Genomic DNA, 72,089 nt, shown 5'->3' with positions numbered 1-72,089 from the left:
CCACGGAATACAAAAATAAAAAAGGTAATTGCGAATTTTTATCTCACAATTCAGACTTTTTTTTTTCACAATTAAAGTCAGAATTTCATGACTCGCAATTCTGAGAAATAATAGTCGTAATTGCAAGTTAAAAATTTGCAATTCTCAATTTTTATATCTTGCGAGTTTATATCTTGCAATTCTGAGAAAAAAAGTCAGAATTGCGAGATGTAAACTGATTTGTGAGATAAAAAGCCACAATTACCTTTTCATTTTTCATTCCGTGGCGGAAACAACCTTCCATAATTCATAATTTTGTATAGTAGAATAAAACAGAACCTTGGAATATTGCCACTGTTAGGAAATGAGTGTATCTCCTGTTTCTTTTCTTTTTCTAGGATTTCTGAGTGAAACTGTTGCGTGTTGTGCTCATTATATGCTGAGGCCCCTTCTGCTGTTGTGGGCGTCTCCACATTCAGAAAGTTTCCCAGGTTTGCTTTGAAACATGATTGGTTTATCAAAGAGATGCTCAAATGAGTTGGTTTGATGATTTTCTGAATTTGCAGAGCAGCTCTTTGTTAGTAAATGGGCAAAGTAACAGAAAATAAATGTTACCGAAAGTGTTCATTTCTGTTTCAAGTATTTCTGTTTTTTTTGTTTGTTTTATTACAGATTTTGTTTTTGTTTGGAGTTGTATTTGATTTGTTAAAAACTTTTTCTGTTTTGCAGGTGATCGTAAAACAGCTATGCACTGCATTGTTCATCTACAATATTCCCTCTTTGCAAATGTTGTTTATTCAGGTATGCAAATTTGAATATTCAACCGTGCATAATATTATCATAGTGATATTAATACTCATTAATGAAAGTTGAAACGGTTTCTATACAAGTTAAGCTCAGTCAACAACATTTACGTAATTGTGATCATTTATCTCTTTGTCCCAGTTCTTTTTAAATCCTTTTGGGAAAAAAGTCTGAGTTATGAACAATATGATCGAGTCCTGATAACCATCCTTTTTGCAATAATGATTCTGATATGCATCACGAACATCGTTTTCTGTAAGTATTTCTGTCACTCTACACTAGTGATGAGTAAATTAAATAAATTGTTTGTTTTTTTGTCAGCTCAGCAGTGTAATAAATTATATTTATTTATTTATTTATCCATTTGATTCTGATTTTTAGTTTATGACTCATGCAGTAATGTAATAATACTGTCAATTATTCAATACAATTAACTTTTGTATCTCCAAAACTGCAGAACTTACTCATTAAGTACAATTGGCTCAAACTGTTTGCTGGAGAAGAACGTGTAAATCATTAATATACTTTAACAAAGTCAGAAGGTTACTTCATTGCTGTGTAATTGTTATTAGGATATTTTTACTCAAATTATACTATTTCAGTCTAGTGTCCCTCTTGTTGTATTCTTTATTGCTCATTGAGTATTGAAATTGGTCATGATCATTTTAAATGAAACATTTTGTTAATTCTATACATATTTTGTTGATACAGTATTGGCTGAACTGATTAGAAATAAAGATGGCCACATACGTGCTGTGTTAGACCTCGTGTCTGATATCGGCCATGATGTTCTTCCTCCATTACAACTCATCTTCCTCTTCTACGCTTTTGGAGCTGCCAGCGGAGGTAAGCGTTTTATAAAACATTTGGATTACAAAAAAATTGTTGACCTTATTTGTTTCTCTTGATTATAGATGGCACAAAATCTCATCTTAACACATTGAATGAATGGTTATTTTCTTCTTAAATTCGTTATTTCATTAGAATACCAACATTTGTTGAGATTTTTGTATTACATTAAATATCTAAAGTTGATAATACGTTTTGTGTCTTTGTTAATGAGGATTTGTGGATATTCATATTATTTTAAATGGTCTATTAAAAAAGTATTGTTATTATTTTTAAAAGGAAATGATAAAATTAGAGCCTGAGTGCCACAATGGGCACATAAAGACTTGTCACGATTTGTTGCGTTTTCTGTTTTATTTTCACAGACTTTTAGTTTGTTATTGTGATTTCCTGTGTTTCCTTTCTGTTTCTGTCCGTTGTAATGGTTACTCTTTGTTTCATTGATTACACACACCTGTTCCTTGTTTGATCATTAGTTTCTGTGTATATTTTGCCCTGAGTTCTGTTCACTCATTGTCTGGTGTTGTTTTTGTTGGTGCACTGTTACGTTGCCTTCTCATTTGTTGGATTACTCTTTTGTTTTACTCCGTTCCGTGTCTAACAAAGGCCCTTAGCTCTTATAAATTCACTGTAAACCACGGCTTCATGGGGCTCATTGCTTTAATACACATTACCACTTTGGCTGATTTAAATGTTACCTTGAATATAAGTCACTTTGGATAAAAGCATCTTCCAAATGCATAAACATAAATGTAAATGCATCATTATCCCGCAACTAAAACTTTTATCTAAATAGAGTTTTATTTATACATATAAATATAATATTATAATAAATATAAATTATATTTATTTTAAAATGAGTTATATTTATTAGTGAATCTAATCCCATTTTCTTAAAATTTTAAAGCCATTCAACATTAGTTAGTTTTTATAGGATAACACTGTCAATGAAAAATAGGACCCTGACCAAACTAGCTTACTAAATGATAGCTAAATTTATTTATCTGCTAATCTGCAAACCCTTATTTATTGCTATATCAAATCATAAAATCAGGGAAAATGACTAAAAGGTAAAACAGTTAAATTTAGTTTTATTTTTTTTCTGAAGGCTAAGCAGCTCACTAATAATAATTGTTTAATTATGTTGTATGTTTGTTTCTAAAACCCAGTGTTTTTTTCTCCACATACAGCACTTTTTGTTGTTGGAGTTCTTCCACTGTTTTTAACGTTGACCAGATATAATTGGAATGATGCATGTGTGGAAAAACTGCAGTGTAAGTATAATTGATGAATTGTGTTTCGACTCTATCTATAACTGATTGTAGATCAATCAATGAAATTCCATCTATCTTAATCTGTCATGATGAATAGCACCGTCTTTGATAGTTTTAAATGGCTTACTGTTGAATAAGAGCAATCGATTGTCAGGTCTTCAGGAGTATTTGTGTCCGAAATCATATTTTCTGCCATTTTAAAATGTAATAAATAAACTTTACTTTCAGGTTTGCGCTCGGTCAGGAGAACAGCATGGTTAAGTTTCATGATAGTGGTGAACATAATAATGGTATATTCGTACCTCATAGCGCTGAAAAAAGAAAAAGGTACAATAATGGCCTCCAATTAAATTTTCCAATTAAATTTGATACTGTGTGTTCATGTTTTTTTTTGTTTTTTTCAATTGTAGATTGTGAAGGATGGGTCTGCGTGGCTGCATTTCTTCAAGTTCTCTGGGGAATTGTGGTCCTCAAACACTCATTTGGTGACCTGGGTACAGTATTGATTTGAATCATCTTCGGTGTGATGTTTTTCTTCTTTAGAGATTTATGATAGGAGAGGACGCTGGCGTGAATGTCGCCGCTTCTCACGTCCACGTTCCCCGTTTACAAATTCGCTGATTTAATCTTGTGTTTCTGCAACCGTCAGCTACCTTGTTAACAAGTCGCCTCTATTTAATCTGTTGGCTCCGCAAGTAGCCATCAACTTCAACTTTACTGTGCGATTAGCAGCTAGTCTCCATCAACGCTACCTGGACCATCTCAGCTGACTGACTACTACTACCGGACAAACTGTGGTCTTACCTTTGGACAGGCTACACCGGCTTCACCTCCAGTCCACCTCCGTTGTTACTGCTGACTCTACCTGGAGCGCAGCTTGTGGCTCTGCTAACGTCACTTAGCCAAGCTGGGCGCACTCCTGGCATGGCTTTCCTTAAATACTCCGCAACGGAACTAAAGAAACTCTACTCCTTCATCTCCCCGAGCTGCCTGGATGTCATAAAGTCTCTCCATATTCTGCGTCGTCCTCGTTATGTGCACAGGGCCACCCGACATAAGTTTGTCCACTCGAGTACAACTCCAGCTGTGTCAGGTGTTCGGTGCCACACTTCCGTGTTGCGACGTCATCAGAGCAATCGTCACGCAGAGCTAATCAACCTGCGTTCTCTGGCCTCTGTTGACTCGACTGCTCCCCCTGTCGCTACTTTCACCAACCAGATTGCAACTTTCATGCTCCTGAACACCCGTTCACTGAATAATAAGGCTGGATTAATACACAACATTATCATTGATAAGAAATTGGAGTTCATGTGCCTGACAGAGACATGGCAAGCTCAGCAGGATTTCCTATCACTCAACCATGCCACACCCCCAGGCTATGTTTACATCCAAAAGCCTCGCTGTCAGGGCCGTGGTGGTGGGTTGGCTGTTATTCACCGCTCTGACATCCTTGTTAAGGAGCTCCCCACAAACTCAGCAACTTTTGAATATATTCATTTTGTGTTGGCTGGGGCTGCACAGCTCCAGGTAGTCCTTGTCTACCGCCCTCCAAAAGCTTCCAACACTTTTCTCTCTGAGTTTTCTGAGTTACTCACAGCTGTCTGCCCCATGTCCCTGTCCACCATCATTATGGGAGATTTTAACATCCATGTGGACTCTAGCAGTTGCCCTTTTGCTGCTGAGTTCCTGTCTCTCCTGGACTGTTTCAATGTGTCACAGCATGTGCAGGGTCCCACACGTCAAAGGGCATACCTTGGACCTGGTGTGTACCTTTGGCTTAACCCCTGTTCACCTCGAGTGCCTTGACCTCGCTGTGTCGGACCACCATGCCGTCCAGTTCTCTGTACCGATGCCACAACCTAAGCACCGTGCTAAACGAACAATCACATTCAGGAACATCAGGCGCGTGTCCACACCCACGCTGTCAAACATGCTTGCAACACACCTTGCCTCGCATCCTACCTGCCATACTGCAGATGGCCTTGTGGAGCACTACAATACCGCCCTCTCTCTGAGCCTGGATGCAGTAGCCCCTCTGAAGACCCGGTCCATCTCCTTCACCCAGCCAGCTCCTTGGTTCACCCCTGAGCTCCGCCTCATGAAAGCGGCTGGGCGGCGGCTTGAAAGACTGCACAAAAAATCTGGCCTTGTTGTCCATCACGAGATCTTCAAAGACCATGTCAGGGACTACAAAAAAGCTCTCTCCCAGGCAAAAACATCATACTACTTCACTCTCATCAATAATCAACAGAACCATCCCAAGCGTCTCTTCTCAACGATCAACCGTCTTCTCCGCCCCCCAGATGCCCCCCAACCCTCTTATGCTGCTGAACTCTGCTCAGAATTCAGCAGGTTTTTTCAGGAAAAGGTGGACACCATTTATCAGCAGCTTCACCAGACAGGAATTCCGTCCATTCCTGCCCATCAACTGCTGGACTTCAACTCAACTGCCTCAGTCCACCCACCACAGTGCTCTCTCTCCTCCTTTGCCGCCCTGGAACACAACCAAGTCATGGACCTGGTGTCTAAAGCTAAGTCCACCTTCTGCAAGCTGGACCCCATGCCTACTACCTTGGTAAAGGCATGTTTGCCTACCCTGTGCCCTGCCATGGCTAGTATCATCAACATCTCGCTGGCACTAGGGGTGGTCCCCACCAGCTTCAAAACTGCTGTGGTGATCCCCACACTGAAAAAGCCTGGCTTGGACCCGGATGATCCCAGCAACCACCACCCTATATCCAACCTTCCCTTCCTCAGCAAAATTCTGGAAAGAGCTGTGGCTGTTCAGCTACAGCAACACATGTCCCACCATGAGCTCTGTGAACCCTTCCAATCTGGCTTCAGACCCCACCATAGCACCGAGACCGCCCTCATCAAAATCATGAATGACCTCCTCACAGCTGCCGATAATGGCCTCATCAGTCTCCTCATCCTCCTGGACCTCTCTGCGGCTTTTGAGACTGTCTCCCACGCCATCCTCCTCAACCGCCTTCATGAATACTTAGGACTCACTGACTCTGCTCTTTCCTGGTTTCAGTCTTACCTCTCCGGTAGGAAACAATACATCACCATCAAAGACTCAAACTCAACCCCTGCTCCAGTCAATCATGGTGTGCCCCAGGGATCGGTACTTGGCCCCCTTCTGTTCACCATTTACATGCTCCCCCTTGGTCAAATCATTCGTCACCATGGACTCAGTTTTCACTGCTATGCTGATGATACACAGCTCTACATAAGCACCAAACCCTCGGCTCAGCTTCCTCCCATATCCCTTGTCGACTGCCTGCATAAAATAAAAACTTGGATGACTGCCAACCTACTCAAACTTAATAAGAAGAAGACTGAGCTCTTGGTGGTGGCCCCCCCCATCACTGGCTAAGAAGGTTGGTGATCTTTTCCTGGTTGTGGATGGCTATACCATCAGGCCATCCCCAGAGGTACGCAACCTTGGTGTCATCCTGGACCCCATACTCTCACTCCAGGCCCATATCAAAACCACCACCAAGTCGGCGTTCTTTCACCTCAAAAACATCTCCAGACTCCGGCCATCACTCTCTGACTCTGTGACTGAAACACTCATCCATGCCTTCATCACATCCCACTTGGACTACTGCAATGGTGTACTGTATGGTCTGCCCAGTAAGACCCTGGATAGACTGCAGTATGTCCAAAACTCAGCTGCCAGGGTCTTGACACGATCGAAGCCATGGCAGCACATCACCCCCACACTCAAGAAGCTTCACTGGCTCCCTGTCAAATCCCGCATTTCATACAAAATCCTGCTCCTAACCTACAAATCACTCCATGGACTTGCACCCCAGTACCTCGCAGATCTCCTCCACCGTTGCTCACAGCCAAGGTCCCTGCGATCCTCTGACAAGGACCAGCTTGCCACACCTCGCACCTTTGGTGATAGAGCATTCTGTGTTTCTGCCCCCACCCTCTGGAGCAAACTACCTCTCCACATACGTCATGCCCCCACACTGTTGTCCTTCAAAAAGCACCTCAAGGCATACTTGTTCACAGAGGCCTTTGGTCTCTAACCTCCCCCGCCCCCCCCCCCCCCCAACCCAACCCAACCCAACCAAACCAGTTCCCACCCCTTGTAAAGCGGCCTTGGGTTTCTTGAAAGGCGCTATAAAAGTCAAAGTTATTATTATTATTATGAGTCTGGGTCATGTTAGCTTTTCTTCAATGCTGGTTTGATCCTGCTCAGTCAGTTGTTCCTTGTGCAAAAAACAACAGCAACAACCCATAACTCAAGTCAATTAAAATATTCTTCTGTAGAAATTAGCATTCTGTTTTTTTATGTATTATATCTTGTTTTTAAAAAATATATTTTTTATGCTACCACAGAAAAAAAGCATTTCTCTTTTATTATTTATTATAGGTCTATATATGGAGTTGGCCCACCTGGCCCACCTTTCTGGAAATGCTTTACACAAGGAGTGTGTTCTAGAGGCACATTTGTGAGGTCAGGCACTGCTGTGGGCAAAAGGACTTTAGTAAAAGGAACTCTTAATGCTTCAGCATACCAAGACATTTTGGACAATTTCATGCTCCCAACTTTGTGGGAACAGTTTGGGGATGTTCCTGTTCCAACATGACTGCGCACCAGTGCACTAAGCAAGGTCCATAAAGACATGGATGAGCGAGTTTGATGTGGAGGAACTTGACTGTCCTGCACAGAGTCCTGATCTCATCCCGATAGAACACCTTTGGGATGAATTAAAGCGGAGACTGCGAGCCAGGCCTTCTCGTCCAACATCAGTGTCTGACCTCACAAATGCACTTCTAGAAGAATGGTCTTGAAATCCCATAAACACACTCCTAAACCTTGTTGAAAGCCTTCCCAGAAGAGTTGAAGCTGTTATAGCTTCAAAGGGTGGGCCAACTCCATATTAAACCCTACGGATTAAGAATGGGATATCATTAAATATTAATTATAGCTTGGTTTAAAAAAAAAATTTTCTCTAATTTTCTAATTTTTAATCTAATTCTAATCTAATTTTATTTGTTTGTAAAACCAAGTCTAAATATTAACTCAGAATTGTGAGATATAAACTATATATGTGTAATAAGAGGTCCACTGGAAGCAAGTTTAAGTAGAACCCATATGCAGTTTAATGAAAATCAGAAACAGACATAGAAACAAAAACATGGCGAGGCATGGCAAAAACAAACTCAAGAACAAGAACTTACTATGTGGTTACATCAACAATACAAGACAGCGACACACGGCAAACATGAGGGCTAAATACACACAAGACTAATGACTAGACAAGGGACACCTGTGAACAATGATCAAACAATCAGACAATGAACTCATGACAAGACACATGGCAGGATCACATGACTACAAGGGATCACATGACAGACAAGGAAGCAAACATGACAAAAACAAAACCAGACCAAAACCGTGACAATATGTCAATTTGAGTATCAATATGTTTCATTTGTGAAATAAAAAAGTGCAAATATATATATATATATATATATATATATATATATATATATATATATATATATATATATATATATATATATTACTGCAGACTTTTTTATTTTATACCAGTTTTAACAAAGTTTCATCTTCCTTACAGATCTTCCTTTTAGAGACATTGTGTACCTTATCGGATCAGTTGTTGTTGTTCTAGTGAACTCATTTGCATTGATGGCCGAGCTGATCATGAAAATAGGTGAGTTTCCATAACCATCTAACGTCATACTGTAAACTGAAAGGAAGACTTTGCCACAGCAAAACTGTAATAAGGATCAAATTTATGTCTACAATAACAAAAAGTTTAAACAATTACATTTTTTTTAATGTGCATCTTTTTAAATGTGTGATCTTTTATTTAGTTTGGTTTTCACATTTGATATTTTTTCTCAGAGTGCTTCACTATAATGTGAAATATATAAGTGTGTGCACAGATATCACAGAACAAGTTTTAGAGTGATCAAACTTTATATTTACCACAACATTTTAATTTCACAGTTAATGGTGAGCGTGCGATGGGGGATCTGAGGAAAGTTGTCTTTTCCTCTGAATGCGTCTTTGCCTCATTTGTGCTGCTGTTAATCATTTTCGAACCATGTGAGTATAAACTATTTATCTGAATAAGCCACTAGTTTAAACAACATTGAAATCTAACCGGCTGATCTTTAGTCTCTGCATGTGTTTCTTGATTTGCTGTAAATCAGGTGTTTAAGGACACTGGGTCTGTTTTATATCTATATATCTATATATCTATAACTTTATTTATGAGTTTTACAACAATATTACAAAGAAGAAAAGCAAAGCATAACAAGAGACAAAATCAACCTAGTGGTAATAATAATAATGTATATATAAAAAAATTATAATTAAAGTGTTGCTTAACTAATTAATGTGCACAATTCTGCATAATAAAAGTCTTACTGAAAGTGAATGCTTGAAATGAGATTCAGCCTAGGCCAGACAGTAAAACATGTTCATGACATATTGCTTAAAAGGGTCCCAAGCTTTATTGAACAGATAAACTCTTATAGAATATTAAAATTGTTCTCCTTTGTAAAGAGATGGCTTGGTCTCTGATCCTTCCACTTCAGCAATATTTTTCTTTTAGCTAAGAGCATGATAAAAGATATACAATCAGATTGTGCATGATTCAGGAGTAATTCCAAAAATTGCTATCAGCGGACAAGGGGAGTTTGATCTACCTAAAAAACAGAGAAGTCTCAAAAATGGTGGCCCAAAAACTCCTAAGCTAACAGGACCAAAACATGTGCGTGAGAGGTTGTGGTAAAGCTTCGGCGGTTGAGTCAGGATCAATGTGCTGAAAGTGCTTAGGCAGTTTTAAAGGGTAACTCTCGCCAAAATGCGACCTAGGGTCTTTTTGTTAATCTACCTGAGGCAAACTTTAGTTTAAAAGCATAATTAGGATGGAAACGCCACTTTGACCGTATTTTCATTTTCGGTCAAATTGCCTTTTGAATGGGAGTGCTTGGGACACTTCTAAATCTTCTAAATCACTTTATCAAAAATCTCTATTTTTAAAACACTAAGAAGGCTCGACACAACATGAAAGTATCACCAGAGGCTCTACAGATGAACTCGAGCATTGAGAACATTGTTTGTTTACACAAAGTTTACTAAAAAGAAAGATTTTGACCAACTCACTGTAGCTGTGTCCACCTGCATTTTGACAGTCAAAAATAGTAGTTTGATCATATTTACCTATAATTCTGACCAGCACTGTATATGTCAATTGTGACTTGATTTCATCCATAGACTAATGTCTTATTATCTGGGTCTTTCAATGGTGGTGATTATTAAAGCCATGTGAATTTACATCATGAAATCCAGCAGTGTTGTGATAACTTGAAGGATTTTAAAAACATCATGCACAGAAATTTTTAAAATACCATATTTCTTCACACACAACATCAACATTGGTGACAATCAAATGAAAAGCTTCATGTCGCAATGCATGCTGGGTACCACCATATTACAGAACTCCCAGCAACATGCATAAATTATGCAGCTGGATTGTCTTATTTTCTTTTATTCTAACCATTTGCTTTTATTTTTGCCATTTTTTTAGTAGCTTGATTTGTTATGTTCAGAGTTGATCTGTTTATCTGAATATTTTGTTTGTCACCAATATTGAGATTCATGTGCTGATTCTTGATCTATGTGCGTGTTCAAGATACAGAGTAACTTGAAATGTTCTGTGAACAGAATATTATTAAAGGTGCTCTAAGTGATGTTGGGTGATGTCACTTCTTGTTGACGTTCGAAGTATTGTCAAACAAAACGGAGGCTAGCTAGACCCTCCCTCCTCCTCATCCGCGCACTATCCCCCCAAACCCCACCCCCAAATCATTCTGGTCAGTTATTGGCTGGAACAGTTTGTTATGTTTCATGGTGCGGGTGAGCCCAGTTTGTTTTTGTTGCTGTTTGTGGAGCCTGTGGTGTCTAGAGAGACCGCGTTTTTTTTTACAGTGTGTTCAGGGGACAGGCAGCTAGCGGATGGTCAAGTCAAGTCAAGTCATCTTCATTTATATAGCGCTTTTAACAATGTAGATTGTCTCAAAGCAGCTTTACAGAGATAAGCGTATAATTTAAGGCAACAGAGATTGTTTCGGCTGTACAGCAGAGTTAAGTTATTTCCATCTACAGTTAGTTTTAATTGATTTGCTTCCGTCGCAATGATCATTTGTTATTAAATTAGGGGCCGCTAAGACGACACCATTCTCTCTACACAGACTTTAAACGCGAACCTGTGAGAAACGCTGATGACATGCGTTCACATGAGCATTTTAGAATGGGTTCTATAGTTATGTGCGTTTGAAAATACGCAGGTTTGGAATTCCCTACAAGCCAAGCCTAAACAGAATACTTGTCTTTCCTTATAAATTTTGATAAGGAATTTTATTTTATTTGTTGCTTTGGGGTAGGACCGCGAGACGAATTTTCCCGACAACGCCTTATCTGTAGAGTGGTAGTGGGATCCTCCATAGGGAGAGACTAGTTGGCACTTCAGCACTGCGTTGTCATCGGTCCAGGCGAAGGTCCTTCGTCAGATCTGGATATGTCCTGGATCCGGCAGGCTGCAGGAAAACCTCGGGATAAACACAGACACTAAAATTAGCGTAGATGCCATTCTTCTCATGATGTAACGAGTACATCAGGATTTTTGGGAAGTGTTCCCGGTTCCGGCTGACCTACTATATGCAGCCTAACATTAAATTATAGAAGTCTATAATGTATTATGTGAAAGCTAGGTCAAAGAGATGTGTCTTTAATCTGGCTTTGAACTGACAGAGTGTGTCTGCTTCCCGGACAATGGTAGGAAGACTGTTCCAGAGTTTTGGTGCTAAATAGGAAAAGGATCTACCGCCAGCAGTCGATTTTGATATTCTAGGTATTATCAACTGGCCGGAATTTTGAGATCGTAATAGACGTGACGGACTATAATGCGTTAAGAGCTCGCTCAAGTACTGCGGAGTTAAACCATTCAGTGCTTTGTAAGTAATCAGCAATATTTTAAAATTGATGCGATGTTTAATAGGGAGCCAATGCAGTTTTGACAGAACTGGGCTAATATGGTCATACTTCCTGGTTCTGGTAAGAACTCGAGCTGCTGCGTTTTGAACTAGCTGTAGTTTGTTTATTAAGCGTGCAGGGCAACCACCTAGTAGAGCATTACAGTAATCTAGCCTTGAGTTCATGAACGCATGAACTAACTGTTCCGCATTTGTCAATGGATGGTGAGGAGATGTTTGTTGTATGTGACAAAAAATATTTTGGCCTAAAAAACGCGTGACATCACTTAGAGCACATTTAAAACCCAAATGAACTGAATATATTATGCTGAATGTCATACTGTAGAATCACAGGTTTACTATAATCAATAATGTAAAATCAGTAACCCCTCACATACATTACAAGCCACTCTGGTTGAGATGAGTGTATCTGATCTTGTTGATTACACCAACATCAATCCACAACCATCAACACTTGATTACATTTTCCCTTCGATTTTGTTGCCATAACAAATGTGTTTTATATAGACACAGTTACATCCGCCAGAGAAAAACTAAGGTTTAAAAAAGCAAGGGTCAAGAGCCCAACTAAAGCAAACACTGATCACCATAATGGTAAATAATTAAATGGTAAATAAAACATCAACATCTAAACCTCTGTTAATTCTCAATAAGAGCTTCTGTTATGTCTGACAGAAATAAAGTCAGTCTGGTTAGTAATAAGTGAAGCTGGTAATGCTGTTTGTGGAGTTGTTTAATCCTCCTCTGCTGAGATCTTCACAGATTTAATGTCTTCTTTTCTCTTCAGTTGATTTCATCTGAGGCTGTGTCTGAAGTCAGTTGTTTACTGTAAAATCTAAGAGTCAAATTTACTAAGCAAAAAAAAGTTAATTTCTGTGAGAACTCAATGACTGATCAGGAGAGTGAATGTTGAAATTAAGTGTTATTTTATGTATTTTTGCACATAATGATAGAGTGGAGATGTTAGTGTTTAATGATCTGTTGGGATTTAAAGAGTTTCTGTTGAATTTTGTGTGTCTCCATTGTGCTGAATAGTAGAGCCTGAGCTTCAGTCCAGAGAAACACTGATGATATGCTGCATGTTGCTTTATTTAAAGGCAGTGACTGTAGTTGCTGATCCAGTTATTATATGTTTGTTAAATTCATTCTCACCTGCATGTGTGCCGTTGTTAACTAGCAATTATCTGCAAGATGATTGAGTTAAATTAATGTTTGGTTAACTCATTTAAGTTAATTTTATTTTAATAAACATTATTTTTTGTGAACTCAAATGAAATAAGTTCACAGTATTTAATAAAAGGCAATTGACCGATTTAAGGTAAGCAATTTCCTCAGATGAAATGAGTTAACTCAGGGTTTAATTCAGAGCATGGGCTTTATTACAGTAACATACTGTTAAGTATTACAGTAAAGAACTGAAAATTCACAGCTGCTCTTGTTTTACTGCTTTTAAAGGTGTGCTGTAATTTTACAGTATAATTATTTATTATAACCACATGTATTTATGTAGTTATAAATTTACAGGCTTATACTGGCAACCAAAATCGCCAGTTAGTTACTGTAAATTTTCCAGCATTTTTTTTTTTCACAGTCCTCTGATTCACTACATATACCCCCCCCCCCCCCCTTTTTTTTCAGACATTAAAAAAGTTCATCAGCGTTTTCAGGTTAGTAATATAATTTGATATTTATTTGATATTGATTGCTATGGGAGTTACAAATTACCTGCAATTAAAGGACTCTTTACGTCATGAACTTACTTGTCTTTTCCCGAACACAGAATCCAGCCAGCAGATCGCAGCAGAATCACTCTTCTCAGGTGAATTATATCTCATATAATCTTGTATTTATTTGAAATTTGTCACTAGCCTGCATTATAGATGAAATGATTATGATGCAGCTGCACTTTTAGGTTTCTCAGTCAAGTAGCTTTTAGTTTATAAGCAACAGATAAACAAGAAGTCAAGTCAAGTCAAGTTTATTTATATAGCGCTTTTCACAATACAGATTGTATCAAAGCAGCTTCACAGTATTAAATTATAATAATACATCAATGCTTGTTTCTAGTGGAAAACGTCCACGTTTGGTAATGCTGATCAATAGTATTGTTGATTGATTAATTAAATTAAATATCCCCAAATATCCCCAACAGACAAAAAAAAAAAAAAAAAAAAAAGATTCTTATCACTAGTATTTTTGTCTTGTTTTCCTTTACTAATGAAACATTGCTAAATCAAGATAGATTTATTTGAGAAGCTAAACGACTTGAGTTTTGTTTCCTAAAAAAAAAAAAAAAAAAAAAAAAAAGATCAAAGTCTTTTGAGCTAAAAAAATAAACTTAATTCAAAGGGAAAATAAAGTTATTTTTCTGGCAACTTTCTTTTGAATAAAGTGAAAGTTGTCATGTGGATATTGTTTAACTCGTGTGTCTCCTCCTGAACACAGAATGAGGCCGTGTCTGATGAAACGCCACATAACCCATCAAACCAGAACCAGAATGCAGCAGAATCGCTTGAGTTGAGGCCGATGTTAGACGCTCAAGAACAGGAGGCTCAAGACAGAGAGACACAGCCTGATTCTGTCCAACAATCAGTGCAATGAGTGAATCTAACAGATTTATCCACTGTTTACTCCTCAGACATTCAGGGGTCAAACCGAGGGATCAACTTTAAAATGTCATTACATTCATCAAGTATTGTGTTTTTTTGTGGTTAGTGGATCATGTTGATATAGTGAATTAATCTGAAGTCTCGACACCTTCTCAGATAATAGCATTGCAAAATAAGGTGGAAACATGCAGTTTTACTAATCTGGTCCATAGACTGAAGCATGCCTGCTTAGACTGCAGGTTTGAAGTGTTGTGCTTCAGTAATGTCTAGATCTGTGTCCTTATTGGACACCCTACAACAACCTCAGTAAAGCATGTTGGTGTCGGATGATTCTCTTGGATGTATGAACACTATGAGAAACACAAATTACATCAGTCAGTGCTAAAACACAGCGCTCCAGTTCAGAGGAACCACAGCTGCACAGCCTTATAACACTTTTTGGTGCTTTGTCAAACTTGTAAACATTTTTATAAATAGTTTTACCTTTTATATTTTATTTATATACAATATTGAGTACATAAGGTGTGTTTTCTTGAGAAGTTGCTATGAATATGGTTCTGGTTTTCCTCATATTGCTCTTATTATATTATCCCTTCTGCTGTTTATTTGAGTGTGTTACTATGTTAACTCGCAGACCAGGTTTCTGAACACTGATTCGGCCCAGTTAATATGAAAATATGGGCACTCATGTGTTATTACATCAAGCTTCTGATGTCAAAATTTGAAGAATGAGCCATTGTAGAAGTTTACTTTCAGTAAATGCTCTTTTTATTGGACTGGAGCAAAAAAAACTCAAATCATGGTTTATGGTACACTCAAATCAATGAGATTTCTATTGTGTATATAGAGATTTTTTATTTATTTTACATAATAAATTGTACTTAAGCTTGTTGCAATGTTTCAACATGCATTAGTTCGTCCTCATTCACAATATCATTGTGTGTTTGTTTGGATATGTTGGTGTTTTAACACTGATGACAGAACTGATGCTGAAGATAAGTGAGTTCATTTCTGTTATAAAGAGAGTATATTTGCCTATATGCATTTGGATAACAACATACTATCAAATTCATAATGATTCATTATAAATATTTGTATTTTAATTCCCCAGTGAATGGCGAGTGTACAGTTGGTGATCTGAGAATCATCTTTCATTTCAGTCTCCACTCATTTGCATCTAGTGAGTATGAAACTGTTTTTAGTACAATACAATATTGTCACTGTGATACTATTATAGTGTTTGTTAATATGTTGAGTTAGATTTTGTTTTTACATTTTCTGTTTCATTTTAATTTTAGATAAAAGTTTTAGTAATTTTGTGTTTGTCATTTGTTATTTTTTGTGCTAAAACTGAATAAGTGATTCAGTTTTAACACATAATGTACAATTTGCTTTTGTTAAATGCCAAATAGTATGCATGTGTATTCATGTTCATAATACAAAAATAAAGACACCAAAGAAGAAAAAAAACTATATTCAATTGCCAAAGCCTTGAAAGAAAAATAAATAATACAATTGCAGTGCTGCGGTTTTAAAGACCCATTTAGGTGATGTGCTGAACCTGAGCTATTTTTGTTATTGTTTTTTAATGTCTATATTGTTTTTATGAAGTTTTAGTTATTTTAGTACTTCAATATAAATTAGAAATGCTGGCGTGGCAACTAGCCGAAATATTTTTTTTTTTAATATTTATTTTTAATTTCAGGTAATGTTTTTTATTTTTTGCTAAAAATGCATAAACATGTTTTTAACAATCTCTAAACAGTATATGTGCATACATTTATAGATATGCATCCAGTTTGATTGCTGCTTCTGAAAACTCAATTAAAAAAAAAAATCTGAATAAATCTAAACACACAGTATAAATTGTAATGTGTGTGTGACACATCCACCTATAATATTGTGTTAAACATCTTTTTTTGTGTGTTCCACAGAGAAAGAAAGTCATAGAGATTTCAGAAAAGTCATAGAGTCATCATGCCATCTTTCTGTAAAGAATATAATCCACAGAATAACAGAGGAATGCAGTGAAGAAAACCACACGTCTGAATCTGGACAGGTTTGTGTTGTGGTTCATGTCCTGTGCTGGCTGATCAGAGAGCAGTGTTACAGTGTTCAGGCCAGTGTTTCCTCAGCTCTGTGTTCATGTAGTAATAGATCCACGTGATGAAGGGAAACACAGTGATTCCCACAGCAGTGCAGATCCGAGCCGAGCCGACAGAACTCCTACAGGACACACACATGAAGATTCACTTAAGAAACCAGACCACAGATCAATCTTATAAAGGTAAAGAACAGTGTTAAACACCATCTGTGAACATTAAAATATAAAACTTTATCAGATGGTTTACAGTACTTCCTGAATGTCTGCACAGCAGAAGCCAGAAAACCACCAGCACGAGTCCACCACATTCCCTAAGAGACGAGATTACACTCGTGATGAAGGTTTATTTTCAGGTGAATTATTAATTTATTTAAACACTATCATTGTTGTTCCAAACCTGTACAACTTCTATGATATTTGTAAAGAAACTTCATGACTTTCAAGCTCCAAATTGATTTGAACTTGACTGGCCCGAACCTCGACCTCATCCAACAGCTTTGGGATGAATTGGGAAGGAGACTGCGAGCCATACGTCCAATATCAGTACCTGACCTCACAAATAATCTAATGGATGAATGGGCAAGAATTCCCACAAAAACACTCCAAAATCTTGAGGAAAACTTTCCCAGATGCTCCATATTAATGTGTATCTGTAATGCAATGTCATTAGAGTCGCTGTTGGTAAATACTAAAATACTTTTAGTCCACATAGTGTAGATAGATAGACAGAAAAACACCATAAAGTTATATTCATAAATCCATGTTCAGTCATACTTTTCTGTTGTTACCTTCCTCCTTCTTGCTGAAAAATGTCTGTAATTCCCTCCTTACAAAGTTTCCAGCCCAGAATGAGTCCAAACGTAGAGGCTATCAGCACATGCAGATCAGCGATTCTCCTCCATAGTAATGACTCTGGAAAAGCACATAACGGAAGGAGAATCTTCAACACTTTCAGCCCCTTTAATGATGTTTTCATTTACAGAAAATCTCACATTCAACCTGTTATTGTATATATTCACATTAATATTTTCCGGAAGTTCGCGCACGTGACACCATAGTATTACACTAGGTAAATTGTCAGTAAATAACCACATAAATCTTGACCGAGGAAAATCAAAAGTGTTTCTGGTGACTTGAAGGTGAGTATTTTTTCCAAATTATTTATTTTTTTAGACCAATGAAATGTATTTCTGCTTCACTGCACTAGAGGGCAGCATCTTACTGTGATCAATGGAAAACGTCTCGGTTACGTATGTAACCCCTGAGTACAGGGAACGGAGACGTGTTGTCGGGGGAGTTCCCTGACGAATTGGGATCCAAGGGAAGTGGGAGCGTACTCAACAGGGACGACAGAACGAGTCTGTCAAGGGGAAGACACGGCTGAACTGCACGTGGCATCATGGGTCACCGTAGAGACCACTGGGAAAAACACCCAGTCTACTAGCAACTCCTTAGCAGCCTAAATTTTGTTGCATCCCTAATTTTAAGACACCCATATGCTCTCACGGGCCATATAAAATAATGTGGCGGGCCGGATTAGGCCCGCGGGCCTTGAGTTTGACACATGTGGTATAGGGTTTGATTTGGAACACAGCCTCTGAGTTTCGACTTTGAGTGCTGTTCATTCACAGTATATTCCTGTAGACTAATTTCTCGAAAACTACCTATATTACCCAGAATGCATAGTTTTCTACAGTATATTACTGGTTTAATTGAAAATGGTATGTTACTCTTCGAATTTTGCCTTTTTTTTTTTTTACAGTAAAACAATTCATTCAAAGCAAACACTGATCACCATAATGGTAATTCAAACCAAACATTTTCAATAAATCATCAACATCTAAACCTCTGTTAATTCTCAATAAGAGCTTCTGTGGACATATGACAGAAATACAGTTAAACTGGCTAGTAATAAGTGTAATAATGAGTAATGGCTAGAAGTCAGTTGTAGTTATTTTGTTTCTGCTCGTCTCTTCTCTTTTTTTCTGTTCTTCAGTGCTCTTTGCTCTTTCCTTCAGTGATTCTGCTTGTTAACAGCAGGTGTTCATCACTAATGCTCAACAATCACTTACATATTCACTGAATTATCTCACTGTAACACTGTGTCAATGTTACTTTTTACTCTTTGTAGTGTGGGCACTACATGATGTGGGGTTGAAAGGTTTAAGGTAAAATAGAAAAACAGTAATATACTGGCAACACTGATGAACACCGTTATCCTGTAATGAACTGTAAAATCCTAAGAATAATTTACTAAATGAACAAGATCGTTACATAATTTCACTCAGATATTAAAGTTCCTTGCACTCAGTAGAAAAATAATGTATGTGAACTGAGAGTAAATGCTGAAATGAAGCGTTATTTTATGTTTTGCACATAGAAGAGATCTGTTAGTGTTTAAAGTTCTGTTGGGATTTAAAGTGTTTCTGTTGAGTTTTCTGGGTCACCATTGTGCTGAAGAGTAGAGCCTGTGCTTCAGTCCAGCAGAAGACCAAGAAACACTATGACAGATTCTGCTGATGTCATTGGAGTAGTGATAAGGATTTTCAGAAGATTAACAGTTTCTGAAAATGTGCACTAAAGGTTGTTCTCCATAAAAAAACTGATACAGAGGCACTGCACCACTACACTTTTCAAACTCCGGGTTTTCATAGACCAAGGATAGTTCTGTCTTCAGTCTAGCCTTGTTCAGCATCGGATAGACCTCCACGGTGGCATTCAATGCAGCACTTGGAAAGGTTTTAGCATGCTGTGAGAACAGCTCTCCATGCAGCAGTGTTGAACTCACAAGGTGCCCAGTGAACGCAAAGCGCTCCTTTGTCTGAGCTCAGATGGTATCACACACCTGTAAAACATAGAAAATAAATAACATATTAATTGCTTTACATAGAACTTTATTAAATTATGTCACAATAATTTGAATATAGTTGTAAATGTGGATATGCAAAAATCATGTATGAAATACTGTTGTCTAAACCAAAACTAATCAAGGATCTAGAACTAAATCATTGGTGAATTGAGATTAAGAGGAAATCCAAAATAAAATTATTGTAATGTACATGTGCTATGTTTTTATCTGTAGTGGCACTTTCTCAGCAAATGAAGTCCCTAACGGATAAAGTGAATTTGATTTGGCAAAACATTAGTAACTGCTCCAAACATAACACAAAATTAAAACTATAGAACAACAGAGGACCTCTGAGTGGCACCAGTAACTGTGCAGCAGTTTGTGAAGCACTACTGTAGACTAGAGCACAAGAGGAGGCCTATGAAAGTGAAATAAGCTGTACCTCAATAGCAATCCGATGTTGTTCTGCGGGCCCCAGTGTCCTCTGTCGCTTGGCAGCTGGAATCTCCTCTTGCACAGTGAATATGGAAGACCTTGTTTAAACATAAAACAATTGCTTAATACTACATTATTCTGCATTCATGTTATTTCTATGATTTTTCACATTTACCTGATGTTTCTAATGCTGTCGGCAAAATTACAGATGGCAGCTTTGATGAAGATGGGGTCAATGTTTCGTTTCTGAAGCTGCTGAAAGAGCATGTCGACGTGTCGCATGATTTTGTGAAGTAGTTGGAGAAAAAAGCAAAATGTACTGTAGGAATATAATATGTAGGAAATATAAGCTGACTACGCCACCTCCTTATTTAAGGCAGGAGGAGCCCTTTAAAGGTCACAATACGGATTATGGACAACAAATGTAGTTTGTAAAAAGGAAACAATTTTATTGTTACAATAGAACCATCAAATGTTAAAAACTTGATAACATTCACAGAAGTTTGAATTAGCTCTCCTCAAGACTGCAAGAGGGTCGGACCTGCTCTTGTGGACCTCCTACCACCTGTAAGAGACATAAGAAGACAGAAGAAACCCCACAGCATACACCGCAAATAAGTAGTAACATTTAAGTCACTATTTCAGTGCCAACCTCCAGTACACACCACACAGCAGTGTCATACCACCCAAATCACCTACACCGAAGGAGGTTTAGTGTAGATGCAGGCCCAGCCCTGTACAAAGTCTCTGACCACTGGAACACACAAAAAGAGGAGAGCAGTACCAAAGAAACAAAGCAAATGACAAACAACATTTAAGATCAAAATCAATATCAAAATAGCAATAACAAACCACAATATAGATCTAAAATATACAAGAAACAGTGGCTGGTCTGCCCTTTAGCGAAAGTACAACTGCAACACAGTTACCCAATCTCAGCTCACAATCCCCAAACATGATTGATAAAAGGTAGGCTACGTTATTCAGCATTCCAACACGGCCATCAACCCATTGAAGGTACCGCAGCAATAAATGTTTGTCTGCCTCATTTCCCAGACAGAGAACAAAACCTCTTAAATAATCAGCCTATGAAAGGGTACAGAGGCTGCACATTGAGCACAACAAACACTCGCCAGACTGCAGAAAAACCACCACCTGTTGCTGTAAGAACCCTTTATGCGATCTTAATGATAGAACTAACCACCTACACCTGAAACTGATTGCTGGCCAGTCTCCTCCCACAGTACCAACCTCCAGCATCCTCACAAAACCTCCTGCTTCTCTCACAGTCACAGCATCAAAATTCCCAGAGTCCTGAATGGTCTTAAAACACTTACACAGCTCATTCTGAATCGTTTTGGACGTACCTCTGAACACAGTAGCTCCCTCCAAGTGCTCCTTCAGAGCAGCATCCAACGACGAGGTGAAATTAACAAGGCCCCTAAAAATGCCTGGGTTCTCAGAGGCTTTAGTCTCGTAGTGGCCACACAATGCCAATTCAAAGGCACCACAAAATTTTACACAGTCAATCAGTTTAGAAAGAATATATCGATTCTTGTCCACTTCCTCATTGTGCCTTCTTATACAAAGTCGATGGCCATCATCCAACTGAGTAGCAATGTTAGCCTTCCCCAGCAATGCAAATTTCAGGCAGATCTCCATATGCATCTTTGTGTGTTCGTGTTTTTTTATTTTTTCCGAAGAAGGTGTTTCATATCCTGAACTCCTTCACATCAGGCTCGATCGGTTGCTGCAGTTTTAAAAAGCAAACAAGGGAAGCAAAACAGCGAGTTAGCTACTCCGCAGCTGGTTAGCCACGGCTTCCTAGTGTACCATGTCTGCGAAAAGCCTCTAGTTTAAGACGCTTCCTTGTCTTTCACCTGCTGTCTGATGTTAATTTGTGGCTGGACCGGTCCCATTTCTTTTATTTTTTGTTTTTCAGCCAGTGGTCTTCTTTCAAACGGAGTTTGAAGAAGAGTTTGCACGGTCTCTTTCTCGTGTGCCGCCGGCGCCGCCATTGTCAACTTATCAAGAAAGACTGGCTCCGCCTGTCGAATCTCACTACCACACCAAGTAGAGTAAAACTCCATGTTATTCTCAGATGGGCGCAGAGGCAAAGAGCCCATCGGAGAATTATTACTGCGCGTCACTGATTGGTTGAATTGATCATTGTAAGGACTGATTTTCCTGCTAAAACAAAACTCACCCTGCAATAAAGCCATAAAATCCACCCTGGACAGCAGATAGCAAAGACAGAGCACAGAACCTTGTCCTGCCCAAACTTATCTCATTGTCCCTTTGTTTGACTTCAACTCATCCCCCCTCTCCCTCCTCTTCTCCCTCCTCAAGTCACTGAAAGTTAAATTAAGAATGTCTATATATCGCATATGGTGTATCTTGTGAATGTGTTGTTTTTTCCTTTTCATGTTTGGTATCATTTTAAGTGTCTCAGTGCGATTGGTAAAATGGTCTTAATTTCATTGCAGTCATTGGTTTAATGAAAAAGATTGAGAACTTAGGAGAATCCTGTATCTCCTCTCTGGCTGATATCTTTTTACGATATCTCAAGAAACCAGGTGCTACCCCCCTGGGGTACATGGATTGGCCCAACCAACTTTAAACAACATTTGTTTAACCCCTTTTGTTCTGGTCTAGTATTTAAGGTGAGGGGACAGAGCAATCTTTGGGAATCTTTTACCAGGATCATCCCCCACAGTAATGTTTCAGTATTTTCCCGTTGGAAGGTCCTGACACATTACTGTGTGTCTTTGTCAGGAAAACATTACTTACTTTTAGAGTCATCTTTGAGTAAATGATGTCATGTATTTTTGAATTGGCTTTTTATAATTTACTTCTGTAATTGGCATGATACACTTTTACCTGACAAATAAATGTTAACCTTGATTTATTCTGCATTCTTCTGAAATCATTATTTCCAGTAGATTAATGTGTAGTCTGGTGTTTCCGCAAATCTTTGTCCAGGATAGATCAAACTGAAGGCACTATGAATGGAGCATGGAGCACATCTTAGGAAAAACCTTCTGATTTCTGACTATCTCCTGACTTAGCATGTTGTATGCTGCAAATATTATAAAAAATTACGCCTATGAGTCTGTAGTGCGCGACTGCATAGGGTAAAATACTTGCACTGCACCCTCTGACTATTTCAGGACTGGCTAGTTTGTGATCGTCAGCGCGCAGTCGCGACGTGACGTCTCAAAGCGACACTAGGTCCATAATGAACGAATAATTGAAAGTATGGGATAATCAGGATAATCAAAGATCTAAATTAATTCATAATCAATATTTATGATTATTTTCTAATCAGAAATACGATCTAAATTTGATTATCATTTGAAATTGGAGTCAGATTACGCATAGAGCTAAAGTAATACTAAAACTAAGTTCCAATAAATTAAATGAACTTCACTGGATCGCTGAAAAGACATACACGCTTTAAACCTTCGCCAGGCCGTTGGATTCCATCATTGGGCCAATGGGTGGTCCTTACAAAGTGGTGACCCCGACGTGATTCTCCAGGTTGCGAGTGTCTTTTCAGCGAGAAGTAAGATGTCCTTCTCTTTCTTCAGCCGTTTGGTAAGTCAATTCTCTTTTGCCTTTTAGAAGTGTTGAGGGAAAATTCAGACGCACCTCATATAGACACATTTGTAGAATGGGTCGGCATACCCAGTTAGACCGGAGAACGCAAAATCCGGTGGGGCTTGAGAATTAGATAAAACCACATATCAGGGACATGATAGCGGCAGCGTAGATGAGAAATGATATCCCTTGCTTTAACTTTAAATACCTCCTTGTTTGTCTAAGCAACAAGCGATGAAACCTAAATTGGGATAACATCATCCAAATTTCATTTTGGTACTCAACAGAGGGTTGAAAACTAAAAACTTAAATTCTGAGGTAAATAATGTCGTTACATTTAATTATTTGCTGTGCTGCAACAACATTGCAACACTGGAAATAAGAAAATGGTCACGCTAACTTGTGGAAAAAAAACTTGTGATTTGATGAGCTAAAAGATAACAAGTAAAAATGTCTCACTTGAATCCTTTGTGTGTGAAGTGTAAAGTTGGACAAAACAGTGTAATTTAAAGTAGAATATTTCAAAAGAAATTATCTGATAAAATTATCTCAATCCTAGAGAACAGCTGCTATGCAGAAGTCCTAGAGGCTGAAATTTGGAAAAATACGCTAAATTTTAAAACTGATGCATATAATGACAATTATTGTGTTACTAAGAGGCTTGTAACCAGGCCTGATAGTTTCAGAGGACATGCACAGCTTGTCCTTATCTTATGAGATAATTTAGACAAAGACCTATATGAATTACATCAAAGTAATCATGGTTCTTTGAAAATCTTTTAATAGTGTCAAAAAGTTCATGACTGATGTCCCATATATGGTTTAAACAACACCATTTAAGGCTCAGTCTTATAAAACATAGCTTTTAATTTGGTTTTATACCAGACTTTGCAATCACTGCACTCTTGTATGTTTTCGAGGTCTCAAAAGAGACTGACAAAAGTAACAAACCATAAAACAATCTTGGTGCCCTCCATGAGACCTGTTTGTCCAACCTTTCTTTCATATGCAAATAAGATTCTTAAAAGAATGCAACTGATAACATCAGCCTAAAACAAGATAATTGTGTCCAATTCTAAATTGTAGTCACAAAAATCTTTAAATTGAGCAATGATTTGACCCATGTTTCTCAATGCCTGCAGTCCATTGAATGTTCACAGCATCAAAGCAGCTGTAACTGGTTTCCAGTTTGGTTGTTGCTGTGTACAAAATGCTAATGCCAGCACAGCTGGAGCTGCAGGGCCAATCACCTTCTAAAAGATCAGTGAGAAGATAACAAGTCAGTTTGGACAAATTACTCAGTAGAAACCCCCGAGACCAGTAAATAAAATTGGTTTGATTTATACAATTTTATAAAATATAATTTATATTATGACCAGATTGTAATATATATTATATTGTAATGGCCAAGAATGGCTTTAATCTCGTGATGATTCAGCATTGGGTTAGAAGAGGAAAGAATGTTTAATGAGAATTAAAAGAATCAGAATGTAGAAAGATGGTACGTGTATGTAGGGAGCAAGAAGGAACACTAGTGTTGGGAGGAATGAGATAATAGATGGTTAGAGAAAGTATTGGAAAGGAAACTGAAATTAAGAATGAATCAGAAAGAACTTCTTTACCTTCTATTTGTGCAAGAATCTTTAATGAGAGAAATTACAATGCTCAGTATATACCAACTAAAATGATCAACCTGATTACCATGTCTTAAATATCCATCCAAATCCACAGGATGATTTAATTTTGATCTAATAGATCTTTAACCCAGTAACAAGGGGAGGTACAAATTTAAATTTTCTCTTGCAACAAAACCACAAATGAAGTGGTGCAAGTGTTAACAAACCCCTCTCTGGGAGCTTCAGCTCACATGGAATCTGATCAGGGAAGGTATTTTACTGAACATTTAAGAACAGTTGTGTGAAATGTAAACATCAGGCAGAAAATCTACAGTCTTTATGGACCACAGAGATCCAAATGGTCAAGAGTTGAATGGCACCATAAATTCCAAAGGCCAAACAAACAAGCACAGCACCACACCTGGTGATCTAATTGCTCTAAAAACACAGATCTGGCTAGTGTAAATAAACAGCATCATGTAAAGAGATTTCCCTAGCAGACCTGAGGGTCCTAATGCTCACAAAACAGCAGACTGTGTGAGTTTAGATGCAATAGCAGTAAGATCTGACCATTATCACTGTTTAGTTGACCTTTTCTTTGCAAACACATGATCATGAGAATGATACATGTCTTTGTAAACAAAAACAAATTTTCTTCTAATGGCATAAAATCTTAACAGATCAAAGCCATCAGTAACAACTGTCTGGCTAAGGCCATCAAATAAATATTGAGATCGACCATCTATCTTAAATGCAATTTGTATAAAGGCTCAAGATTAAACTGTTTTCCTCTCTAGGTCTATTTCCTTACAGGCTGACAAATGACTTTCTTTAGAGCCAGATTCCGCAAGGGTCTGGTCTCGCCTGGCTTAAGCAGGACACACAGCTTTACATTAGGAGATGGGGGTGGAGAAACTTCAAGGGGCCGCTCACACCTCACAACACTACAGAAGTAGCTCCTGTATGTGGCCTCCCCGGTGTAGCACCGGAACTAAATTATGCAACACAGATTATGGTAGGATAAAACACCACCCATCTCCTATACACAAACATACACAATACACACCATCACTATGGCAATCTTAGAACGTCTCTACCTGGCATAGATCATAAGACTATCCTGGCCAAAATTATTCACATCATGCAATACATCATTCACCTTCATACATATAGGACAAGGGAAATTATTTTAATAATTTCTTTTCAGCATTACATTCTTGTCAACTTCCTGTATGTAAATACTGTGCTGTGCATATGACATGCATGGCTGAGGTCACACATCAATTGATTTAAATCCTCATTAAAAATCTAATTAAGACCCATTAAAACAACTGGTCTTTGGACAAAACATTTATTATGTCCAATCGTTAGCGTTGTTGCAAACCAGGAGGGCCCCCTAGTTTCCAACAAATGACTAATGACAATATCTAAACAGCTAAATCCTAAATGCAGGCATTTCTACTTGTCAACTATACAATTCAGACCTGCACTATTGAGTATGACCTAGTCTGTACATCAAATGCACAGAGGATAATTACTAAGTTAAACCAGAGAATTTAAATCTCTGTTTCTATACATTTCATTCTCTAATTGAATCTATTAAAACATTAAGTTTCATTGATGATTTGCACTTATAACAACTAATGTAGACAATTTTATAATTATGAAATTGTGTATTTCCATGTTTAATTATGTGATATACTCTTATGCATACCGCTAGTAAATATACTAGTTATGGTGACTTTCTGCTACCCGTCCTTGATTCATCCAGACCAAGTCTAAATTACACTACCAGATCACTGCGGTAGTGAAGAATTTGGTGATCAAATTACACCTGATCATTAAATATATGATTCTGAAAAAGAGACCATATTTACCACTCGCAGCTTTGACTTTTGAGTTTCATATTTTTGAGTACATCATGTTTTGTTATCTTGTGTTCTTGTGTTTATCCAATAACTTTTTTCCTCATCTTACAATAACCACAAATACATCAGTGTTCAATTATTGCATGGTCATTCAGAAGTTGTTCAGGTGTCTCACACGCAGTGGAGCGTCATCAGTGAAATGATTCCTTCAACTATGGAGTTCTGATCTACCCGGCAAATGAAACCTTCTGCTTGAAGGGGACCGAGGACTTCTCAAAGGGTCAGTTAAAACATCCTAGGGAGGACAAAGATGTTTCCGCAAAGCGTTATAATGACACGTTCCAATGACACTTTCTGATCATGCTGACCAAAGCAAACAGACTTGATACAACGAGATCATTCTACAGACTGAATATCAACGCAGCCAAGTGCAGGTGGAAGCAAACCCGACCAAGAGGGTCATATGACACCCAGTCCGGCTGCTGCAGAATCCCCGCATTCTGCCATGCTTTCATTTTAAGGTTCAACCTGTCTTAATGCTGTTATTTCAGGTGACGACTGGATTCCTGCATCAATCGACTAACACTGCAAACTACAGTGGTCAGGTCCATGAACACTCAGAGAATAACACTGAAAATGTGGAAACAGGAAAATGTCTAAAACATGTCCCCTTAGGCCTGATCTGAATCTGTCCCAAGGGGCCAGGGGCCGTCTGTAAGGACTGATTTTCCTGCTAAAACAAAACTCACCCTGCAATAAAGCCATAAAATCCACCCTGGACAGCAGATAGCAAAGACAGAGCACAGAACCTTGTCCTGCCCAAACTTATCTCATTGTCCCTTTGTTTGACTTCAACTCATCCCCCCTCTCCCTCCTCTTCTCCCTCCTCAAGTCACTGAAAGTTAAATTAAGAATGTCTATATATCGCATATGGTGTATCTTGTGAATGTGTTGTTTTTTCCTTTTCATGTTTGGTATCATTTTAAGTGTCTCAGTGCGATTGGTAAAATGGTCTTAATTTCATTGCAGTCATTGGTTTAATGAAAAAGATTGAGAACTTAGGAGAATCCTGTATCTCCTCTCTGGCTGATATCTTTTTACGATATCTCAAGAAACCAGGTGCTACCCCCCTGGGGTACATGGATTGGCCCAACCAACTTTAAACAACATTTGTTTAACCCCTTTTGTTCTGGTCTGGTATTTAAGGTGAGGGGACAGAGCAATCTTTGGGAATCTTTTACCAGGATCATCCCCCACAGTAATGTTTCAGTATTTTCCCGTTGGAAGGTCCTGACACATTACTGTGTGTCTTTGTCAGGAAAACATTACTTACTTTTAGAGTCATCTTTGAGTAAATGATGTCATGTATTTTTGAATTGGCTTTTTATAATTTACTTCTGTAATTGGCATGATACACTTTTACCTGACAAATAAATGTTAACCTTGATTTATTCTGCATTCTTCTGAAATCATTATTTCCAGTAGATTAATGTGTAGTCTGGTGTTTCCGCAAATCTTTGTCCAGGATAGATCAAACTGAAGGCACTATGAATGGAGCATGGAGCACATCTTAGGAAAAACCTTCTGATTTCTGACTATCTCCTGACTTAGCATGTTGTATGCTGCAAATATTATAAAAAATTACGCCTATGAGTCTGTAGTGCGCGACTGCATAGGGTAAAATACTTGCACTGCACCCTCTGACTATTTCAGGACTGGCTAGTTTGTGATCGTCAGCGCGCAGTCGCGACGTGACGTCTCAAAGCGACACTAGGTCCATAATGAACGAATAATTGAAAGTATGGGATAATCAGGATAATCAAAGATCTAAATTAATTCATAATCAATATTTATGATTATTTTCTAATCAGAAATACGATCTAAATTTGATTATCATTTGAAATTGGAGTCAGATTACGCATAGAGCTAAAGTAATACTAAAACTAAGTTCCAATAAATTAAATGAACTTCACTGGATCGCTGAAAAGACATACACGCTTTAAACCTTCGCCAGGCCGTTGGATTCCATCATTGGGCCAATGGGTGGTCCTTACATCATATTTGCTCCATTGGTTAGATAGCGAGGGCGCCCTTTCTCGGCGCCCCGAGCATAAAACTACACATTTATGATGTTATGCGGCACACGATGAAGCTGGCAGACAAAAAGACCCCCCCCCCCCCACTCCCTCCCAGCACCCATAATAGACCAGCCGCCACTGAATTTTATTGCCATGTCAATCGAGACTGATAAGCACCATTTGTATCTCCTGAAAACAAAATAACGATGATACAATGAAAATAAAAAAAAACAATTTCCCAGGAAAATGGATCAAAACAGGCCAATAAATCAAAGAGAATTAGCAAATATGATTAAAATGTCCAAGTGAACACTGTCAAACCGACAATCAAGAAATGAACCGATGACTTTAACACTCGGATGTACACATTGCAAAACATAAACACAGAATTTAGCAGTCAAAACTGATTAGGCCTAATCATTCATTCAAACCTTTTTCAGCAGCTGCCTAAATTTTATCCACCTGCCGCAGGTGGGTCCAAAAGCCAAACCTTTTTTTACCCGCACAATCAAATTCAAAACCCGCCCAATCTGGCGATGCAGCGAGAAGTTTTTGTTTTGTTTTATTTTTTCATATATTTGTAGAACATAAACAGAAAGGCATTAATAACTGAAAGTTTTACAAACAAGACTGAGCTTACATTCAGTCATCCCATCACAATATAGGCTATACCATTCCCAAAAGCAATTAAGTTCAAGACAAAGTAAACAGAAAGAAAATAAAGAAAACCCAGAGGAAAAGAAAACCCAGACTAGAAAAACCCAGAGGAAAAATTTATTGCTCAGTGTTGCTTTCCCTAAGCTCAGGAGGTTTAGTTGTGATTCTTATATATCTCTCATTTTAGAATCAACAGCATTTCAGATGTTTCTCCTAAAATTCCTAAGGAGAAATAAAAAAAGACACATGAGACATGAAAAATATTTGAGAGAAAAAGAGTCAAAACTGAGACTGTCCCAGCTAACAGAATTTTGTTATAAGAATGTTCTCTAAATATTCGGTGTTGGTTCTGGTTTTTGAGCAAATAACAGCCTACACACATACTAATTAATCAAATTTAATTATACAAGATTTCAATTTTTTGCTGAATGTTATATTAATTAAGCATATGTGTTCATTTCTGATGTGCTTAATGTGATTTATTTTCCGGATGTTAATATCATACTAATGATGTTGTGCATGTACACAAATATGCTTTTCCAAATTTTGTGAGCAGATAGTTACAATATAGTTAAAGGTGATCTAAGTAACTTTTTTACCTTAACTGAACAGCTTCGGAGTCATTGGAATGGTTATATTAATTATTTCGGGTTGAATGGTGGTCGTTTCGCACCCCCCTGGTGTCCGTGAGCGGAAAACACGCACTTGCAACTTTGAGCCGGCGGACCACCGGCCGCCGCTTCAGGAAGTATCGCGTGATATCAGGTCTCGCGATGTAAACAATTGCTTTACGGCCAAAAGAAATCTGCTAAAATGCTGTCATTATTGCGCTCCCTCACGCTGTTCAAACCCGAATGAAGAAGACGTTTTAAAGAATGTCCGATCTGCTTTGATGTCGTTGATTTACCAGGGTCATTCTATATTTAGGGGTACATCTCATGTCCGTGGACTCTATTATAATTTTTTTTTTAAATCATGAACTTTTCACTTCAATCAATGATCACTTTTATATCAGGGGACATTTCTAATTCATTTAATAAAAAAATCCAACAGATACCCATCTTTTATCGTGCAAAAATGGCATATTCTATACTGGAAGTTGCTGTTTTTGTGCTGTCCGATTTGGTAAATGTGAGGTTTTGCTCTTCAGATTAGCTCTAGAATGCATGTTTCTGTATATATTTCTTATAAATATTTGTCCAAAATAATCATTAACTTGTGAGAAAGGTGTTTAAAAAAATATTTTGCTCATGCATCTACATTTAATCATCCATTTTGTGTATGTCCGAGAAATCAGTGTCAACTGTGTTACTCCCTATAAAACCCCCTATAAATCAGCAATGGTTTGTTCCAAAGTCACATGTCCAACATCACTGTGATACATTTCTTTTTTTGGAGGGAAATGTGAAGACAGTGTGGTAAGTCATAACTTCTCCTCTTCAGTATATTATCTATATTATTGTCTGCGCATAGAGTAGATTAATTGACCGTCAACTGTATTATCAATATGTTCTGGTAAACTTACGTCACATGTTATATTTATAAATGTGTAGAGTAAGAATATAAAAACGTAAGTAATCAAGGTCAACTACTAACTAGTCCAAGGCCAGCAGTTTGCAAAAACGGCCCTAAAATGGCCGAAATGTCAACTGTGTTACCCGTCAACTGTGTTACCCATCAACTGTAACACAGTTGACAAGGATTAACACATTTGACAATGTTGGCAATTCAGTTTCAATTTATGCTCACACTACATTATATGGAAATTACATTTACATTACACAAAATTACAAATTTTTCTAAAACCATGCCTAAAACCATGATTTACATTACAATGGATAAACTTAACTGATCTCATCACGGCCACACTTTCTATGAACTCAGTAACCATAACATAATATACACATTATATATTCACATTTGTCAAGGGTTATAAAGTATTCAGAAATTCCTCATGATTGACTTAAATTATTATAGATTTGACATACTGTATGTCTATTTCTGCTTAGTCATGACTGATCAGTCCTTACAACCCGAAGTGTCATAATGCATCATAAAACTTAATTTACCTTGATAATAATATAAAATATTCATTAATCTTTTTTTAACTGAACTCTTTGCTTAATTGCTTGTTACTTACATTTGTTGAATAAAAAGAAAGTTATCATCTTAAAGAAAGTTTTCTCTTTTCCTTCTAATGTGTCCTGTCAACGGTGTTACTTTCTCTGTCAACTGTGTTATGTGTGGTTTTTATGTCATAAATCTTTTAAATGTGAACTAAACCGTCAGAAAAATAGATTGGGATATCTCTGGAGATGGAAATCTTGGGTAAGGATGATGAATAATACTAAATTCAGCATACTGTGAATTTATGTTGAAGAAAAGTTTCATCCTTCATGCCATTATGAAGTCCCAAATTCATATTTACAAATCAGTTAGACAGATAACCTCAAAAACCTCAGTTAATAGACTCAAAAACCGTCAAACAAATGTGTTATCAAGCATGTGGTACTTCATTCATGTTTCATTTGACACAGCATTTGTCCGTAACACAGTTGACAAAATAATGAATCAAATGTAAATTTTAATTAACATATTTAAAAAATCATTAGAGCTTAAGCTTGCCAAATAACTAATTTAGCACATTAAGGGCATATATTATTTAACCAACTAGTTTATTGATCAAAAAAAAAAACGTATTTTCTGACTTTTTGGCTGACATGATGTTACGTACATGTACGTATCAAGAGTGTTGAAATAGGGATATGTGGGTAGTTTGTTGTTGTTGTTGTTGCGGTGGTGTGTGTGGGTGTGTGTGTGTTTCAGATACTATTGGATCAATCTACAGCCTGTCAGTTTTCCTGCAGGATGATGACGTCTCGGTTCACCCATCCAATCACATTCTTCCACCTTCTTCAAATACCCGTATCTCTTCCACGTCCCCAGCTTTTTGGCTCACTTTGATTTTGCATTTGTTTGGCTCGCTGTTGTTTTCTGTGTGTTTATCGTTTTGCATTAATCATATTGTCATAGTGGTTGTGAAGTGTTTTTGTTTTACTGTTCATCCTTGTTCAGTCATCACGTTGCATGTGAGGCTGGGAAGGAGGGAGCAGGTTAGTAAGTCGCGCGACATACATTGCGCACCACGTAGGACAAGTTTGAATTGTATTAGACACACTAGTTTTAGGAGAGTGCCACACCCTGTAAGTTTTGTTATATGGTAGACAGTGTAGCTTTGTTAGGGCGTCTTGACGCCGAAGATTTTTCTTTTCTACATTTTTCGTTTAATAGTTAGTTTAGTTGCATTGATCTTCTAGGTAGCTTGTTCTGTTTTATTTATTTATTTCATTTGGCATCTCTCGAGCTCGCCTTCCCACCTTTTTGTTTGTTTTTGTTTAGTATTGTTAATTGTCGTTTTTTTCTCATTGTTTGTAAATATTGTAAATATTATTTTCTCTTCATTTCGTTCACTTTTTGGGTTCTGTAAAATAAATACTTTTGAGCGGAGTTTTTTTGAGTCGATCTTTTTCCTTTTATTGCCTCGTCCTTCATAAGTTATACGCACATCTTTATTTAAATGTTATATTCCCTTACCCCTATCTAAACAACAAAAAAGGAACGTAACATATGGGGGCTCGTCCGGGATAAACAATTGGATTCTTCCCGGTTATTTATATTTATTGTGTGTGTATATCTTTATGCTGGATTTTTCGGTAACAAAAAGGAAACGCTTGTGTACATTACCAACGGTGATAGTGACAGTGGCGTTAGTGTAGAAATCATGAGTACATTTGATTTACAGTCATTTATTGGTAAACCAACTTTGGACACATTTGACAAGTGCAGAAAGGATGATTTGTTAAAAATTGCTGACCACTATGGGATCGCTGTGGTGAGACAAGCACTAAAGAAAACAATTAAAGCTGTTATTCATCAAAGGCTGGTTGAACTTCATGTGCTTGTGTTGACAGATGCGGATGGTGAGGAGGCCGGCCGGTCTGCAGTGGAGACGTGTCCAAAAAGCCCTGTTACGTCGGAGAAGGCGCTGAGCGAGGCTTCCGAGGTGGAGGTTGAGGCCGAGACCAAGGCTGCCTTGCCGCCCTTTTATCCATTTTCTCCGCCTTCCAGAGGTTCTAGTGGCGATGTGCGGCTTAAGGTCCGACTCGCCCGTATGCAGATGGAAGCGCAGGAGCGGGCAGAGACACGTAAGGCCGATATGGAGATGCGTCTCAAGATCCGCAGTTTAGAGATTGAGGCTGAAAAACAGGTAAAATTGAGACAACTTGAGTTGGAGTCAAGGGATGTTGTCTCTGGCTCGGTTGTGTCTAGTCCTGTCGTTACCTCACATGTTGCAAGTGATGTTTCAACTGCCTTTGATGTTGGTAAGCACATAGCTTTAGTGCCTCACTTCAGAGAAACCGAGGTGGATACCTATTTTTCAGCGTTTGAACGTCTAGCATCCGCACTTAAATGGCCGAAAGAGGTATGGTCTCTTTTATTACAATGTAGGTTGGTCGGAAAAGCTCAGGCGGTTATTTCAGCACTGCCGGTAGAGGATAGCTTGCAATATGAGACGGTGAAGAACGCTATTCTCCGCGCTTATGAGCTGGTGCCCGAAGCATACCGACAGCGGTTTCGAAACCAGAAAAAAACTGCACAGCAAACGTTCGTAGAATTTGGCCGTGAAAAAGGAATGCTTTTCGATAAGTGGTTGATTGCGAGTAAAGCGAAGGATTTTAATTCTTTAAGGGATTTGATGCTTTTGGAGGAGTTCAAGAATTGCTTACCTGAACGTGTGGTCACTTATTTAAACGAACAAAAGGTTATGGATTTGTCTCAAGCTGCGGTTTTGGCCGATGAATTTGTATTAACCCACAAGAGTGTATTTTCGACTCGATTCGACAAAACGCTGTCTTTGCCTGCGCCACAAAATTTGAGTTCCCGTGTTAAGGTTAACACACCACAGTCCAAAGAAACAAGAGAATGTTTTTATTGTCATAAAACAGGACATGTAATTGCCGACTGTTTAACTTTAAAACGAAAACAACAACCTGGACCACCAAAACCAGTTGGTTTTGTGAGAACAGTGCCCGTACGCTCTGATAGTGTGCAGAAAACGGATGAGTTTGATGAGAGATTTAAACCATTTGTGATGAAAGGTTTACTGTCAATAGATGGCAGACCTGAGGAACAAAAAGAGATCCAGATTTTACGAGACACTGGGGCAATTCAGTCATTTATTGTGTCTGAGGTTCTTCCATTGTCAGAACGGACATCTTGTGGTTCAAGTGTACTAATTCAAGGTATTGGAATGGACATTCTAAAGGTGCCGCTACACCGCGTTCATTTACAATGTGAGTTGATTTCAGGATTTGTTAAGGTTGCGGTACGTTCCTCCCTTCCTGTGAAGGGGGTTACGTTTATTCTTGGCAATGATTTGGCGGGAGGAAAAGTGACACCCGTTGTAGAAGTGGTTGACAAACCGGATTGTTTTGTTAACGCTAATGATATTGCTGATAAATTTCCGGATGTGTTTCCCGCAAATGTTGTGACGCGCGCGCAAAAGAGAAGAGTAGGGAACGACATTACGTTGAATGATTCATTCATGTTGCCACTCTTTGCTGAAGAGAGCTCTTCGTCCGAGTTGCAGTGTTCTAATGTTGTGAAACCTGATCAAATGGTTGAAGTTGTGACTGATTTAGAAGTGTTGACTGTACCTATCACACGTGAACGGATGGTAGCATCACAGCGAGATGATCCTTCTTTGACTAAGTTTTTCTCTGCTGCTGAGCATCCAAAAACTGTAAAAGACAGAAAAGCTGAGTATGTGATAGACAATGAATTACTGTTACGTAAGTGGAGACCTGTCGCTGGTATGGATAATGAGTGGGAGGTTACCTGTCAAATTGTGTTACCCACTGCTTACAGACAGCAAGTCTTAAGTTTGGCTCATGATCATCTGCTATCAGGTCATCTAGGAATTACGAAAACATACAATCGTATATTAAAGCATTTCTTTTGGCCTGGTTTGAAGAAAGATGTCTGTCAGTATTGTAATACCTGTCATGTGTGTCAGGTAATGGGAAAGCCAAATCAAAAGATCCCGCCTGCTCCACTGATTCCGATTCCTGTAATTGGAGAGCCTTTCGAGCATGTCATTTTAGATTGTGTCGGCCCTTTACCAAAGACCAAATCTGGAAATCAGTTTTTACTAACAATTATGTGCTCTGCAACACGATATCCAGAAGCAATTCCATTGAGAAAAATTACTTCTGCTACAATTGTAAAGGCACTTATCAAATTTTTCTCCACATTTGGACTGCCAAAAATTGTACAGACGGACCAAGGAACGAATTTCCTTTCCAAATTGTTCAGGCAGGTGTTAAAAACCTTGGAAATATCACACAGAGTTTCTAGTCCGTATCATCCAGAAAGCCAAGGGGTACTTGAACGTTTCCACCAAACGTTAAAATCAATGCTGCGCAAATATTGTTTAAGCTCCGGTAAAGAGTGGGATGAAGGAGTCCCCTTAGTCTTATTCGGTGTTCGTGAAACGGTTCAAGAGTCACTTTGTTTTAGTCCTGCAGATCTGGTGTTCGGACACACCGTGCGTGGTCCACTTAAGATTTTAAAAGAGGGAATGTTGCGTGAGGATGCCGAACCTAAGAAAAATATACTGGATTATGTTAGCCGATTCAGGGAGCGCTTACATAATGCCTGTACGTTTGCAAAAGAGTCTTTGGCTGTAGCTCAGAAAAGCATGAAAAAACATTTCGACATAAAGTCTGTTGCTCGTGAGATTAAGCCTGGAGATGAAGTATTGGTACTTTTGCCAATTCCTGGTTCTGCTCTGTCCGCTCGATTTGTTGGTCCATACGTTGTATCTAAAAAGTTGAGTGAGACAGATTATGTCGTGCATACTCCGGATCGTAAACGGAAATTTCGGACATGTCATGTAAACATGTTAAAGTTGTATTGTTCCAGAAAATCACCTGAAAGAACTGCGGAGGAAATGGATATTCCGAATTCTGGCTCTGTTGCTACGTCTGTTGCGGTTGTTTCAGCACCCACTGCCGAGGATTGCGAGGTGATATCGCCATCTGCTGGTGAGTTGCTTGTTGACGATGGCGTTTCCCTTCGTAACGCTCAGGGGTGTGCCAGATTGTCTAATTCTGAAATACTACAGTCATTGCCATCGTTTCTATCTGATTTATCCAAAGCCCAGAGGCAGGATGTTATAAAGGTAATTCATGATTTTCCTATGCTGTTTGGTGATATTCCATCTCAAACGACTGTGTTACAACATGACATTCAGATCACATGTGATTTCCCAATCAAACAACATGCTTATCGAGTAAATAGTACGAAAAGATCAGTGATGAAAACAGAAGTTGAGTACTTACTAAAAAACGATCTAGCTGAACCCAGTTTCAGCCCATGGAGTTTCCCGTGTCTTCTTGTCTCAAAACCAGATGGTACATTTCGATTCTATACAGACTACAGAAAAGTAAACTCTGTTACTGTTCCAGACAGTTATCCTCTACCTAGAATGGAGGACTGCATAGACAACTTGGGTTCCGCAAAATTCGTAACCAAACTAGATCTACTTAAAGGTTACTGGCAGGTCCCTCTTACACCACGCGCTGCAGAAATATCCGCTTTCGTAACTTCTGATAATTTTCTACAATATAAGGTAATGGCGTTCGGATTGCGAAACGCTCCGGCAACATTTCAGCGACTGGTCAATATTGTATTATCAGGAGTACCAAATTGTAATGCTTACCTTGATGACCTGGTGATATATTCCTCTGACTGGCATGAACATTTGTCCCTCCTGAGAACGGTATTCAAACGCTTAGCAAGTGCATCCTTAACTATTAATCTGGCAAAATGTGAGTTTGGGAAAGCCACAATTACATACCTGGGTAAGGTAGTCGGCCAAGGTCAAGTTCGGCCAGTTGGTGCAAAAGTTTCCGCTATTGTTGATTTTCCTGCGCCCACCACACGACGAGAATTACGCCGTTTCCTAGGCATGGCTGGGTATTATAGGAATTTTTGCCGAAATTTCTCAACTGTTGTACATTCCCTTACCAGTCTGTTAAGTCCTACAACTGAGTTCGTATGGTCTGAATCATGCCAACATGCTTTTAATAGCATAAAGACCCTGTTAAGTAGTGCACCTGTTCTAGCCGCTCCGAATTTCTCCCGTCCGTTTAAGTTAGAAGTGGACGCGAGTGCGTTAGGTACTGGCGCCGTACTTCTTCAGGAGGATGACATTGGTCTAGACCATCCAATTTGTTATTTTTCGCGAAAATTTAACAAACATCAGATCAATTACTCCACCATAGAGAAGGAAGCCCTTGGACTTCTTTTAGCGCTACAGTTTTTTGAAGTTTACGTCGGTTCATCTGCTTTACCTGTGATTGTATATACTGACCATAACCCATTGGTGTTTTTGTCAAGAATGTATAATCATAACCAACGACTGATGCGTTGGTCATTATTTATGCAGAATTATAACATCAGCATAAAGCATAAGAAGGGTTCTGAAAATGTCGTTGCTGACGCATTGTCTAGAGTATAATATATATATTTATATATTAAATTTTAGGGTCCACAAATTAATGTATTATGTTTATGATTTAAGTTTAAATCTTTAAGGGGGGAAGTGTTACGTACATGTACGTATCAAGAGTGTTGAAATAGGGATATGTGGGTAGTTTGTTGTTGTTGTTGTTGCGGTGGTGTGTGTGGGTGTGTGTGTGTTTCAGATACTATTGGATCAATCTACAGCCTGTCAGTTTTCCTGCAGGATGATGACGTCTCGGTTCACCCATCCAATCACATTCTTCCACCTTCTTCAAATACCCGTATCTCTTCCACGTCCCCAGCTTTTTGGCTCACTTTGATTTTGCATTTGTTTGGCTCGCTGTTGTTTTCTGTGTGTTTATCGTTTTGCATTAATCATATTGTCATAGTGGTTGTGAAGTGTTTTTGTTTTACTGTTCATCCTTGTTCAGTCATCACGTTGCATGTGAGGCTGGGAAGGAGGGAGCAGGTTAGTAAGTCGCGCGACATACATTGCGCACCACGTAGGACAAGTTTGAATTGTATTAGACACACTAGTTTTAGGAGAGTGCCACACCCTGTAAGTTTTGTTATATGGTAGACAGTGTAGCTTTGTTAGGGCGTCTTGACGCCGAAGATTTTTCTTTTCTACATTTTTCGTTTAATAGTTAGTTTAGTTGCATTGATCTTCTAGGTAGCTTGTTCTGTTTTATTTATTTATTTCATTTGGCATCTCTCGAGCTCGCCTTCCCACCTTTTTGTTTGTTTTTGTTTAGTATTGTTAATTGTCGTTTTTTTCTCATTGTTTGTAAATATTGTAAATATTATTTTCTCTTCATTTCGTTCACTTTTTGGGTTCTGTAAAATAAATACTTTTGAGCGGAGTTTTTTTGAGTCGATCTTTTTCCTTTTATTGCCTGGTCCTTCATAAGTTATACGCACATCTTTATTTAAATGTTATATTCCCTTACCCCTATCTAAACAACAAAAAAGGAACGTAACACATGAAATGTACCCCTAAATATAGAATGACCCACCAGCCTCTGGTGTCTGAGAATCGCCAACAAGTTTTTACAACAGTGTTGTCAAATATCTATTCCGAAGCTGTAGGGGGAGCTCTAGAGAGAAACCTGCGAGCAAAAAGCGAGAATACAGCGAAGAAATCCCGAAACTACTGAGCCCTGCTTTAACAATATATATCTAAAAAGCTTAGATATATATCTATCAACAGCCAATCAATCATTAAATGCATTAGTACTTGTCTCAAAAAATAATAGGCTTTTTACAGTCTGAGAAACTTTCATGCACTGATTAGTTATATGCATCCAATCAGTGTCATTAACCTTTACACTTTTAAAGGGTACATAACATGCACAGTTTCACCTAATCTCATGTTAATCTTGAGTACCTATAGAGTAGTAGTGCATCCTTAATATCTCCAAAAAGTGTTTAGTTTTATTATAATTTATTATAAAGAAAAAACAGCTTTCCGATTCTCTCCGGAAAAAGCCGAGGTCCTGGAGGCGGAGCTATAGAGTCAAGCGCTGATTTCCAGCAAAAGACAGAAATCCGATCCAGTTGTACTTACATGACTGGGGTCTTTTATCACTGGGACCGCTCCACGTTTTAATAGCAAACGATTTGCAAATCCAGCGTCGAGGCCTTGTTAATAAAACATTCGTCACTCAAATGACCAGAACATAAGCACTTCCTACACTCCGTTGCTGCCCCGGAAAAACAAACTGCATCCACTGTTCCTGTAACACTGGGTTCTTTGGAAAGCTGAACACGGTAAGCTTTCCCTCACATCCAAATACACACTTTTTTGGAGACATTCTTGAACAAATCCTATGCAGCGCTGGCGCCGATGATTTCCTGTTGAAGCGCGTTGATGTGCGCGGTCTCACTCTCCTCTAGTCGACATGCTCGCGGGCGAGCTTTTCCGAGAGAAATGCTCATATAAGGAGTTCCACTCTGATCTACGTCATTAGATCCACGATCTAAAAAAAAAACAGCCGAAACTTCTACCAACCCGGAAGTAAGATTTTCGGCACAGAAATTCTCCGTTATTCGTCCAAAATATTTTTTTTAAACTTTGCCCATGTTTAGCATGAGAATCCATCTCTTTAACAGTGTAAACAACTCTGAATACATGAAACACCATTATACCCCCCCTTTAAGAGCTGTAAATTGTCAAACCAACCAACTATCAGACAATTCACCGGCTATTTTGATTTTGTTTTTGTCATGAAGCTCTAAATGGCACAGGGGTGGTCCTTAACTCTGTGTATGTTTATATGACAATGATTTACTAAAAACAGAAAAGGTTTTTCTTTGTAATTTTTGTTGCAACTTTGTCAAAACGATCCTCGTCCACGCAGATCCATTAAAACTAAGAAACGCTGTATTCTGCTGTCAGGCCAGTAGATGGCGATGTCACTTTGTAAAGAAACATCATGGGCCTATAGACTGAACACAGTAACACATATGCACGTGATGTCAATGCTTTCACAAATTCACGTTTTTGTAGTTTACACGGAGATGATAACGGTATTGCTTACAAAAACGTGTACTTTGAAACCTGGTTTCAAAAGTTAGCATTTTCAGGCAGTTGTCATGTAGATGAACGGCCAAAACGCATACAGCATTTTCTGTTTATAGTTGAAAATGGTGTTTCAAATGACTGTCCAGCATCAGTTGTATGCTGTGTACGTTCAGAAATCAGCAAACATGTCTATTGTGGGCAGGTGTGGGTTTTCTGTGGGACGGTGTGGGCAACGGCAAACCAACACTATGTGGGCTTTTAATGTTATGTCTGAAGAAATAGTAGCATAAAAAGTGATGAAAGTACAAAATATTAAATGCATTTCATGACACATGCATAGGGAGAATACATTCTTCGACTGGCGCTTTAAGATGGTCGTAAACATAACCATTTGCACAGGAAACGTTTTACATTCTGTACCATGAATTAGTGAATATCTTTTTCGCACATTTGTCAATCTTGGTTAATGTTAATTTATGAATATTCTCTTCAAAAGTGAATTGGACTAAAAGTGATTCTGAAAGAAAACACAGAGAGAGCCAACTGTTTTTAGTGCAACTTTCACATCTCATTGACAGATCAACCGAGCACTTTTTGTTTTGGTGTTGTTGTTAATGTGCTGGAAAAGACATGAACATTGACATGAGCAATTTTCTGTGCCTTCAATCACCACTGGTAGACAGTTTCACTTTGAGGAAGAAGAAATACAAGTATTGCACAAGCAAACCATATTTTCCTTATTCCTATAATGCATGTTTGGACTCTCAAACATCCAGACATTGTTTTAATGTGAATAAATAAAGGTGCATTTCTAGTTTCAATGTTATTTGTTCTTCAGAAGGTCCTCTTTAAATAAAACAAGTATTAGCTTTATGCACAGTCATCCACATTTAGTTTTCAACCACAGAAAATGGGTGAAATTCAACCAACATGGAGCCAAATTGAAATACCTGGGACCAAACCATACATAAAAAATGAAGATAACAAAAGTAAGTATCTTCAAAAAAACATTAAATGTGCTTTTTCAACCCTTTTTTAATATAATGCAACAAAGATTGCTAAAGTCAACAGATTTAACTAATAGACGTACCTAATGTGTAAAAATAAAATAGTGATGCCACCTTTGTAAAGTCACATTTGTCTCTAAATCTCAGGTGAAAAGTGTAATTATGAACTAATTATGATTAGTTTTAATTCTGTTTCACAGGTTTCTCTGTTTTACACACACTTGTGTTCATTCTCTGTATCATTGTATCTGGATCTGCACTGGTGCTGTCATTTCTATGGGATCAAATCCACAGATTACAAAAGACAAGTATGTTTGCACAAAAAATATTCTTGTGTATGTCCTGACAGCATAAACGCGCAGCAGATGATGGAAGGGCTTCGCAAGGAAATGCAGCAGATATTTCGGGCTGTAATGGAGGCAAGTCCCCGCCCTCGTGGACAGAAGCAGGAAGTGAGAGGCTGCAAGAAGTGCGAGGAGGAGGAGGGAATGGGTGAGAACTGTTAGCACTGTTTTAAATGTGGGCAGGAGGGCCACTTCTCTCGTGGGCGCAGAACCACGTCAGAAAAACAGGCAGGGACTACTGAGGGGGCCAGCAGTAGTCCGAAGCCGATTGCCCCGAAACGAGTAGCCACCACCCAGCCCAGTCCCGCAACCAACAACAGCCTTTGAAAAGAGAGCAGCTGGCACCTCATTGGCTGCCTGTAAGTGTGATAAACTACATACCACCTCGACACCAGCCACAGTTGATAAGCCTTGTGGGTAGCCGATGCATAGTGGACTGCGTTATGGATAATTGCCCAGTTAGAGCCCTGTGGGACACGGGAGCACAGTCCAGCATTGTGAATGACCTCTGGCGAGTGAACCACCTCCCCCACACTGTTGTCAAACCCATCTCAGAGTTGTTGGGGGATGAGACACTGACAGTCTTTGCTGTTTATGACACATCCATTCCATATACAAACCAACCCTCAACAAACTACTTGTGTGGCCTTAAAAATGTATAACAAATAATTATTTATAGCTTCCGCATAGCCACGTGAATTATATTATAACGCGAATTATCCCGACAACGTTTTATCAGTACAGAGATAAAGAGAAAGGAAGGAGGCCTTCAGAAATCCTGATGTGTGTGGGGAACTCCGAGGACAAACAAAGTGGAGATTATCACGTGAAACGAAACAATATACAATCAGAAAGCAAGCTGAATTCAATTATCACATCTAATTGCATGCATATCACATGATTAAATAGTCTACACTTTAGAGTGATTAGTAATGGGAAGCTGCCAACTGCATGATCAGTTTATATGAGTGGAAGCAATCAAAAACTATTTTGACATGCTATTGTAACTATTTTTATTTTTTAACATGATCTTCAAGGTATATGTGTGTGGCTGTCAATAAAACTGAAGTCAGATAGAATTGTTTTATAGTGTACTTAAGTTTTACAACATTATTTATTTTTGGTGATTTTTACAATACAAATGTTTACAAAACTGCTTTAAAGGAAATAAAAAACTGAAAAGACAACTATTGCATTTTGTAGATTTTTCTACAAGAATTTGAGTTGTTTTTTTCACCAGATAAAATGATTGTTTTCCATTAATATGATAAACATTACGTTAATTTAAACATTATTTTTAAATACATTTATGTAGATATAATAGTGTCTGATTGACAGTTCATGTCTAACCTTAAGAGTTGTAAAAAAAGAAAAGAAAAAAGGAATGTATACATTTATTAATATTGCTGTATTTGTATATTCCAATAAAACAATAGCCTAAAAAAAAATAATAGTGATGCATTTATGAGATAAAATTCACCTCAAAAGAAAATGACATTCATTTACAAAAATAAAGCATTTTAGGATCAAGGTGTGTTTATTTGACATTCATTTCAAGTCCAGTCAAGCATCTGGACATTTTACTTTTTGAAACATTTTGCTTCCCATTATTCACATTGACACATGATCATTAAAGCTTTCAAAAATAAAAATGTAGTTTGTAAAATGAGGTTCGTTATGAATTTTTATTTTTTTTCTGAATCCCATATTTCAATCTGTTGTATTGTTTTTTCTGGATTAGACCAAAAACAATATTATATAGTGTCATCCAACATCTATAATAGGGACCATTTACATTTATAACACACAAAACATAAAAAACAGCAGCACAAACAATTATATACAGCTGTATGTCACTTTCAGATATTATTGACACACTGACATGGATCAGAGTTTGAAGCAGTTGACGAGATGTCTTCGCAATGCACCTTATAAGGAAAAAAAACAGCAGCAACAAAGATTATTATTTATTATTGTGAGCATAGCTTATAAAGCTAAAGAATTTTATGATCATTATTTCAATTCATTTATTCATTACTATTAATTCATATTAAATCAAAATTTAATATGAAAATTGTACATTTGGCACAATGTTGGCACAAAAATTGTACAATTGTTACAAAACAATTGGCTTACTTCATCGCCGACATGCATAAGTCAAGGACAGGTATTTATAAGTTCCACCACAAGGATCACCGAAAACTGTGTTTGATGCATGAACAACACAACTCTTTCTTCCATTGCACCTGAATCATAGACAGAAAATAGGTACTTAGGAATAGCTTTAATGTAGACATAAGAAATATATTTCTTGTTCTTGTAAAATACTTAAATGAAATCATGAACATTAACATATTTTACTGTTATCTGTCAATCTTACCGATGGGAAACTGTATTAGTGACTGTTCTTTTGCAGCTCGTGTTTGAGGTCTGAGAATATGGTTTCCCACTAACACATGTTGTGCGGTCAGTCCGTCCATAGTTGGCTTCAATAACCCTTATTGTTCCAAACAAACCTGACACACATAAAAGCAAAGCAAATTGTAAGATTTAAGCACACACATGTTCAGAATTCTCCCCCACTGCTTCATGTCTCTCTCATACAATCCTATTGGGACACAAAAGGCCAAAAATATAACTTTTTAAAAAATATAAAAGGCCAAAAAAAATACTGAATTACTCACAGCTGAGGGTGCCAGCCTTTCCTTCACAGATCACACGTGCTTCTATTCCTGCAGAGATTATATAGTAAAATCACTTGGAATAAAATATTGTAGTTTAATAAAGTTTATAATAAAGGTTTTTTTATATATATTTAAAACTAAATCATACATTATAAATTAGTAAATTGCCATTCTTACCATGCTGACACAGAAACAGCAGCACTGAAAATCAAAGTCAAATAGAAACAAGTTAAAACACTGAATTGAAGAGTTAAAATCATGTCAGTACAGACGATTTTAAATCATTACTTACATATGATCCAGCTTAGCTTTTGCACCAGCATGTTGAAAGTGTGAATCAAAGGGAAACTCTGGAATTCTCTTAAGGAGGCACATGTGTTCATGGTTTTTATAACAAACACAGACTCGTTATCATCTGTTTACTGTTGATAACCAATGCGGAAATGGGAGTTTACAATCTTAGAAATTTCAAAACAAGCAAGATTATAAAAACAAAACTTATTTTTCTGCTAACGATTGCATGGATTTGTGACAATATTATTGCGGCAATATTGCGGCAAGCGCTGAATTCCATCACAACACATTATAGATAAAAACCTTAAAGTCAAGCTTTATAAATCCATTTGTAGAAATAAAAAATAACTACATGAGGAAATGGTGACAAATAGCCGATTTATCTTTTGTTGATCGTTAACTTGGCTGATTGCACTAGCAATCTTTTATGATTCTATTGCAACCTATTTTACTGCTTTGTTGAACGTGATCACGTTCAGTCACCTTCATGACCCAATTGAGAGTCCGGAAAATTTCCGGAAAAGTTGTTCCTGTTGTGGGATTGCAAATAACGTTTCTGTGCTAACATTTTGGGAACATTACTAAAGACCAGGTAACTCTGAATGACATTCTAATAATGCTACTGGAAATAAAACACGTCAGATATTTTAAAGTTTGAGTTTTAAACACACTGTAGGAAAAATAACTGCTGCAATGCATGCTGGGAGCCATGAGTTTTATGTTGTGGTGGCTCCCAGCATGCTTTGCGGCATGAAGCGTGTCGTATGATTCATATGCTGATTCTTAATGCAGTTATGTCTAAAGATTATTTTTTTATCCCACAGTGTAGGCTATTTAAAAATCCAAATTCAGAATGTCTGGGGCCATATTCACAAAACATATTGTAATATGTTGTCCAAGATGGCGGAGTAGAGGCACAGTCGCTCACAGCTCTCCCTGACTAAATTGCTAAAACAGCAAATCAAGATTTCCAAGCGCAGAACCTGTTTCAGGGTTTTCGATTTTTTTGCTCTTGTGACTTTGATCATGCCTGGGAAAAGGGGAAACACAAAAGAGTCGTCGAATTTACAGGCTGAAAACACTGACACCACCTCGTGCGGCGGACTCGGGCGTCTCTGGAAGAAACTCTGCCAAAAATTTTTTGCCGAAGACGACAAAAATTCCAGAGATCGCTTTGAACGTTTGGAAAATCAGCTGGATTCTATCAAAATGACACTTGATCAACATTCCAAACACTTGGATTCTCAGCGCAAGATTACAACCTCTCTACAAACACGAATGAAGCGAGTAGAGGAAGCTACTACTGAACATAATGACACCATGGAGAAACTTCAACAGAAACTAGCTTCGATGGAAGACCGGAGTAGGAGGAACAATCTCCGAATTCTAAACTTGAAAGAAGGAGTGGAAGAAGATCAGGCCTGGGCTTACCTGGTGCGTAGCCTTCCCAAATGGTTCCCTGAATTGGACATTATATCCCCTGGAGCTCATGCGAGCACATCGCGTTGGCCCTCCGCGCAAGGCTTCTGTTCCTCCGCGGACCATGATCCTGAACTCTCTTCGCTTCACCGACAGAGATCGGATTTTGGGATTCACAAGGAAGTCACCGGTGACAGTAGACGGTTAAGCAATTCGCTTCACTGCAGACTACAGCGATGCCACCGCTCGGCGCAGACGTCCGTGCTTCCCTATAATGAATAGGGCTCGCACCTTGGGATTTCAAGCTTTCCTACTATATCCAGCCACCATCAAGTTGACACGCGGATCCGACCAAAACCTGTTTACTGAGCCAAGTGAGGCATCTAAGTTTATCAACTCCTTTGATTCACTCAACTTGGATGATGAGACTTAATTTTCACCATAACTGTGTCACCACGGTTACGCTATCATGCTTGTTTTTGTTTAGGCTACTTTACTTTCGTATGTACGGTATGATGCGATACGGTATGATTCCGTTCAAGGATAAGAGACGTCTACAGGTACTAGCTGATTTTGATTTTCTGATTTTCTGATGAATTACCTGCCTTATTACAGTTTGGAGGCTTGCCAATTTTTGGTTGGTAATACTGATTTGTTGTTCTATCAAACTGATATTTAACTCGAAAAATCCTTTGTGTATCTTCTTTATTTATCTAGTAAAATGTAATAAAGTAATATGATTGATTAAGCTGACATTTGACATTTTTGTTTTGTTTTTTAATGCAAGATCTTATTTTTATTTTATTCTTTTTTGTTTGTGTGTGTGTGTGTGTGTGTGTGTGTGCGCATGCGGTTTGAATGTTGGTTTGCTCTCATATTCACCTTACCCCAATCACTACCATTATTGTAAATCAATAAGGAAGTGCCTCTGGCATGGAAGTGTACCAAAGTCATTCCATTGTATAAAGGAGGGGAGGGGACACCCAAAACATGAACAATTATAGACCTATCTCAATGATTAACAGTATTGTGAAAATTTTTGAGAAAATGATCTTCGATTCATAACATTTTACTATCTCAATGCCAGTCAGGTTTCAGGAAACACTCAACTACCACTGCTCTTTTGAAATGTACAAATGATATTTTTTCTAGTTTTGATAACAATATGTGTACTGGTGCCATCTTCTTAGATCTTACAAAAGCATTTGATTTAGTTGATCATTACCTGCTCCTGGATAAATTATACTCAATTGGCCTTTCCCGTTCATCTCTTCTTTGGTTTTACTCATATTTCCATCACCGCCGCCAGTGTGTGTCCTTCAGGGGCAGTCAGTCGAATTTTACAGGTGTAGATAAAGGCATACCCCAGGGTTCTTTGCTTGGCCTTTGTTATTTTCCATTTTTATAAATGACCTGCCACTCTGCTGTTCAGAATGTGATATTCATCTTTATGCAGATGATACAATTATATATTGCTCCAAACCAAATATTCTCGACATATAATCATTCTTTACAACATGACTTTGATTCTGTACAGCAGTGGCTGTCATTTAATAAACTCCTGCTGAATAAATCAAAATCTTATTGCTTTTCCAGAAGAAAGATGTAATAATCTGCATTTTCTGGATTCTTCTCCTCTAGAGCCAACCGAAAAAATTAAATACCTCGGTGTTTGGCTGGAAACTGATCTTTCATTCAAAGCTCATGTACACGCCCTTACCAACAAACTTGACGTTCGTCTTAAAACATTATATCAATCGATAGACGGTTTTAACTTAACTTTCAGGTAAGGAGAAGAATAGTCTCTGAGTTGTTGCCACCTATTCTGGACTATGCAGATATTATACACTCTAAAAACTGCTGGGTTGTGTTAACCCAATTTTGGGTCAAATATGGTCTCACCCAACGTTGGGTTAAAAATGCAATTTAAAAATGGACAAATTGCATTGGTTACATTAAAAATGTAAACCAACGGCTGGGTTTGTCCATTTTTAAATTGAATTTTTAACCCAACGTTGGGTGAGACCATATTTGACCCAAAATTGGGTTAACACAACCCAGCAGTTTTTAGAGTGTACATTCTAACACTACTGCCACTTGTCTACACTCTCTTGATGTGGTATACAACAGCCTGTGCCGATTAGTCCTTCGCTGCTCCTATAGGACACATCATTGTGTGATGTATGAACAGCTGTCCTGGCATGGACCCTCAGCCAGAAGACAATATCACTTTTAAATGTATTCACTTTCAATATCCATATTATTTATCGCAATATTTAGTGCCTTACAGTTCACAATATAGTCTTCGTCACAACAAACATATCTTCTTTACTTTCCAGTTAGGAGAGAAATTGGGAAATATGCTTTCTGTGTTAGGGCCCCTCGTGACTGGAACAACCTTCCAGCCTCCATTCGCTCGCTTATGTCTTTTCCTCTGTTTCGAACTGCTCTGTTAACACATCTTCAGAATACTTGTCTATGTTTCTAGCATTTCATATTTAGCATCAATATATATTATGTATGTGTGTATATATGAATGTGTTTATATAATATATGTACATATCTAGAGATGTTAATTTTGTCAGTTATATTTGCGATTACTGTGTTATATGCAATATGTTACACCAGTGGTTCTCAAACATCTCACACCAAGTACCCCTCCTAAAACACGTGACCTCCATAGCACCTTCATGCTGAGTCCTAGACTAAAAAAGGGTATAAAATGTGTCTAGTGGTATACATACCACATTTTGGGGACCACTGTGGCGTACTATACTCCATCTATGATGGGTGGGGAGGGGAATAGCGAGAGCTTGTGTGTGTGTAGGGGCATGCGTGCGTGTGCGTGTGCGTATGGTGTATGTGAATGTGTGTGAGTGTGTGCGCTAAGGTTTTGTTGTATCATTATTTTTTATTATGATTTTTTTGTTTTATTTGATTGTATCTACGCTGCTGTTCTATGTTCTTTGGACATGATCCTGAGGACCCCCTTGAAAACGAGATGATTCATCTCATGGGGTTGATCCTCCAATAAAATGTTCATAAATAAATAAATAAATAAATAAATATGTTGTAAGGCAGGTGCCAGTAAGTCTGAGCGACCCCTCGAGGAAACAAAGACTCTCCTAAGAATTAACACTTGAACTCTCTTTTGCATATGTAACAGAAACATCCGAGACGCAGCACACATGCAGCTCCATCTCCCCCTTCTCCCACCTTCTCCTCCTCACCTAAAACTCACTGCAAACCTATGCAATGTTTATCTGTACTGAGGTAAAGAGAAGGGAAGGAGGCCTTCACAGGGGAGAGGCTAGTTGACACTTCAGGACTGTGTTGTCGTTGCGTCCAGGCGCAGGTCCTTCATCAGATCTGGATACGGCCTGGATCCGGCGGACTGCGGTAAACCTCGGGATAAACAGAGAGACTAATATTAGCATAGACGCCATTTTTCTTATGATGTAACGAGTACTTTAGGGTTTATGGGAAGTGTTCCCGGTTCTGGGCTGACCTAATCTATACAGCCTACTTTAGTGTAAACGCCCCCTGCTGTGATTGGCTAACAGCTTTGCATATGAAATAGCTAGTATTACATGTGGAACTCTCTCGAAAACTTTTAGCACGTTTTTACTATTACAGCTCTCAATGTTAACTACTGAAAAGTGATAATTATAGCATTAAAAGATAGATCCATGGCATTATATTTTGGTATGAAAGGTTGCAGTGATGAGAGTGTAGCCGATCACAGACATGAATGCAGCGATCTCATGATTGTTACTCGATTTCTGCACACTAACGAATGCTTTCATCACAACTAACAGTGCAAACACAATGTAAATAAAATATTAATTGATTATTACGAGAGTTTTGTCGCAAGTCCAGAACTCAGTCACTGAAAAACGTTCTCCATGGGATAAACAAGTGACGTCTTTTGTTCCCATGATGTTTCTGGAATTTTACCCAAGATTCTAAAAAATAGAACTTGTAGAAGATTATTATTTAGAAAATAAGTAAATTAGCCTTGGAAATAAGTTATTTAGCTATATTTTTGTATACTATTATTTCCCCTGTCTGTGAATTTGGTTTGGTTTTTTGAAGCCTAAAAAAAGGCCTGGAGTGTTGCTTGCAGCAGAAAATTATATTCTAGTATGTCACACCTAAAAATATCTATAGGGTGTGTTACCATCTTTGGAAAAGGATGTATGGTATATAAGTGTGAGCAAAAATCAGGAGTTGTCTTCTGCAGAAGATGCTTGGCTTTGTTTCAAAAAGGTCGGAGTCGCCCCGATCATTGAATATTTATGTAGCACTGAGGATTTCAAAAGGGACGGATAAATTGCACCCCCTTTAAATTTTTAACTTAGTAAAGACATTTTTGTTACGTTTATTTGTATAACTGGATTGCACTGTGTTCTGAGTAAAATCATTTCGGATAAACTCAGGTTCGTCAGTAGGGGGCAATCAAGTGTTACTCTACGCATCAGTAGCTGACTAACAGAATAGAAGTATTATTCAGTACGTGATGAAGTGTGGTGTACATGCAAAGAAAAGCGCTCCTTGTTTGACCTGTGATTTGACCTGTGTCTTTTGAACAGGTAAACTGACAATAATCTTTACACTAGTAATGTCCAACAGTATTGTATTTTTATAGAGCTGTAATTTGTGCCTGAGACGTTAAGAAAATGTTTAATTTGACTGTGATTAAGAGTGTCGTACGTAAAATGGCGAACGAGTTGAGATGTTAACAACTCAAAATAAAACTAGTAACTTTTTAAAGTGTAACAAATTTTGGCGAGTCAGCCAGGACGAGGCGACAGAGTGACCAGTACCATTAACTCCCTCCTTCCCAACAAGTCGAACTTTCAACAAGATGGACGCCAGTCAGATCATGCGTGATCAAGTGAGTGCAGCTCTGTAGCAGCTATTGGAAGAGTCTCTTGTGGATGTCTACAGATACCTGAAATGTGATGGTCTGGACAGTGGAGAGTCTCGCAGCAGGACACGGAGGACGCTCATCAAGATGGCCGAGTGTCAATTGGATGAGCTTCGAGGAGAAACTAGATGGCGATGAAGGTGAACAGTACTGTGCTGATTTATTAACATTCATTGAAAGACAAAGTAAAGGGTGTAGTCAACCAAATGAAGTGTACCCATCAGAGAAGCCAGCTCGAAAAGAAGGACTAAAAATATATATCTCACCACACGCCTCTCTTTTAAAGACGGATTCACCACTCAAGAGCCGGTTAGAGCCAACTCGCCAATTGCCTGAGGTAACGATGCGAAGGGCGTTTCAAATCTGTGGGCAAATAGACCCCTTTTCAGTTGGTAAACATGGTGACGTTTTTTTGTGGGCGTGGCTTAGGTGGTTGCAGAACGATCGCTCTTGGCTGCTTCACTAACGTTAGTTTCCAAGTTTTGTTAGCTTGTTTTTTACGATTTTATCTTAATGTGCAAGGTCACTCACTGTCCAGAACCACGATTGTTATTTGCAAAAGGTAATTTTAACGGACGGAACCCGATTGGCTGACACTTACACGCTCAGTCAATGGATGGACGAACTGACAGGATTAACGTTAGCACTTCCTCCGGTTAAGTGGCCTGACTTCTACACCTACCCGATAGCAACATGACATCACGACTTTGCGTAAACATACACGCCACTTTCAAGTCAAGTGGCGTGTTATTTATACGCATTTTGAGCTATCCGCGTGCATGTCCACGCCGAAACAAACTGTCATCTTCCGCGTGTATGTCTACGCCGTTAAACGTCAGAGTGATACCGCGTGTATGTGTACGCCGTTAAATGTCCGAGCGAAACGGAGCAAAATGTATATCTACATCTGGGGAGCAATATTTTTTTTCCTAGAATGGTAGGGGAACACTCATAAATGGTATTAACCCCAGTGACGGGTAGGTTTAGGGACGCGCTTGGGGTAGTTCATATACAGTAATGCAACGTAAGTCAACGGCGTTGATAAACACGCTGAAAAGCGATTATGCGTGTTGATAACACGCCGAGAAATGGAAATACGAATTGGCGTGTCATACATACGCCATTTCATGAGATCAGTCTGTCGATAAAGAAACCGAGGGTAAAGAGAAACTGAGGGCATATAAATCTTTAAATGCCTATAACTATGTGCTGAATGGTCATGTACAAGACTTGGTATGATCCGCAGTTCTGTCTAGCCAGCGCCAAGAAGACGACAATTTAAAGAGTGAATTACGGTGCAATTTTAATGATGTGAATTTTTTCTAGAAATAAAAATTCCAGATACAGCATATTCACTTTTCAGCGATTCTTGCACCCAACAACACAACAAGATGACATTTAATAATAATAATAATAACAACTTAAGCTCCTTATTATGTAGCCTAATCTGTGCTGGTTTGTATGGGCCGCCTCCAGTTTTCTATTTGCTTTGCAACAGCTAGTGCCGTGACGTAATTGTGACGTCGGCTCGAAATTGGTCAATTGGAGAGAGGTCAGAGGGATAAATTGTCATATCTCAGTTTAGTCCACCAGATTGAGCTGGGAATACAAAAGGGGCACACACAGACTGAGGTAGTTGAGGCTGTAATCAGGGCTGTCAGTCCAGGACTGCCGTTGAGAGACATGTTAGAGATCAAGCGTGGGCTGACCCTCAGTGCACTCCTCATCATCCTGAAGGGCCACTATAGAGTAGATAGTTCCACAGAGCTTTACCACCAGCTTCTTAACATCTCCCAAGAACCCAAAGAGACTGCCCTGAACTTTGTATTCCGTGCGATCGAGCTGAAAAAGAAACTGTTATGGAAAGCAGCGAATGAAGACACAGATGAACTGTACAGCAGAGCCGTCATTCAGCGCAAGTTCCTCGGTTCGATTGAAACTGGACTGTTGAGTGATTCTGTGAAGTTCCAAATTCTACCCCACCTCAGCGATGTGAGCATAATGGTTGAGCAACTGATACAGAAAGTGAATGAGGCAGGAAAAATTTGAAAGTGAGAGACAAGAGAAATGGAAAAGATCCACTGCTGGTAAAAGTCCAGGAGTTCAGGACAAAAAAGTTCAAGAGCTTGAGACTAAGCCTGACAGCATAAACGCGCAACAGATGATGCAGCAGATATTTCGGGCTGTAATGGAGGCAAGTCCCCGTCCTCGTGGACAGAAGCAGGAAGTGAGAGGCTGCAAGAAGTGCAAGGAGGAGGGAACGGGTGAGAACTGTTTGCACTGTTTTAAATGTGGGCAGGAGGGACACTTCTCTCGTGGGCGCAGAACCACATCAGAAAAACGGGCAGGGACTACTGAGGGGGCCAGCAGTAGTCCGAAGCCGATTGCCCCGAAACGAGTAGCCACCACCCAGCCCAGTCATGCAACCAACAACAGCCTTTGAAAAGAGAGCAGCTGGCACCTCATCGGCTGTAAGTGTGATAAACTACAAACCACCTCGACACCAGCCACAGTTGATAAGGCTTGTGGGTAGCCTATGTATAGTGGACTGCGTTATGGATAATTGCCCAGTTAGAGCCCTGTGGGACACGGGAGCACAGTCCAGCATAGTGAACGACCTCTGGCGAGTGAACCACCTCCCCCACACTGTTGTCAAACCCATCTCAGAGTTGTTGGGGGATGAGACACTGACAGTCTTTGCTGTTTATGACACATCCATTCTATATACAAAGTAAACCAACCCTCAACAAACTACTTGTGTGGCCTTAAAAATGTATAACAAAGAATTATTTATAGCTTCCGCATAGCCACGTGAATTATATTATAACGTGAATTATCCCGACAACGTTTTATCAGTACAGAGATAAAGAGAAAGGAAGGAGGCCTTCAGAAATCCTGATGTGTGTGGGGAACTCCGAGGACAAACAAAGTGCAGATTATCACGTGAAACGAAACAATATCCAATCAGAAAGCAAGCTGAATTCAATTATCACATCTAATTGCATGCATATCACATGATTAAATAGTCTACACTTTAGAGTGATTAGTAATGGGAAGCTGCCAACTGCATGATCAGTTTATATGAGTGGAAGCAATCCAAAACTATTTTGACATGCTATTGTAACTATTTTTATTTTTTAACATGATCTTCAAGGTATATGTGTGTGGCTGTCAATAAAACTGAAGTCAGATATAATTGTTTTATTGTGTACAACATTATTTACACATTATTTATTTTTGGTGATTTTTACAATACAAATGTTTACAAAACTGCTTTAAAGGAAATAAAAAACTGAAAAGACAACTATTGCATTTTGTAGATTTTTCTACAAGAATTTGAGTTGTTTCCTCACCAGATAACATGATTGTTTTCCATTAATATGATAAACATTATATTAGTTTCAACATTATTTTTAAATACATTTATGTAGATATAATAGTGTCTGATTGACTGTTCATGTCTAACCTTAATAGTTGTAAAAAAAAGAAAAGAAAAAAGGAATGTATTATTAATATTGCTGTACCCTTTGTATATTCCAATAAAACAATAGCCCATAAAAAAATATATATAGTGATGGATTTATGAGATAAAATTCACTTCAAAAGAAAATGACATTAATTTACAAAAATAAAGCATTTTAGGATCAAGGTGTGTTTATTTGACATTAATTTCAAGTCCAGTCAAGCATCTGGACATTTTACTTTTTGAAACATTTTGCATCCCATTATTCACATTGACACATGATCATTAAAGCTTTCCAAAATAAAAATGTAGTTTGTAAAATGAGGCTCGTTATGAATTTACATTTTTTTCTGAACCCCATATTTCAATGTATTATATTGTTTTTTCTGGATTAGACCAAAAACAATATTATATAGTGGCATCCAACATCTATAATAGGGACCATTTACATTTATAACACACAAAACATAAAAAAAAAGCAGCACAAACAATTATATACAGCTGTAAGTCACTTTCAGATATTATTGACACACTGACACGGATCAGAGTTTGAAGCAGTTGACAAGATGTCTTCGCAATGCACCTTATAAGGAAAAAAAACAGCAGCAACAAAGATTCTTATTTATTATTGTGAGCATAGCTTATCTAAAGCTAAAGAATTGTATGATAATTATTTCAATTCATCTATTCATTACTATTAATTCATATTAAATCAAAATTCAATGTGCAAATTTGGCACAATGTTGGTACAATAATTGTACAATTGTAACAAAACAATTGGCTTACTTCATCGCCGACATGCATAAGTCACGTCCAGGTATTTATAAGTTCCAACACAAGGATCACCGAAAACTGAGTTTGATGCAGAAACAACACACTCCTGTCTTCCATTGCACCTGAATCATAGACAGAAAATAGGTACTTAGGAATAGCTTTAATGTTCCATAGACATAATAAATGTATTTCTTGTTCTTGTAAAATACATAAATGAAATCATGAACATTAACATATTTTACTGTTATCTGTCAATCTTACCGATGGGAAACTGTATTAGTGACTGTTCTTTTGCAGCTCGTGTTTGAGGTCTGAGAATATGGTTTCCCACTAACACATGTTGTGCGGTCAGTCCGTCCATAGTTGGCTTCAATAACCCTTATTGTTCCAAACAAACCTGACACACATAAAAGCAAAGCAAATTGTAAGATTTAAGCACACACATGTTCAGAATTCTCCCCCACTGCTTCATGTCTCTCTCATACAATCCTATTGGGACACAAAAGGCCAAAAATATAACTTTTTAAAAAATATAAAAGGCCAAAAAAAATACTGAATTACTCACAGCTGAGGGTGCCAGCCTTTCCTTCACAGATCACACGTGCTTCTATTCCTGCAGAGATTATATAGTAAAATCACTTGAAATAAAATATTGTAGTTTAATAAAGTTTATAATAAAGGTTTTTTTATATATATTTTAAAACTAAATCATACATTATAAATTAGTAAATTGCCATTCTTACCATGCTGACACAGAAACAGCAGCACTGAAAATCAAAGTCAAATAGAAACAAGTTAAAACACTGAATTGAAGAGTTAAAATCATGTCAGTTCAGCCGATTTTAAATCATTACTTACATATGATCCAGCTTAGCTTTTGCACCAGCATGTTGAAAGTGTGAACCACAGGGAAACTCTGGAATTCTCTTAAGGAGGCACATGTGTGCATGGTTTTTATAACAAACACAGACTCGTTATCATCTGTTTACTGTTGATAACCAATGCGGAAATGGGAGTTTACAATCTTAGAAATTTCAAAACAAGCAAGATTATAAAAACAAAACTTATTTTTCTGCTAACGATTGCATGGATTTGTGACAATATTATTGCTGCAATATTGCGGCAAGCGCTGAATTCCATCACAACACATTATAGATAAAAACCTTAAAGTCAAGCTTTATAAATCCATTTGTAGAAATAAAAAATAACTACATGAGGAAATGGTGACAAATATCCGATTTATCTTTTGTTGATCGTTAACTTGGCTGATTGCACTAGCAATTTTTTATGATTCTATTGCAACCTTTTTTACTGCTTTGTTGAACGTGATCACGTTCAGTCACCTTCATGACCCAATTGAGAGTCCGGAAAATTTCCGGAAAAGTTGTTCCTGTTGTGGGATTGCAAATAACATTTCTGTGCTAACATTTTTGGAACATTACTAAAGACCAGGTAACTCTGAATGACATTCTAATAATGCTACTGGAAATAAAACACGTCAGATATTTTAAAGTTTGAGTTTTAAACACACTGTAGGAAAAATAACTGCTGCAATGCATGCTGGGAGCCATGAGTTTTATGTTGTGGTGGCTCCCAGCATGCTTTGCGGCATGAAGCGTGTCGTATGATTCATATGCTGATTCTTAATGCAGTTATGTCTAAAGATTATTTTTTTATCCCACAGTGTAGGCTATTTAAAAATCCAAATTCAGAATGTCTGGGGCCATATTCACAAAACATATTGTAATATGTTGTCCAAGATGGCGGAGTAGAGGCACAGTCGCTCACAGCTCTCCCTGACTAAATTGCTAAAACAGCAAATCAAGATTTCCAAGCGCAGAACCTGTTTCAGGGTTTTCGATTTTTTTGCTCTTGTGACTTTGATCATGCCTGGGAAAAGGGGAAACACAAAAGAGTCGGCGAATTTACAGGCTGAAAACACTGACACCACCTCGTGCGGCGGACTCGGGCGTCTCTGGAAGAAACTCTGCCAAAAATTTTTTGCCGAAGACGACAAAAATTCCAGAGATCGCTTTGAACGTTTGGAAAATCAGCTGGATTCTATCAAAATGACACTTGATCAACATTCCAAACACTTGGATTCTCAGAGCAAGATTACAACCTCTCTACAAACACGAATGAAGCGAGTAGAGGAAGCTACTACTGAACATAATGACACCATGGAGAAACTTCAACAGAAACTAGCTTCGATGGAAGACCGGAGTAGCAGGAACAATCTCCGAATTCTAAACTTGAAAGAAGGAGTGGAAGAAGATCAGGCCTGGGCTTACCTGGTGCGTAGCCTTCCCAAATGGTTCCCTGAATTGGACAGTATATCCCCCGGAGCTCATGCGAGCACATCGCGTTGGCCCTCCGCGCAAGGCTTCTGTTCCTCCGCGGACCATGATCCTGAACTGTCTTCGCTTCACCGACAGAGATCGGATTTTGGGATTCGCAAGGAAGTCACCGGTGACAGTAGACGGCCAAGCAATTCGCTTCACTGCAGACTACAGCGATGCCACCGCTCGGCGCAGACGTCCGTGCTTCCCTATAATGAATAGGGCTCGCACCTTGGGATTTCAAGCTTTCCTACTATATCCAGCCACCATCATGATTCCGTTCAAGGATAAGAGACGTCTACAGGTACAAGCTGATTTTGATTTTCTGATTTTCTGATGAATTATCTGCCTTATTACAGCTTGGAGGCTTGCCAATTTTTGGTTTTGTTGTTCTATCACACTGAGATTTAACTCGTAAAATCCTTTGTGTATCTCCTTTATCTAGTAAAATGTAATAAAGTAATATGATTGATTAAGCTCAGCAGTGCTATTTTCAGGGGAGCGAGCAAAGGACAGTTATTTAATTTGTTGACATTTTTGTTTTGTTTCAATGCAAGATCTTATTTTATTTTATTCTTTTTTGTTTGTGTGTGTTTGTGTGTTTGTGTGTTTGTGTGTGTGTGTGTGTGTGTGTGTGTGTGTGTGTGTGTGTGTGTGTGTGTTTGCGCGTGCGGTTTGAATGTTGGTTTGCTCTCATATTGACCTTACCCCAATCATACCATTATTGTAAATCAATAAGGAAGTGCCTCTGGCATGGAAGTGTACCAAAGTCATTCCATTGTATAAAGGAGGGGAGGGGACACCCAAAACATGAACAATTAGACCTATCTCAATGATTAACAGTATTGTGAAAGATTTTGAGAAAATGATCTTCGATCAATTATCTAACTATCTTTCTCATAACATTTTACTATCTCAATGCCAGTCAGGTTTCAGGAAACACTCAACTACCACTGCTCTTTTGAAATGTACAAATGATATTTTTTCTAGTTTTGATAACAATATGTGTACTGGTGCCATCTTCTTAGATCTTACAAAGGCATTTGATTTAGTTGATCATTGCCTGCTCCTGGATAAATTATACTCAATTGGCCTTTCCCGTTCGTCTCTTCTTTAGTTTAACTCATATTTCCATCACCGCCGCCAGTGTGTGTCCTTCAGGGGCAGTCAGTCGAATTTTACAGGTGTAGATAAAGGCATACCCCAGGGTTCTTTGCTTGGGCCTTTGTTATTTTGTGATATTCATCTTTATGCAGATGATACAATTATATATTGCTCCAAACCAAATATTCTCGACATATAATCATTCTTTACAACAGATTCTGGACAGCAGTGGCTGTCATTTAATAAACTCCTGCTGAATAAATCAAAATCTTATTGTATGCTTTCCCAGAAGAAAGATGTAATAATCTGCATTTTCTGGATTCTTCTCCTCTAGAGCCAAGCGAAAAAATTGAATACCTCGGTGTTTGGCTGGAAACTGATCTTTCATTCAAAGCTCATGTACACGCCCTTACCAACAAACTTGACGTTCGTCTTAAAACATTATATCAATCGATAGACAGTTTTAACTTAACTTCCAGGTAAGGAGAAGAATAGTCTCTCAGTTGTTGCTACACTGTTAGACCTTACCGGGTTTTTTTACAGTAAAATACTGGCAACACTGTTGCCAGTAAAATACTGTTAATTGTACAGTTATTTACTGTAGTCTAGTTTGTTTCTGTAAAAATGCACTAAATTCTAATTCAAATGAACTAATTACACTTGCAGAAACTGACTGCCTTAAATTGAACAACTGTCATTTAAATGTATTAACTAAAATGTATAATGCATTAATAATGTGAGCAAAGTATAACTGTGAACTTCTTTCATTTGAGACCACTAAAAAACTATTGTACATAAAAAGATTTTCACTGGACCAGCAACTACACAGTCACTGCTTTTTAAATAAAGCAACATGCAGCAAATCATCAATGTTTGTAGATCTTCTCCTGGACTGAAGCTCAGGCTCTACTCTTCTGCACAACGGTGACCCAAAAAACGCAATTTTACAGTAAACTACTGGCAACAGTGTTGCCAGTATAAACCTGTTTTATAACGTACAGTTTATTACTGTTAAAATACATTTTGTGGGTGTGTCTTTTTATCTGACACTGTTAACCCTTTCAACCCCACAGGGAAATACACACTACAAAGAGTAAAAGTAACATTGACACAGTGTTGCAGTGAGATAATTAAGGGAATATGTAAGTGATTGTTGAGCATTAGTGAAGAACAGAAAATAGAGAAACACAAGACCTACAACTGACTTCCAGCCATTACACATTATTACACTTATTATTAACCAGTATGACTTTATTTCTGTCATACATCTACAGAAGTTGTTATTGAGATGTTTAATTGAAAATGTTTGCCCCTTACGAAAAAAAACTAACAGCTTTGCATATGAAATAGCTAGTATTACATGTGAAACTCTCTCGAAAACTTGTTGCACGTTTTTACTATTACAGCTCTCAATGTTAACTACTGAAAAGTGATAATTATAGCATTAAAAGATAGATCCATGGCATTATATTTTGGTATGAGAGGTTGCAGTTATACTGTAAAAAATTTACTGTAGAATTTACAGCAACTTACTGGCAATTTTGGTTGCCAGTAAGCCTGTAAATTTTACAAGAGTCCTGTAAAACATCAACTACAATTTAACAGTAAAAATACAGCACTAACAAATTGCTGTAACATTTACAGCAACTTACTGGCAATTGTGGTTGCCAGTAAGCCTGTAAATTTTACAAGAGTACTGTAAATCATAAACTACAATTATACTGTAAAATTATACAGCACACCTGTAAAAGCAGCAAAACAAGAGCAGCTGTGAATTTACAGTTATTTAATGTAATCTTTACAGAATGTTACGGTTATTAATAATGTACTGAATTAAAACCTGAGATAACTCACTTCATTTGAGGAAATTGATTGGTCAATTGCCATTAAATATTTACTAGAAACATCAATTTAACTATATTCTACTAGTGATCATCATCACACATGAATGAGTTGAAGAACTTAAAAACGTCATCAATGCATCAGCAACTACACAGTCACTGCCTTTAAATAAAGCAACATGCAGCATAACATCTGTGTTTTTCTGCTCATCCTGAACTGAAGCTCAGGCTCTACTCTTCAACACAATGGTGACACACAAAACTCAACAGAAACCCTTTAAATCCTAACAGATCATTAAACACTAACGTATCTCCACTATAGCATTATGTGCAAAAACACATAAAATCACACAAAGCAAATCACAGAATTGTACTTTTTTGTTTAGTAAATTTGACACTGAGATTTTACTGTGAACAACTGACTTAAGCCACAGCTTTAGATGAAATCTTATTATTATCCCTTCTGCTCTTTATTTGAGTATGTTACTCATTAACCTGCAGACCACGTTTCTGAACACGGAATCGGCTTGGTTAATATGTAAATATTATGTACAGAAATCCAAGAACGTGCCATTGTTGAAGTGTACTTTCAATAAATGCTGGACTAGAGCAAAAGTTTTGAGTTGTGATTGTGTTTATAGCACATTAAAATCAACAAGATCTCTACTGTATATATATATATATATATATATATATATATGTATAGAGAGAGAGATTTATTTTATTATTTTATAATAAATTGTATTTAAGTTTGTTGCAAATGTTAATGGTGCAAAACAATGTTTTTTTTTTTGTCCCATGAATAAATGACTGCAACAGTTTCATTGTGTTAACTTACATTAGTTTACGGTCTCATTGTGTTTGTTTGGATACATTGGTGTTTTTACACTGATGACAGAACTGATGCTGAAGATAAGTGAGTTAATTTCTGTTATAAAGAGAGTATATTTGCATATATGCATTTGGATAACAATATACTATCAAATTCATAATGATTCATAATGAATATTTGTATTTGAATTCCCCAGTGAATGGCGAGTGTACAGTTGGTGATCTGAGAATCTTTCATTTCAGTCTCCACTCATTTGCATCTAGTGAGTATAAAACTGTTTTTAGTACAATACAAAATTGTCACTGAGATACTATTATAGTGTGTGTTAATATATTGAGTTAGATTTTGTTTTTACATTTTCTGTTTCATTTTAATTTTTAGCTAAAAGTGAAGATAATGTACAATTTGCTTTTGTTAAATGCCAAATAGTATGCATGTGTATTCATGTACATAATACAAAAATAAAGACACCAAAGAAAAAAAATATTCAATTGCCAAAGCCTTGAAAAATAAATAAATAAATGAAGAACACAAATAAATAAATACAATTGCAGTGCTACACTAAAGACCCATTTAGGTGATGTGCTAAACCTGAGCTATTTTTGTTATTGTTTTTTAATGTCTATATAGTTTGTATGGAGTTTTACTTATGTTACTACTTCAGTATTGCGTTTCTCGTAAATTAGAAATGCTGGCTTGGCAAATAGCTGAATTACATTTTTTTATTTCAGGTAAATTTTTTTATTATTTTTTTTGCTAAAAATGCATAAACATTGTTTTTAACAATCTCTAAACAGTATACGTGCATACATTTATAGATATGCATCCAGTTTGATAGCTGCTTCTGAAAACTCATGTGTGTGACACAACCACCTTTAAGATTGTGCTAAACATCTTTTGTGTTTCACAGAGAAAGAAAGTCATAGAGATTTAAAAAAATTCATAGAGTCATGTTGCCATCTTTCTGTTAGAATATATAATCCACAGAATAAGAGAGGAATGCAGTGAAGAAAACTGCACGTCTGGATCTGGACAGGTTTGTGTTGTGCTTCATGTCCTGTGCTGGCTGATCAGAGAGCAGTGTTACAGTGTTCAGGCCAGTGTTTCCTCAGCTCTGTGTTCATGTAGTAATAGATCCACGTGATGAAGGGAAACACAGTGATTCCCACAGCAGTGCAGATCCTCACCGAGCCGACAGAACTCCTGCAGGACACACACACATGAAGATTCGCTACAAAAACCAGATCACAGATCAGTCTTATAAAGGAAAAGAACAGTGTTAAGCACCATCTTTGAACATTAAACTATAACACTTTATCAGATGGTTTACAGTACCTTCCTGAATGTCTGCACAGCAGAAGCCAGAAAACCACCAGCACGAGTCCACCACATTCCCTAAGAGACGAGATTACACTCAGGAAGGTTTATTTTTGGATGAATTATTCCTTTATTTAAACGCTATCATGTTGTTCCAAACCTGTAAAACTTTTATGATATTTTTAAAGAAGCTTCATGACTGTCAAGCTACAAATTGATAGATAAGGCCAAGGTTTGGGAAGGTCCTTCTCTATTCCAGCATACTGTGCTCCAGTGCACAAAGCAAGACCCATAAAGACATGGATGGATGAGTTTGGTGTGGAAGAACTTGACTGGCCCTCTACCTCATCCAACAGCTTTGGGATGAATTGGGCCGGAGACTGTGAGCCAGACGTCCAATATCAGTGCCTGACCTCACAAATGCTCTAATGGATGAATGAGCAAAAATTCCCTCAAAAACACTCCAAAATCTTGAGGAAAACTTTCCCAGATGCTCCATTTCAATGTGTATCTATAACGCAATGTCATTACAGTTGCTGTTGGTAAATACTAAAATACTTTTAGTCCATATAGTGTAGATAGACAGACAGAAAAACACCATAAAGTTATATTCATAAATCCACGTTCATTCATACTTTTATGTTCCGCAGCAGAAGAAAGAAACGCATACAAGTTTTTAATGACATGAGGGTGAGAAAATGATGAAAGAGTGAACATGAAATTAACTTTTACTTCAAGACCAACAAAAATAAAGTGAAAAATGAAATCCTTTTCTGTAGTTACCTTCCTTCTTCTTGCTGGAAAATGTCTGTAATTCCCTCCTTACAAAGTTTCCAGCCCAGAATGAGTCCAAACGTAGAGGCTATAAGCACATGCAGATCAGCGATTCTCCTCCATAGTAATGACTCTGGAAAAGCACATAGTGGAAGGAGAGTCTTCAACACTTTCAGCCCCTTTAATGATGTTTTCATTTACCGAAAACCTCACATTCAACCTGTTATTGTATATATTCACATTAATATTTTCCGGAAGTTCGCGCACGTGACACCATAGTATTACACTAGGTAAATTGTCCACTTAAATCTTGACCGAGGAAAATCAAAAGTGTTTCTGGTGACTTGAGGGGGGAGTATAAAATATTTTTTCCTAATTATAATTTTTTTTTGGACCAATGAAATGTATTTCTGCTTCACTGCACTAGAGGGCAGCATCGCGTCTTACTGTGATTAACGGAAAACACTGTTTACCTGTTATTTGTTGATGACAGCAAATCGAAAAGCATAATCCAGCTGGAATAGCATAACCAACCTGCAAAACCATTATGAAAAAACCCACATTAAAACACTTGTTTGTTTTATAGAAGTTTAACATGTTTCTCGGTTAAAGTGAAATTCTTACCATCCACAAAACGGCATCTGGATCATTTGTCTGACACAAACAAGAAGTTAATCTGATAATTACCTGACCATCTTAATTACATTAATCAAGATTCATATTTAAAGATCATCTGCAGTTAAAACCCTTGTTTACCTGCACGTAAGTTGCCAACGAGAAAAACAGTGACATTAATAAATTACAAACTCTCCAGACGAGCTGAGAAGACGAGACACTGATCTTGTTCGTCATTGTTTATTCATTCCAATGGATTTATCTCCACATTTCTCTGAAACTAAACAGATTTGAACTTTGTATCATTTCCAGGATATGACGCGCAGCGGTGCTAGTAGAGCATTGTGGGAAATGTAGTTTACATCACACTGCATCAGACGCGACTCATTTAATTTCAGGACAGGTAAGGTTTCAGTTTCAGTCATTTAATAAGGTCAATTTATTTATTTTTTAGTATTTTTTTCGCACTGAATTCGTAGCCTAATCATACAGATTGCTTTTTTAAAAATAGCTTCTTTTGATTTCACCAGCCTATTTCTAAAATTAAAAAGTTTTTTTTTTTGTTGTTGTTGATTAAGAACAACTGGCTAGGCTACTTCTATTTGCCAAAAAATAAAAATAAATAAATAAATATAGTTTCTTTGTTCTTTTTACTCATAGGCCATATCTAGGCCCCTCAGAGGCTAGTAATTCATATTACTTTTAAAATGTAGCTGTTAATATTCTTGGGGTTTATAATACGATGACTGTACATTTTCTACTCAACTGAGCTGTGTAATATTTTTCTTAATATTTGAAAAATGGAAATATTCTGTCTTGTAATGTAATTGATCACCAGCAGATGGAGACTCCAGCTCTCTTTGTCTTTTACAGCAAGAACAAAAGCCACTTAACGAAAGTTTTAAAGGACATTCTGACCATTTTATTAGTGTGTATCTTTAGACATTGATTGTATGTTATAGCAATAATATGTATTTTTGAGAAGATAAAAAGATGTAAACAATTTTTACAGTTGGAGTTTTGTACTAACAAAATGTGCATTGCCTTATATAGGCTAGATACTTTTTACAGTAAGCAAAAACACTGTATCACATGACATTATTATGGTGAGACTCTATTACAGACAGTTAAGCGGCACTTCATTTTTCAGATTTAGATTTTTGTTTCATCATATTTGCTGGATGTTTAGAGATTTACCTGTGTAAGGTCTGATTTCAGACATTTCACATTTCAAAATGTGTCACATTTCACTGTTTGCTTCAATAGAGTTAAGTGGGGGATTTGTGTTGTAAAGACGCTCAAATAAAAACACAATGACTCTGCTTACACACACACACACACACACACACACACACACACACACACACACACACACACACACACAAATTCTCTCTCTGTCTGTCTGTCTGTCTGTCTGTCTGTCTGTCTCTTCTCTCTCTCTCTCTCTCTCTCTCTCTCTCTCTCTCTCTCTCTCTCTCTCTCTCTCTCTCTCTCTCTCACACACACACACACACACACACACACACACACACACACACACACACACACACACACACACACACACACACACACACACACACACACACACTTTTAGATTATCCAAAACATGATTCAGTAGTTTTATTTAAAGAGCATTTCAAAAGCTGTAGAAGGGAAATCACAATATTTCAACACAATGGTCTGTGCCTTGAAGACTAATGCTTGTGATGATTTGAGGTGTGTTATGTTGTGCATTTGCATGAATTACATGTCAATCACAGAACACCTGCGGGTTCTATTCATGAATTATGCATGTCCATTTAGTCTATTATTAACAGACCCTACCATTCTGCATTTCTATCTGTTCAGTGTTATACAGGAGGACAACATTAAAACCTCTCTTGAGAAACATATTAAACACTCTTACAAATAAAGGTTCCAGAAGGTTTTTTTTTTTTTTTTTTTTTTTTTTTGCAGTGATGCCATAGAAGAACCATTTCTGTTTCCCCAAAGAACCTTTCAGTGATCAGTTCTTAAAATAACTTTTTTTTTTTCTTAGTATGAAGAACATTTTAAAATTCAAAGAATCTTTTGTGGAATGGAAAGATTCCATAGATGTTAAAGGTTCTTAATGGAACAACCGATGCCAATGAAGAGCCTTTGTTTTTAAGAGTGAACCAGGTCATATTTCCTAGAACATAACTCATCTTATCGGTAAAAGCAAACAGGAAGATAAATAGTTTGGGCTTTCCATGAAAAGAGTGCAAATGTTTAAAACAAGGCAGAATGCGTATGCAAATTTACCCTGTAATAATCACTAGTGGGGACCAAATGTTGTTTTGCAGTTGCAAAATATATTCAAAAATCGCTACTTAAATCACAGCATAAAAAAAAAAAACATAACATATTAGATCAAAGTAGCGGCGAATCAACTTTGCATTGTTGTCTGCGATCGCATCAAGGATCAGACAAATTTCCATGTGCATCTAGAAAAGCGGATGTTTTGGAAAGTGCTGCGGCAAGTTTTTCAGTTTTTCTGCCATCTAGTGGTTTAGAGGAAAATAAAATCAAAGGTGCCTTTTACCCCGGTGCGCATGTAACCCCGTTATCCTCTACAAGTCCTGGGCAGGTGCACACCAATCATACTTTCTGCTGTCCTAACAGTCCGTTGCTTTTCGTTGACGAAGAAAGTAGAACCTTTGCTGGGCCTTTTTGACAATGGAGTCAATAGAGGCTTTCGCACTGGGTAGTTCTGGGAACTTAGTTGTAGGAACTAGCCACCAGGGTGGTTCCCCGAGAACTAATGGTTCCCAGAGGAACATTTTCCTGGTTGCATTCGCACCGCCAGTATAACTCTGAAGTGACGTAAGCCGCGCTTGTTGGTGTGACTTTTATTTTGACGGTGCGGCGGACATTTATTTTGACAGCGCTGAAAACGCCAGTGCTCACATTCTCTGTGTTCATTAGTTTACAATCTGTCTAACAACTCTGTCTAATACGTCATTAGATAGAACTGTTATATGTAGAAAGTAGACAGCATATGAAAAGGTATTAGCATATGCTGTGTGATTGATGTCCAGTGTCGCTGAGCAGAGATGTAATCATGTCTCACTCGGTCCCCTAAAAGTTGCGTTGAATTTTGAATTTTCTCCTCAGCGTAAAGGTAAAGAGGTCCATCTATCACTGTTTTCCATGTTTGTAGAGTCAGTTTCTGGAGTAAATATATAGGTTATAATCTGTGTGTTTACACAGCCTTTTTAAAAATGGCGGGCGCTGGTGTATCGCGTGCGTTCAGCCAATCAGCGTTCACTAACGTCACTGGTAGTTCCTATAGTGCTGGTTTAGACCGACTCTAAAGTAAGAGCTAAAGTAGTTCCTCCAAAAGGAGTTCCTTGAACTAAAATCGTTCCTAGTTCCTGTGGTGCGAACACGCCAAAATCCGTGATCTTCCGCCAGTAGTTTTAGGAACTATGAAAAGGTTCCTCCGGTGCGAAAGCCCCAAATGTGATTGTTCCACTTCAGATCCTGAGAGATGGTGGTGCCCAGAAACCTGAAGCATGATGCTGAGTGGGAATAACGCTGGGCTGTTTCTCTGATAGTCCACGATCATCTCCACTGTTTTGGAGTGTGTTCAGCTCCAGGTTGTTGTGACTCTTTAAACTCCTCATCACTGTCCTGGATGAGGCCGATGACTGTGGTGTCGTCTGCAAACTTCAGGAGCTCGACAGAGGGGTCTTTGGAGGAGCAGTCATTTGTGTAGAGAGAGAAGAGAAGTGTCCTTGTTGTGTCTCTCAATAGACCTCATGACCACAGATGTTTGGCTTTCCTTATCTTCTGTTTCCCGAAGACCTGGCACACATCCTCCTCACAGATCTGAAGTTCAGGCTGAGAAGCAGTAGGAAGGAGGTATTGATGGCTGTGTGGAGAGGCAGTCAAAGCGGGTCTGGGGTGTGAGATCTGGCTGTAAACCTGCATTAAACTCATTCAGGTCATCGGCCAGGTGTTGATTCTCCACAGTGCTGGGATAGGGATAGGGATGAAAACCAGGAGGTCCTGATGGTTTTCATCTCCATCTGTGTGTTTATGGACTTTAGAGATGTTTCTGTGTTTGAGATCATAAACACACACCGAATGAAACTTGATCTGCGTCTCGTGTGAGTCGGCGTATTCGTCTGTGGGATCTGAGCTTTCCAGCTATTGCGAGACACCTGGGGTTGAATGCAGAGGAAAGTATATCGAGCAGATGTTTGGAGCGGGACGGTGAGGTTCGGGTTTCCTTCTCGGGTGCAGCTGTTTTATGAATCTCTCCCGGGACTGTTTGAGTCGGTCAGGACTTCAATGATAAATAATCATCAGAACATGAACTCTGAGGAATAGTCCTGCTGTCATCTGAAAACTCATGATCTGTAAATAGTTTAAAATGGGAAAATATAAAGGAGAAACCCCTTCAGTTTGAACATGGTGTTGCACAGCTCACTTCTCAGTTGTTTAGTTTATATCAACTTAGTCTCAGATGTTTCTCCTAAAATTCCTTAAGAAAAATGTAAACATGAAAAAGTGTAAATCGACATCTTGTAAGAGTCTAGAGCTGTGAAATGAACGTGGAGCAGCTCAGGTCATTTGATGAGAAATGTTTGAGATCAGATTGAGACTTTTGATTGCAGACTTTGTCCTGAGCAAATCTGAGCTCAGTTTGAGATCTCTTCTGAAACTCTAGAGGAGAAACATGTGAGCATGGAAGCCCATTTTTGGCATTTATCGAAATTATGAGATCAAAAGTCATAATAATGACATAAACATAACAACCACATAAAAAGTCTAGATTAATACAAAAATACAAAATTAAAATTGACTCATAATTATTTTGACTCATAATTTAAAATAATAATCTCATAATTATGATTTTGTCTTATAATTATGGCTATCTCAAAATTGCAAATTTATTCTGATAATTATAACTTATCTAATAATTTTGTCATAAGTTTGACCTTTTATCTCAGAATTGTGACCTATAAGTTTGACTATCATAATTTCGACTTTTTATCTCATGACTGTCTAATAATTATAGCTTAGTATCTCAAAATTATTATTTTTTCTCTTATAATGACTTAGCTCATTATTTTGACTCAAAATTTTGACTTTTTATCTTATAATTATGGCTTTGTCTTATTATTATGTTTAGTATGTCAAAATGTAATTTTTTTCTCATAATTATGAATATCTAAAATGAGATCAAAAGACATGACATAAAAAATTTAAATGAATACAAAAGACAAAATGTAGATGTCATAATTTTTTACTTTTTGTCTCAATCATTATGGGTAAGTATCTCATAAATATGATTTACCAAAGCAATCAGTTTTTTTTTTCTTCTTATGTATCAGAAATGGGCTTCTAGATGACTATAAGCGGCTCAGGAGACGTAACCAAAACTCTCAGTTTGATCTCCATTTAGTGTCATTACTAAGAGAAACTATTGCGATATTAAAGAGATCTCATTGTTGAATCTGTTTAAACAGACTATGAGAAATTATTCAGCTGTATATAGGCCTAGTCAAAAACGTGATATAAAATATGCATTTCATGAATACATTGAGTTAATTTCAGTAATTTTCTGCTTGCATTCATTAAACTCTCTAGATTCAGCATCGGCCATTGATTGATTGACCATTGCTTGAAACTACAGTGTGCTGAGCTGAAGAATTGACCGTGTGTGTGTGTGTGTGTGTGTTCGCTGAAGCGAGGTAAATACACACTCACATCCACAGAAAGAGCCCACATGTGAAGGCATCAATGTTTCATGCACTAAACTGCCTCCTCCATTGTCGAGCTTCATTAAAAGCTCTTTCAACAACGAACTCTTTCCTTGTCTTGTGTCTCGTCTCAGTGAATAACATCGATCAGGAAGGTCCTGATGAAGATGATGATGAAGGTCTGTGCTGGTCCAGTCCTGTATGCAGCTGATGGACGCTTGTTGTGTATGAATGATTTACAGGACGTTATATAAAATGGAGCAGGGCATCCCGTCCTGAAGCTCTTGAAAGCACTTTTGAAAATGTTTTTTTTCTTCTAGTGTCCAGCTCAGAAATCCTCACTGTGATGGGAATGGAGTCGCCACACAAAACCCATTTCATTTCTGTGAATTCTCTGTCTTTTCTGGGCACTGCATGCTTGTCGTCTTGTATTCGATCTGACAATGCTCTTAAATATTTCAGGGTGACCATTTACTTTGTGAAAATGCGCCTGAGAAGATCCTCACAGGCCGAACTGAGTTCCTTCCCAAACTCGCAGTCCCAGTCGGTTGAGCGATTTTTCTCATAGTTATTTTGTTGAAGCCGTCGCGTCGTTCTCATGTGGCATTTCCGTTGTCCCGTTCACTTCTGTCTGTCTGGATATATGGAAAGAAAACAATAAGTCTGTGATGAGCTCTGTTTCCATCTCCCTACCTTGATGGCATTAACATACATAGTGCATCAGGACAGTCTGCTCTAAAAAATAATATGTTACTGTAGATTTCATCTTCTAAAGCATATGCGTTTTTCATAGTGAAAGCAAATCTGAATGCATTGCACTGAGCTTGGTGACAAAAAAACAAACAAAACAAAAAAACATCCAAAATGGTGGACAATTGTGTCTGGTTCGTTTTTTTATGCTCTTTTGAGTAGCACATTGTTAGTTTTAGAACATTTAACTCTGTTGGAATCATATATTTTTTGCTTCACATGAGATTTATTTTGACATGTTGCCTATGTAGTGTTTCAAATCAGTCACTTATTAGGGTCTACAGTTATTTATATATATTTTAAGATATTTTAATATATAAATATATCATTTTTAGAAGTATTTTACAATTCAAATCTTAATATTAATATTAATACACTTAATATATTATACTATATTTTATATGTAATCTTTAATATACTTTGTATCTATATAAAATATGTATTTCTCTATAAAATATGAATATAATTAATATATTATAATATATGCATATATTTGTATTTAATATCAAATATGTATTAGTACATTCACTTTTTTTTCTTCTTTTTTTTATGTATGTGTACCTCCTGCACTCAATGCATTGTTGTTTTTAGGATCTCCTTTTAAGGCCCCCATTTTGAAAGATTTGAACATTTGGATCATATTTGTCTCTTACTTTACGATATTAAGTGATGCTATTAAGAGGAAAAGATCACTGCATGAAATTAACTGTTTGACTAAAGACAAATGTGCAATTTTGCCTTTAACTGAATCCCCCGGACTACATTAGGTTACATCAATCGCAGTATAGGCCTTAAGGGTCAGATTAGGTAGACATGGCTCCTTTTACATAACAACAGCACATTTTAACATCATCACTTGTGCCGTATTTTGTTCTGATCTTACAGAGAAGGCTGTGGACTCACGGTTTGACGCGGTTGGTGAAAATCCGTCGCAGCATGAGAGCGATGGTGGTCAGGACCATGATGGTGGTGCACATGACGTCTG

General features: G+C 37.8%; 3 protein-coding genes across 3 annotated transcripts; all 3 read right to left on the bottom strand.

The window, feature by feature from the left end:
* Window positions 1-43,758: 43,758 nt before the first annotated feature.
* Window positions 43,759-45,303, bottom strand: LOC308695630 (L-rhamnose-binding lectin ELEL-1-like; the record flags this gene model as incomplete). Its single annotated transcript, XM_081373815.1, has 6 exons — window positions 43,759-44,164; window positions 44,373-44,482; window positions 44,617-44,752; window positions 44,921-44,968; window positions 45,098-45,121; window positions 45,213-45,303. 5 exons carry the CDS (start codon window positions 45,301-45,303, stop codon window positions 44,374-44,376), a joined length of 408 nt encoding a protein of 135 aa, XP_081229941.1. The 3' UTR covers window positions 43,759-44,164; window position 44,373.
* Window positions 45,304-55,204: 9,901 nt separating this feature from the next.
* Window positions 55,205-56,749, bottom strand: LOC308695619 (L-rhamnose-binding lectin CSL3-like; the record flags this gene model as incomplete). The annotated part of the gene is made up of 6 exons (XM_081373804.1): window positions 55,205-55,609; window positions 55,813-55,922; window positions 56,062-56,197; window positions 56,366-56,413; window positions 56,544-56,567; window positions 56,659-56,749. 5 exons carry the CDS (start codon window positions 56,747-56,749, stop codon window positions 55,814-55,816), a joined length of 408 nt encoding a protein of 135 aa, XP_081229930.1. The 3' UTR covers window positions 55,205-55,609; window position 55,813.
* A 5,546-nt stretch (window positions 56,750-62,295) lies between these two features.
* tmem220 (transmembrane protein 220) lies at window positions 62,296-64,956 on the bottom strand. Its single transcript, XM_081387554.1, has 6 exons — window positions 64,764-64,956; window positions 64,632-64,661; window positions 64,481-64,541; window positions 64,017-64,140; window positions 63,252-63,311; window positions 62,296-63,119 (listed from the first exon to the last, which is right to left on the bottom strand). Exons 1-6 carry the CDS (start codon window positions 64,857-64,859, stop codon window positions 62,987-62,989), a joined length of 504 nt encoding a protein of 167 aa, XP_081243680.1. The 5' UTR covers window positions 64,860-64,956; the 3' UTR covers window positions 62,296-62,986.
* Between the last annotated feature and the right edge of the window lie 7,133 nt (window positions 64,957-72,089).

This window comes from Scardinius erythrophthalmus (assembly GCF_964197995.2).
Source record: "Scardinius erythrophthalmus genome assembly, chromosome: 1".
Taxonomy (NCBI): domain Eukaryota; kingdom Metazoa; phylum Chordata; class Actinopteri; order Cypriniformes; family Leuciscidae; genus Scardinius; species Scardinius erythrophthalmus.
This window is presented reverse-complemented; position numbering and strand designations above follow the sequence as displayed.

Bases quoted from the DNA above. Each gene is read 5' to 3' on its own strand.
- tmem220 (XM_081387554.1), bottom strand. From the start codon at position 64,859: ATGACGAACAAGATCAGTGTCTCGTCTTCTCAGCTCGTCTGGAGAGTT. The intron at 64,542-64,631 runs GTAAGAATTTCA...ATGGTTTTGCAG, and splicing joins CAGATGCCGTTTTGTGGATG to GTTGGTTATGCTATTCCAGC. The intron at 63,312-64,016 runs GTAACTACAGAA...CTCGTCTCTTAG, and splicing joins TTCCAGCAAGAAGAAGGAAG to GGAATGTGGTGGACTCGTGC.